This window comes from Eptesicus fuscus, chromosome 21 (genome assembly GCF_027574615.1).
Source record: "Eptesicus fuscus isolate TK198812 chromosome 21, DD_ASM_mEF_20220401, whole genome shotgun sequence".
Lineage (NCBI taxonomy): Eukaryota > Metazoa > Chordata > Mammalia > Chiroptera > Vespertilionidae > Eptesicus > Eptesicus fuscus.
In genome coordinates, this window is record NC_072493.1 from 22,098,982 (window position 1) to 22,168,378 (window position 69,397).

At 54.7% G+C, this 69,397-nt stretch overlaps 2 protein-coding genes across 2 annotated transcripts; one reads left to right on the plus strand and one right to left on the minus strand.

Moving 5' to 3' along the window:
- Nucleotides 1-16,384: 16,384 nt before the first annotated feature.
- SLC7A10 (solute carrier family 7 member 10) lies at nt 16,385-31,896 on the plus strand. The gene is made up of 11 exons (XM_008139781.3): nt 16,385-16,550; nt 25,265-25,469; nt 28,174-28,325; nt 28,525-28,650; nt 28,720-28,873; nt 29,631-29,754; nt 29,837-29,940; nt 30,291-30,387; nt 30,606-30,755; nt 31,347-31,524; nt 31,763-31,896. Exons 1-11 carry the CDS (start codon nt 16,400-16,402, stop codon nt 31,894-31,896), a joined length of 1,575 nt encoding a protein of 524 aa, XP_008138003.2. The 5' UTR covers nt 16,385-16,399.
- Nucleotides 31,897-33,179: 1,283 nt separating this feature from the next.
- On the minus strand, nt 33,180-45,461 carry LRP3 (LDL receptor related protein 3). The gene is made up of 8 exons (XM_054711105.1): nt 45,389-45,461; nt 44,202-44,208; nt 43,566-43,651; nt 37,779-37,917; nt 36,046-36,260; nt 34,457-35,564; nt 34,024-34,156; nt 33,180-33,804 (listed from the first exon to the last, which is right to left on the minus strand). Exons 1-8 carry the CDS (start codon nt 45,459-45,461, stop codon nt 33,220-33,222), a joined length of 2,346 nt encoding a protein of 781 aa, XP_054567080.1. The 3' UTR covers nt 33,180-33,219.
- Nucleotides 45,462-69,397: the final 23,936 nt, after the last annotated feature.

Here is a 69,397-nt window from a genome sequence, read left to right on the forward strand (position 1 = left end):
TTTTACCTTTTAGTTCTAGGAGTCTGTTTATGAGTGATCTTAGTCAAATCTTTTGAAGCAATTCATTGGGCTTTAATCCCTGTCATCTCCTTCCAGGTGTCAATGTGACTTTAAGTGGGGTTCTGGTGTAAATCAGAATCAGAAGAAATCAGAAGAAATCAGAAGAAGCAACGAGGAAAGATAAGGTGCCCAGGGGCCCACCCTTGGCCGGCGTGGACTTCATGGTCCAGTAAAAGGTGTGTATGTGAGAGGCTCCCAGGGGAGGTGCTGCCTTCCCACTCCAACCCTGACATGGGGAGACCCTGATAACAGGGTATCACCACCTAAGAGCCCACTGGCTTCCCCCACAGGGGGGCAGGGCAGTATGGCTTCTCTCTCCCTGCCATGTGGATTCCCGCATCCGCCCACATGCCCCCAGTGTCCCCGTGGAACATGCGCAGCACCCCACCGTGCAGTGTTTGCCCAAGGCCCTTCAATCTGGTGTGCACAAGGCAGGGCCAGATGTGCTGTTGTCCGTGGCTCTGCCACCCCGGCCCCAGCCTGGCCCAATGCTCCCAGCTTAGATTGGCCCTAGAAAACTCCCCGTGGGGGCCACCTCCCTGAAATTCCCTCTGGGGGTGTGGCAGGACCCAAAGCAGACCAAGCAGAGCCTCGGGGCCTCTGGGGCAGACAGCACCTTGTTCGAGCCTTTGGTTCTGCTCCAGGGGAACGTAGGCTGAGGCCCAAGATGGTCCTGCAGTGACCAGACAAGGTCAGGAGGGATGAGGATGGCCGTGTCCCGCTTGTCCCCCTACATTCATTCACTCGTTCACCCAGCATCAGTGAGCCAAACAGATGGTTCAGCTTATGATCTAGGGTGGCTGGTGGGGGAGACGGCAATCAAACTAAGTAAGTAAAATATGTAGAATTTCAAATGGCGACCAGGGAGAAAAGCAGGACGGAGTGAAGGGAAAGTGCTGGAGTAGGGGGTACGCTTTGCAACGGCACGGCCAAAGAAAGCCTCCTGAGAAGGTGAGCTGTGAGCCGTCCTGAGGATGTCTGGGAAGAGCATTCCAGGCGGAGGGAACAGCAAGTACAGAGCCTTAAGGCAGGAGTGTACCGACTTAAGAAGCCGTGTGGCTGGAGCCAAGTGGGTACAAAGAGAGCGCCTAGTGGGTGAGCAAGGTTAGGGGCTGTATGCAAGGCCATTGCCACGCCACGGCCTTTGGATTTACTCGGAGGGTGCGGAGGCACTGCCAGGGGTTGAGGCAGAGCGCCTCAGTGTGGAACCTCGGCCACCCTCCCCTCTGCCCCGCGGCCTCGACCTTGCTCCCAGCCGAGGGGACCCTCTCCAGGAACCCACTAGCTTCCCGAAAGTGACGTTCCCAGCTCCCCAGCTTCCTCCGGCCCTGTCTTGAGGAGCCCTCCACCCTTGAGGGAAAACCCGCTTGGGTTTTACCTGCTACTCAGCCCTCAGGGAGGTGAGGGCTTGTCCTATTGGGTCTCCCATGAGCTGTGCCATCTAACCCTCACCAGCCACACTAACCCCAGATAGGACAGGCCCTCCGGGAAGGCTCCACCGCCCTGCGGAGGGGATGGCCCTAGGAGCCTCCCTACATTGAGTGTCCTTGGGGAGAAGAAAGCAATGTGCCCCCAGGCCCTTTGCGGTCCGTTTCCTCCCACCCTCCACCCTCCACCACTGCACTTCATCCACAGGGCCTCACTGCACTTCATCCACAGGGCCTCGGTGCTTCACTAACAACAGCTGGTGGGGGAGACGGCAATCAAACTAAGTAAGTAAAATATGTAGAATTTCAAATGGTGACCAGGGAGAAAAGCAGGACGGAGTGAAGGGAAAGTGCTTGTTCTTGTTCTTGCCCCAGGGCCTTTGCACAAACTGTTCTAGCTGCCCTACGTGCTCTTTTCTCTGGGGTTCACATGACTGATCCTCCCTTTTACCTGCTCACAAAGGCCCTCCCTTGAGTACCCCCAAAAGCAGACATCCTGATGGCCCTCCCAGTCCCCCACCCCCACCCCACCCCATGACTTATTTCCTGTGTGACATGTCTCCATCACAAATTTTCTTGTTCATTTATTTGGTGACTCTAATACTCGGTAGCATGCCCAGTGTGTGGAGCCCAGGCATCTTGTTTGCAGCTGGAAGCACACAGTAGGCCGTCGCTGAGCATTGCATGAATGAACGCATGGCAGGGGGTGGAGACGGGCCTGAGAAGGGCCTAGGAAAGGGTGAAGAAGGCCCACAGGGGCCCGAGTGGGGCTTTAGGAACCTAATTGCCACACGGGACCTGGGTGGGGACCAGAGTGGTTAAATGCAGGCAGGCAGGCAGGCCCAGGGTGCACAGGGCAGAGTGCTCACCCGGACGTGCTGGCAGGAAGGAGACCTGTACAGGGTGCCTGGTCCAGGGAGAGGCAGGGTGGCTGAGAGGGAGGTGTCCCCACCATTCACTGGCTCCATCCTCAGCCTGGTCTGTGTGGGTGGGGGGTGGGGACAAGAGGATAGCACCTCCTGGACCGGGCACTGCCATCCCACTGGCTCGACACAGCTAGTGGACACTCAGACACGTGACAGAGCAGGGAGCGCGCCCTGCCTAAGGGAATGAGCACACCTGGGGGGACCAGGGGCTCTGGCCCCTCACCTGGGCCCTTCTTCTGTCTTGTGAGTTCCTGGTGACACCTAGTGGCCAACATCCTTGGTGCACTGTTTTCCCCATTCCCCAAATTCTCCTGGGCCGTAAGGGTGTCCCGGTCTGAGGCCTCTACCCACTCACATACTCCCCGTGTCCCACGAGGACTCTGGGGCTCACACCCACATGCTCACTCTCACACCCTCTCTTGTCCTTCCCACACAGTGACAGGGCCCCAGGTGCCAAGGGGATATCCTCGGGCCCTCCAGGCTGAGGGTCTCTGGTGCCCCACCAGGGCTGCTCCTGCCCTCCAGCCCGCCCCCCCCCCCCGGCCCCAGGTGCACCCACCAGCTAGTGCCCCCTGGGGACAGAGCCTGGAGAAGATTGTGTAATGGCACCTCCAGCTCTCCGCAGCCCGGCCTCACGGATGCTGCTGCTAGAAACAAACCCCGGGCGGAGAGAGGCACAAGGCCAACGTCAAAAAGCAGCAAGAACCCGGAGGTTGCCATCCTGACCAGAAGCCTGTGAAGGCTCGGCCCGTGGGCAAGGCCCACTCCAGTGAGCGTGAGGACCCGTGAGGACACCCGGCAGGGAAGGGACCTGGAGCCAGGCCAGCCAGGCCCAGGAGCAGACATGTGCACATGGCCAAGAGCAACCTCAGCTGAGCCAGGGCCAGGCGGCTTGCCTCACTGCAAGGAGCCCGAGGAACTGGGGGAAAGGCCTGGTAGGCAGGATGCCCGGACCTACCAACTGAGGCATGGGGCACGCATGACCAGAAGTGCAGGGTGGTGCCCAGGGCCTGGGACCCCAGACCCAGCCGGCCTGAAGGGACCAACTTCAGGTATACCAGGACCGCTGGCCTTCCCACCCCCCCCCCCTCCGTCGTTGCCAGGAGAGGAGGGCAAAGATCACTGTCCCAGCTCCGAGATGGGCACTGCGGCCTGGCACGAGCCCACAGAGACAGAGTTGCTGACGCCTCACTTTCTAGAGTCTCAGAGTCTTTACTCCTATGTCCTCCCAGGACCCAGGTGCCCCTCACCACCGTGCACCCCGCCCCCCCCCCCCCCCCCTTGCTGGCTTGCGGATGGCGTCCTCCAGCAGTGCGCCCTCTCCAACCTGTCCCACCACCCGGCCTCCAGTCCCTGCTCTGCACAAAGGAGGTGCCCCACCCCCGGATTAGAGAAACCAGGGCACCACAGGACAGGAAGGCTCTCTGCTAAGGACTGAGGAGTGGCCAGGGAGGGCGCTGCAGCCCACAGCCCTCGCCTGCTTGCCTGGCATGAACCTTGGTCAGGGACAGGCAGGCTTCGGGGTAGATAAAGAGAGAGGTGAAGACCAGCTCCAGGTGCTCCCAGCTGCTGCCATGCCCGGTGCTCCATGACTCAGGGACACCTTAGGACCTGGAAGTCCAGGCCCCACAGGGGTAGATGCCAGGGGCTGGGCCCTCTAAGGGTCCCCCAGATAGGAATTTAGGAGCCCCTCTGCCTCCCAGGCTCTCCCTAAGCCCCAGCCCCACTTTGGGTTGGCGCAGACCTTCCCGGGTGGGCACTCTCGGATGGAGAAATTCCAGAGCCCACTCAAGTCCCCATGCTTCTCAGATTCCTTTGGGAGAAGGGGCAGAAGCCCTGGGCAGGGAGCCACGATGCTGGTTCCTCCAAGTCGCTCCCCTCCAGGGCAATAGCCCACTGCTCTCCCACATGTGCCCCTGAGTATGCACCCGCTTCGGTTGTGAGGTGCACAGGGACCTCCGTGGATGAAACAGAATGGAACTGAGTCATGGTCTCAGCCAAGCCACCTCCTCGGAGCCAGACTCTGGCGACACTAGGGATGGGTCGGAGGCAGATGGGAAAAGTGGGATGGGTGGACGCTGCCTTGGGGGCTGGGGCAGCCCAATCAGGGGAGAGGGCAGTCAGGGAGGCTCCCTGGAGGAAGACCCCAGGCTGAGAACGCTCCTCCCGACTAGGACTGGATGGAATCCCAGGGCGACCCAGAGGAAAGGGCGCTCAGGGAGGGCAAGACCCTACGCTGCTGGAAGGTGGGGGCAGGAATTAGGGAGAGGCGGGGGGGGGGCGCCGGGGGCCGGGGGGGGGCCGGGGCAGGCAAGGCTGGAGCATGGGTGCAGTGGGGCCACGGCAGGGAAGGGCCAGATGTCCCTGCAAGGGCCAGGGAGGAGACAGGGATTGGGCCTGAGGGAGAAATCAAGAGGAAGGTTCCCACAGTGTATGTGGGGGTGGGGAGGGCTTCGCGGCCTGGCTGCCCACCCCAGGATGAGAGAACGGGGTAGGTGAGAGGCCCTCCGCGTAGCTGTGCTTTCCCCGGGTGGTATTTAGGAATCGAGGGGAAATGCCGGGTGTGGCAGTAATGGGGGTGCTGTAGGCATTGCTGGTAGGGGCCTGGGGTGTGACGGGAAGGGGGTTCTGACCTGAAACAAGTCGCCCCTTGTCCCACAGTCTCTCAATAGTCCGCCAGACACTTGGACAGGTTGGTGGCTCCCAACTGGGGACAGTTTTGCCCTGGAGGGACCTCTGGCAATGTCTGGAGACATTTCCGATCATCACGACCTGGGATGGGGGTGCTACTGGCACCTGGCAGGTAGAGGCCGGGGGTGCTGCCAGACATCCCACCGTGCACACAGGCGCCGAAAGTGTGGATCCTGGTGGGGGGCACCCCTGTTGGTTATGATCAGAGCCTGGAACCTACTTCCATTTTACATGGTTTCCAAATACAGAATTTTAGGAATGTTAAGAAGCATGAAAACCCAGGGCTGAATGGAATCTGGCTTCGTTTGGAAACTGACCAAGAATCATTTGCCATTTGGGCAAGTCATGTCCCTCAGATGGCACAGTGGCTGCAGCGGGCATCCGAGCCTGGAAGGCCACTCCAAGCCCGGCTGCATCTGCAGCCACAGCCCCCAATTCTACGGAACCAGCACCTGAGTCCTCGGGAGTCACACCTCCACATTTCATCAAGTACACATTATGGAGTTGTAAGTTCTCTTCCTTTTATTCCTCCCCCCCCCCCTTTTTTTTTTTAAGTTAGGACATATTTACTGGTATTTTTAAATTATGATGGTAGGTTAAATTACCTATGAATTTTATTTTGGAATGGTGAGAAGGTGGGATAAGATTCTCTATAGAAGGGGCAATCCGTGTGGTTGCATTGATCAGATTTAGGCGCTCACGGGAGGTGAGGGATCACGAGGAGATGAGGACGAACCCCCAGGGTTCTTGTCTGAGCAGCAGAATGAGGGTATCCCCTGGCTAAGGGAAGGTAGGGGAGACCTGGGCATGATGCTGCCTCTGGGACCCTCGGCTCAAGGAATACTGGGTCTTGGAGTGGACAGCAGAGTGGAAACTACAGACCCATAAATCACCAAGTACAGAAAGGGGGCCTGGAGGGAGTCTCTGGGGTGTTGTTGGGGCAGGTGGGGGCAGGGCCAAGCCCAGGGCGGCCTGGAGGGCAGGGTCTCAGTTCCCTGAGCTGAGGGAGGTCTGAACAGCAGGGGTTAGACATCTTCTGACCTATTCGGAGGCCTCCCTCCAACCACAGGCGGTTTGAGGAAGAAGCCACCTGACCCCACCTAACCCCACAAGGCTGGCCACATGGGGCCTCAACAGACCAGGGCCTCTGCCCGTGAAAATGACAGGCCAGGCGAATGCCAGGAGGGGCCCCAGGGAAGGAGGGGCGCGGGAAGCCCCAGAACCAGGAGGCTCCTGCCTTCCAGGGGTTGCGGGGCGATCCCACTTACCCGCTCTGTGACCTGGGATTGATTATTCCCTCTCCGTGCCTCGGCTTTTTCCTCTTTGAAATGGGGAGATGACATAGTCCCAGCCTGCTCCATCTCCCTCAGACAGTGCCCCAATCCTACCCCATGGCCTGGCCAGGCCAGCACCTCACCTCCTGGCAGGACCCAGTCCTGGCAGCCTGACTGGGGCCCGCACCCGTGGGCAGCCTGGATCTGATGGAGGTGCGTTGCATCCTGACTTCACACTTCTCCCTTCAGTCAGAGGGGCCAAAGAGGAAGAGTTGCAGCAGATGTTGGTCCCAAAGGCCCTTGGCCATGGTGCTGGGTGGGCCCGAGGCTCCCAGCCCCACTGCTGACTCATATCAGGACAGGGCAGCAGGGCGATTCGAACCCTCCTTTAGCGGGGATTTCAGTCCAGCCCACCCAGGGGCCGACGGCAGGGAGACCCTGCTGACACTGAGAGCTCTCCTCCTCAGACCCTTCGGAGGGCACCCAGGCCCCTGCGGGCCCCTCTGGACAAGGTCCCTGGAGAAGTGGCCTCCGTGGCTCCAGAGTGGCTGCCCACCACCACCCAGGGAAGTCAGATCCCCCTGTCCTCGCTGGCTCTGGCATCAGTCAGCATAGGGGTGCCCCCACCGGAGGGAGCTCTAGCTGTGGATGGGGAGGGGACACCCGGGAATGACCTCCTGCGGTGCCCTGGGACCCGTGTCCTCAGATCCACGCGGCAGCTGGTGGTGTGCACATTAAAAGCACTGGCTTGTTACAAGTACACACTGAGTTGCCCCACTGTTTTGTCACTGGTTTTGATGTTTGTTGGGGTTTGGGGCCTCAGAGGGGCCTGCCCCTGTGGCCAGCCCCACGCTGCCCGCTTCCCTCCAGGGGCGCCCACTCTGCCGCCCACGCCTTTCCCAGGCTCATGCCTCCCTGCCTGTTGGACAGGTGGGAAAGCTGGGCCGCGGGGCCTGCAGAGCCCCTGCCCACAGGTCACAGTCGGCCTGCCAGGGCGGCTCCACTCAGCTGTGAGAAAGTCTGGGTCCCATCAGATAAAGCTCTGGGCCCTCCCCACACCACCGCCACCGCAGGAGGCTCTGCCGCCTCCCAGCCCCTCCCAGCCCTGCACCGAGGCAGGTGTGCCGCTCGGAATGAATTTCACCACAATCTCTCTCTGGTTTCACTATGAGTGTCCTGACCCAGGCCAGCCCCCCAGGCTCCTGGGGCCTCCCCTGCACCTCTGGGGCCAGGAGGCAAGCCTGCCCCTCAGGCAGCAGCCAGAGGATGCCTGGGCAGCCCTTAAGAAGGACTTTCCTGGCTCCCAAAGGATTCCGTGGTCCCAGAACAGGCTGAGTCCTGGTCCCAGGAAGCCTGCGCCACCCTCCCCGGGCCCCCTGGAGCAAGGTCCAGCAGAGGCCTGGATTCCTTGGCCGCTCAGAGGTAGACTACCAGGGGCCATCCCAGGGACCAGGAGGCTGCCCTCTGGTGGTGCCTTATGGAATGGCAGGTGTCCTTAAGTGGGGTCCAGAAGGCTGCCTGGCAGAATTTGGGGCTCAGAAAACCAGGAAGAAGAAAAGAGCCCAGTTTGAGAGCAGAGGCCCAAACTCCAGTTTCTCATGTTCCTTAGTGGTACCTGCTACCCACAGCCCCATCATTACCAACAGGGTTATGCCTATAGAAGCCTTAGGGGAGGAGATGGGTGACACAGGAAGACATGAGAGTCCTAGACCATCTCTCCCCCTCCCCCACCCCCCATTTTCCTCTCCTGACCAGTGGGGCCCAAAACCCTACAACCTAAACCAGCTGCCTCCCACAGCAGCTGTTGGCACTGAAGGATCATGTGCCACCCCCACTCCTTCCACCTCACAGATGTTAAGTGACTCGTCCAGTTTACAAGTCAGTCACAGAATGGGACTAAAACCTGCATCTCTCTTTTTTAAAAAGAAATTTTTTTTTTTTAGTTTTACTTTTCATTGTGTGTTTTTTTTATTGTGATGAAAAACATATAGCATACAATTTTCCATCTTTTTTTTTTCAATTATAGTTCACATTCAATATTATTCTGTATTAGTTTCAGGTGGTTTGACAAAATAGTGGTTTGACAGTCAGTTTGATGCCTCTCTGTCTCCGGATCTATTTTTGTTCATCAGTTTATTGATTTTTTTTTTTAAGAGAGATAGGAAGGGAGAGGGATAGGAAGATAGAAACATCATTGATCGGCTGCCTCCTGCACACCCCCTACTAGGAATTGAGCCAGCAACCCAGGCTCGATTGGCTCATGGGTCAATGCTCAACCACTGAGCAACACCAGCCAGGCTGAACCTGCCTCTCTTGATTCCCAAGTCAGACACCTGGGACTCTTCCCTGAGGACCTACTGGGAGGAAGGCCACGTCTCTACCTTTGAGGAGCGCCAGCCCAGAGGGAAGATAACAGCAAGGAGAGGGAGCAACATGGGCACATCATCCAGTGTGGGGACCAGGATGGCTCCCTGGGGGAGGTGATAACCAGGTTTATTCACCAGGGACAGTGAGCATAAGGGTGTGCGGGGTGCAGGCCCGGGAGACAGCATGGTCAAGGCAAGGTAGGGACCAACATCTGAGCCTGCAGAGCTGGGAACAGTGGCCTTAAGGAGAGTGACCACACATCCCAGTGTACTCAGACATCCTGCTTTATGCCTATTACCCAGGTGTAGTTATTAATAGCACCCCTTTCGTTTTCAAAAGTATCCCAGTTTGGACTGTAAGTGAAATGATCTCCCTACTGAAACATCACTGTGAGGGGCGATCCTTACCCCCGTGGCTGTAATGGGCAAGGGCAGTTTGGGGATGGGGCTGGGAGGTTAGAATTTGCACTTTGGAGCAATCCCGGGGTGACAAAGATAGGTGGCCAGCCTGGAGGACAAAGGTGGGCAGTGGAGAGTATCGGGTGGAGTGTGTGGTATGAAGTGGTAAAGGCCAGAGGTGGGAGGGGAGAATGGGATGTGGGTCCATCGCAGGAGGGCATGGATGGCCCTGTGTGGCAGCATCGTTTGATCATTCCAGAAGCCCTGAATGTGCAGACTGAGCCCTTAGGCCTGGCGAGGTGGTCCCTGACATGGACCCCCACACCAGGAAGAGCCAGAATGTCATCAGCACCAAACAGAGAGGGTGTGGTGTGTGTGTTTTTTTTTCTTTTCATTTTAGTCTCGGAACATTTTGAAGCTTAATAACTAACTGAACACAGGTGAAATGTGAGAGAGAAACAAGTGGGCTAAGAGGAGTGAGTGAATGCGTGTGTGTGTGCGTGTGCGTGTGTGTGTGTGTGTGTGTGTGTAGGGGGGCTGTTACAGCCTTCACCCTAGGAAACCAGGGCGGGTGGGGAATGATGCTTTATTGCTTTTGTTTACAGTTGGCTGCCCCCAATCACCAACAGGGTGTCCAGGCAGCCAGCTCTCCATAACTGTGCTTCCTCTATTCTCTGTTCCATCATGACATTTGGAGAGGGGATTAGAAAGGCCTGGAAATCCCCGGTTGGAAAAGTGAGGTGTAGAGAAAGGGTTACCAGGCCAACCCCCATCCCACGTGTGTGCTCAGACCCAAGCGTGTTTGACACTGTCCCAGCTTCCACTCTGCCCTATGAGGAGCAGAGCGAAGAAGTAAAATGGAGTCACTGTGGTCAAGTTGCTAAATTACTAAAATCAGGTAGGCTGCGGCAGAGGAGATTATTCTACTCTTGCTTTAACTAGTCTGGAAACTTAAACTTTTGATAAACTATCCTATATAATAAAAAGCATAGTATGCAAATTGTCCCCTCAACCAGGAGTCCATCTGGGAGTTTGACCAGGGGGCGGGGCCGGCCAGGGGAAGGGAGGGAGGCCCGGGCCAGCAGCAGCAGCTGCTAGGGACCCTACCAGTGCACAAAGTTTATGCACTGGGCCTCTAGTGTGTGTGTGTGTGTGTGTGTGTGTGTGTACACATACACACACTGTGGTAGTGCTCTTATTACCCCCTAAAGAATTTATCTCTAGCCAAAGTTTTCTGACTCATTAACTCTTGGTCAACACCTGCCCCCCTTGGTAGTGGCCATCAGGACTGCCCTGGGAGTGTGGTACAGGCCTGGAGTGTGAATGAGGGCTTGGCCATGGCAGAGTTTAATTTGTGACTTCTAAATATTTAGGCATAGAGTACGTGGAACCTTGGTTTGTACTTCTGCCCAGGAAGTGTTAGGAGTGGACCTGAGTAGGGGCTGTCTAGCCAGGGTGCAGAGGGAGGAGAGAAAAGAAGGCAAGAAAGGGCAGCAACAATGTCCAGGGCCAGGAAGCCCACAAGACAGAACCAAGAGCCATCGACAAAGAGATGCCTGAGACTGACAGGGAATGGTTTGGGATCAGAATGGCAGGAAGCAAGGAGGCACTGAGGCTGCCTGAGTGGATGGCTGGGCTGGAACTGCGGGTAGGAAGGAGAAGAGGGGCTGAGGCCAGAACTGGTGTGGGAGCACTGAAGGGGTCCAAGGCCATGAGGAGCTGGTGGAGAAGGCAGGCCCAGAGTTCACCCCTCCCCCCCCAGCGCAGATCCTGTCCCACCCAAGGACCATGCCCAGGACATGTTTAATGTCCTATTCCAGTTCAAATGAGTGTACTAGTAACCTCCATACGAAAAACGGCGCAAACTACTAGTGTTTACCTTTTTAATATATTTTTAATTGATTTCAGCGAGAAACATCAATGATGAGAGAGAGCCACTGATAGGCTGCCTCGTGCATGGCCCCTACTGAGGATTGAGCCCGAAACCCAGGCATGTGCCCTTGACCGGAATCGAACCCGGGACCGTTCACTCCACAGGCTGATGCTCTATCCACTGAGCCAAACCAGCTAGGACCACTGGTGTTTAACTTTAAGCATTCTGGGTGGATGTGAAGTAGCATCTCATTCTGGTTTTAATTTGCATTTCCCTGAGGACTGATGAGGTTGAACAGGTACCTGTTCAGGAGCTTACCAGCCATTGACAGCCTCTTGTGTGAAGCACCTGTTTAAAGTCTTTTTCCTATTAATTTGAAGTCATTTTCCTATTAATTTGAAGTCATTTTCCTATTAATTTGAAGTCGTTTTCCTATTTTTTAGATACAAGTCCTTTATCACATAGATGTATTGAAATAACTTTTATTATATGTGGCTTACCTTTTCTTCTCTTAATCATGGCTTTTGATTAACAGATGTTTCTAATTTTGTGTAGTCCAATTTATCACTTTTTTGCTAATAGTGCTTTTATCACTTTCTTACTAATAGTGCTTTTTGTGTCCTGATTAAGAAGATAAATCTATTCTCTCCACATCTTCTTCTAGCAGCTTTGTGCTTTTACCTTTCCACATACATTTCCCTTTCACACTCACGCCTGTGAGGGTGGGGGTGGGGTGGGGACAGGAGGATGGCACCGCCTGGACCTTTGCACGTGCTGGACTGGTGCACTGTTTTCCCCACCCCCCACATTCTCCCAGGGCCATAAGGGTGTCCTGGTCTGAGGCCCCTTATGACCTAGTGTGGCTGGTGGGGGAGACGGCAATCAAACTAAGTAAGTAAACTATGTAGAATTTCAAATGGTGACCAGGGAGAAAAGCAGGACGGAGTGAAGGGAAAGTGCTGGAGTAGGGGGTACGCTTTGCAACGGAACGGCCAAAGAAAGCCTCCTGAGAAGGTGAGCTGTGAGCCGTCCTGAGGATGTCTGGGAAGAGCATTCCAGGCGGAGGGAACAGCAAGTACAGGGCCTTAAGGCAGGAGTGTACCGACTTCAGAAGCCGTGTGGCTGGAGCCAAGTGGGTACAAAGAGAGCGCCTAGTGGGTGAGCAAGGTGAGGGGCTGAGTAGAATAATAGCAAGAGTAGAATAACCTCCTCTGCCGCAGCCTACTTGATTTTAGTAATTTAGCAACTCGACTACAGCCATTGCCACGCCACGGCCTTCGGATTTACTCGGAGGGTGCGGAGGCACTGCCAGGGGTTGAGGCAGAGCGCCTCAGTGTGGAACCTCGGCCACCCTCCCCTCTGCCCCGCGGCCTCGACCTTGCTCCCAGCCGAGGGGACCCTCTCCAGGAACCCACTAGCTTCCCGAAAGTGACGTCCCCAGCTCCCCAGCTTCCTCCGGCCCTGTCTTGAGGAGCCCTCCACCCTTGAGGGAAAACCCGCTTGGGTTTTACCTGCTACTCAGCCCTCAGGGAGGTGAGGGCTTGTCCTAGTGGGTCTCCCATGAGCTGTGCCATCTAACCCTCACCAGCCACACTAACCCCAGATAGGACAGGCCCTCCGGGAAGGCCCCACCGCCCTGCACCATTGTTCCAGCACCGTTTTTGTTGTTGTTGTTAATCCTCACATGAGGATTTTTTTTTTTCCCATTGCTTTTTCAGAGAGAGTGGGAGAGAGGGAGGGAAGGGGGAAAAGAGAGAACAACATCAATGTGAGAGAGACACATCAACTGGTTGCCTCTGGCAGGCACTCTAACCAGGGGTGGGGAGCGAACCACAACTCAGGTATATGCCTTGACCGGGAATCGAACCTGCAACCCTACAGTGTGCAGGCAGGCAGACGCTCTAACCGTTGAGTGCACTGGCCAGGGCAACCCAGCACCATTTATTGAAAAGTCTGCCCTTTCTCCACGCCCTGAGATGTCAACTTTGTGGTGATGAACCAGGTGTCCACAGATGGAAGAGTCTGTTTCTGCATCTTCTGTTTCGTTCTTCTGGTTGGTTTGTTTATCCTTGCACTGAACCCGGACTGTTTCCCTAGCTGTGGGGTAAGTCCTCCACCTCTGTTCTTCTTCATCCATATTTTAGACTCAGTTTGTCAAGTTTCATAAAAATAAAATGAAATAAAATCCATGCAAACCTCAGCAAAACCCTTGGGACTTGGAGTGCATTGGCTCTATAGATCAATTCTATAGTTCAACTTAGAGAAAAATCAACATCTTAAATTCTAATCCATGAATAGAGACTATCCCTCAATTACCTTACATCTTACATAGTGTCGTGTTTTATGGTTTCCGTGTGTAAATTGTACACATAATTCACTAGATTTATTTTTAGGTATTGATTTTTATGCTGTTATAAATTTAATTTTCTAATTGTTGCTGGCATAAAGAAACACAATTAGTTTTTTATATTGGACTTATGCCCAGTGATAAATTAACTAATTAACGCTAAGTTTACTTATAAATTTTTTAGATTTTTCTACTCAATTATGTCACATGGGAATGATAGTTTTATGTTTTTCTTTCCCATCTCAATAGCTTTTTACTGCTTTTCAGACTGGCTTTTTTCACTTGGTAACATGCATTTAACTTTTCTCCCTGTCATTTCACGGTTTGATAGCTCATTTCTTTCTAGCCTTAAACACTATTCCATTGAGTGGATGTACCACAGTTAATGTGTCCATTCACCTGCTGCAGGACATCTTGATCACTTCCAAGTTTTGGCAATTATGAAAAAAGCTGCTGTAAACATCCATGTGCAGATCTTTATGTGGATATGTCTTCAACGTCTTTGGATAAATATCAAGGAGCACCGTTGCCGGATTGTATGGTAAGAGTTATTTTAGTTTTGTAAGAAACTGCCAAGGTAGCTGTACCACTTTGCATTCCCACCAGCAATGAATGAGAGTTCCTATTGCTCTACATCCTCGCCAGCACTTGATGCTACCAGCGTTGTGGATTTTGGTTACTAGGAAGTGTGCCTTTTACTTCCTTTTCTTGCCTTACTGTACCCACTAGGACCTCCAGCACAGTGGTGTATATAATTGAAGAATGCTAGCATTCTTTCTCATCTCCAGACTCAATGGAAAAGCATCCATCATGTCACCATTAATTAGCATGATTTGAATTGTAGGACGTTGTTGTTTGTTTGTTTGTTTCTTGATGGGGTTTGGGTTTGGGTCGATATCTTTATCAGACTGAGAAAGTTCTCTTCTGTTCCTAATTTGTTAAGAGTTTTTGTCCGTTTAAATCATAGATGACTGTTTTCTCAACCTATTGAGAAGATCCCGTGGTTTTCTTTGTTTTTCTCTGTTTATGTGGGGGAGCTGTACGGATTGACTTTGGGATGGTAAAGCAATTTTACCAACCGTTTCTTCCCACTGCGGTTTGCAGGTTCTAGTTCAGCCCCCACTGAAATGGCCTCCTGAGCTGTGGGCCGGAGCAGCGCCGTGCAAATTCCTTCCTGTGCCCTGCGCTGGAGTCAGCCCTTCTCCAACGCTCCCCGTTCCAGGTGCCAGGAGGCTCACCCTCCAGCACCACGGGCTCCTGCCAGTGAGTCTCATGCCACCCCCAGGGTGCTCTAGCCCTGGCTGGACCCTGGCGTTGCCAGTGACTGGATATGGGGCGTCAAGCCAGCAGGTGGCGGCTACCCGGTGACCAGGACTACCCCGGGGAACCAGAGCTCTGCTGCCTCCCCTCACCCACTCCCCCGCCCTGGCGAGAGGCTCCTTTAAGAGAGCCAGCCGCTGAATGAGGCTCGCTGGGGCGGGAGGCGGGGCGCCAAGAATGCCTACTTCCACTACGGGTGGCCTCCCTCCCTGTCTCCCCAGGACGTCCCCCCAGGGCCCATCCGGATCCCTACTCCCAGGTCCCCGGCCCCAACTACCAAGTCCCTTCTCATCCTGCACCACCAGGCTCACACACCTCGATGCTCCAGATCCCAGTTCCAACTCCAGGCCCAGCGCCACCCCCTGTCCGCCCTACGGCTGTCGGACCCCAGACAGCGCCCCCCGCCCCGCTAGCCGCGAGGCCTCGGGGAGGGGGGAGGACGGGGCGCTTGGCGCGGCCTCATCCACATGCAGGGGACGGCGCGTGGTGGCGGCCGCCAGGAAAAGACAAAGGCTGTTCCGCCGGCGGCTGCACCGTGCCAGGCTCGCCCCGCCCGCAGCCCCGGTGGGCCCCGATGCGCCTTCCCCGCCCCCCGCCCCCCCCCCCTTCCTTGTGTCTGCTCCGGGAAGGGGGGGGGGGGAGAGGAGCAGTCCCCGAGGGCTTCCAGGAAGAGGCAACCTCCCTCAGCTCCCGCAAGCCTGACTTCCTCCTGCGACCTGGGAGCCACAGTCCTTTCTCTGTCTCCCGGCAGTGGAGGTGGCTCATCTCCGTGAACCAGACCAGGCTGGACTGCGCGGGTCCTTCGCCAGAGACCAGAGTTCTAGGCCGCTGATCCCAGACTCTAAACCTATGGCTCAGCGTCTGCACCGGGGACCTGCCAGACGCAGCCCAGTGCGGCGGGGTGGGGGAGTGGGGTGGTGAGCACCCCTCCCCCAGGTCTCCCACACGCGATGGTGGGTCCTCTCTGGGTAAGGGGGCTTCCCCGGGCCCTGAGTCTCCAGACTTGGGTGGTGGATGCCTAGGGTCTCCTGATCCCTCGGAGGGGTGCCTGGACCCTGCCTCCAACCCTCCTAAGGGCTGTACCTCACGCCCCGCCATCACCCACCGTCTGGAAGCCTCAGAAAGGGCTGGTTGGTGTTTCTGGCCTGACCCTTGCTCTTAGGAATCTCTGGGCCTCAGCTTCCACCCAACCTCCACCTCCTCCCCCCACCTCGCGCGCTCCGTCGTGCCAGAATTCAAGGAGCGTGGGGGCGCTGGCACCCAGTGGGTCCCCACACAAAGGCAGCGACTTCGCCAGCTTCCAAGGTCTCCGTGAGGGCAGGGGCCGTCTTGCCTTGGCGCTCTGCTGCCCCACCCCCGCCCCGGGAGTGGAGGGAGCTCAGGCAGCAGGAGGGCCCCTTCCCCTTCCCAGCTAGGAAGAAGATCTGGCTAGGTCTGCCCCCCAGTCCTCTCTTTCCCCGCGGCCCGCCCCCCACCCCACCCCCGCCAGTCCTGGGGGAGTTTCCTTTAAGGAAGGTGGGGGAAGGGGCTGCCCGCCGGCCCTCCTGCCTCGGCTCCCTGGCCCCAGCCCCGGGGCGCACAGCCCGGGCCCCGCGCCAGCGCATGCGCCCGCCGGTGAGCGCTGTCCGCTCACCGACAGTCGGACTGACCGACGGACTGGCGGCCGATCGGATAGACGGGGCAGCGCAAGGAGAGGGGACGCGGCTGGACAGCGAAATGGCCGGCCACACGCAGCAGCCCAGCGGGCGCGGGAAGCCCGGCCCTGCGCCCTCGCCTTCCCCCGGCCCAGGCCCGGGTCCCGGCGCCTCGGAGCCGGTGACGCTCAAGAAGGAGATCGGGCTGGTGAGCGCCTGCACCATCATCATCGGTGAGCGGGGCCCCTGGCGGGCGGGGGGCCTAGGATGCGGGGCTGACGGCTTGAGGCGCACCGCACCTGACGGTGGGACCATAGGTGAGAGCACCTGCAGCGTCGCCCTTCACACGGGACCTCAGCCTTCTTGTTCCCACCTCCCCAGGCGCCTTGAACTTTTGTGCGTGAGGGAGGTGCGGGTTCCTCCCGCAGCTGGGATCCTCGTCCTGCCTTTACGTGGCGGTGGGGCTCTGGCCTGGCAGTGACCCTCCGTCCTCTCATGTATGAAGTGGACAGCATTAGGGTCTTGCCTGAAGCGCAGGAGCCTTGCAAGTGTGGGGGCTGGACAGGCTGGCCCCGCGAAGGCCTCAAGTTCTGGGCTGTGGCTCAAGCGAAGTCCCTGTTGTGTGCACGGTCCCAGGGCCGAGCTGTGGGAGTGATTTGGTCTCAGAAGCAGGAGGGCCTGTGGGGAGACTTGTCAGACAGAGCCAGCCCAGTGGGCAAATAGGTTCAGGGCATCTTTCCTGCAGCTTGATGGGGAGGAGGCCAGGGCTGAGGTGGGACAGACCACGCCTACAGAAAAGCCAACTTGACCCCTGAGCTGGGATCCCAACAGGCACTGGCATCCCAGCTTCCTCGCCTGAGAATGGGTCCGTGTGTCCGCCCCCAAGTGGGGACTTCTCGGTAGACAGCGGGCTCAGGGACAGTGAGAACGGTGGGAGGATCTTCCTCTTTCGGCCCCAAGTCATGGACACTGACTTCTTGGGAACTGGCTAACCAGACCTGTGCCTGTGTCACGCCAGGTGCCTCAGAGACCTTCCTGTGTCCCAGGAGTCATGGCTGGAGGGGTGAGGGACAGGGGTCTGGACTGCTCTCAACCTACCACCTCCCCAACCAGTGGGAACTGCTGGTGCATCCACTGCCCACCCGTTACCAGACCCCTGGGGATGGAGAGAGTTAAGGGCTCAGGAGGGCAGACGGGGATCTTCCCCCGCCCCCCCTCAGCTCCACGCTGGGAGCTCCTGGACCTGGCTGGGGCTGGCTCGTGGCTGGTCCCTGTCCCCACACCAAGAGTTGCCTCAGAACACAGCCCCCGTGCAGGTAGCTCTCTGCCTCCCCATTGCTCCTAGAATGGCCTCTTCCAGGAGCGGGTCCTGACCTGGCCTTGAGACCTTCTTGGCCTAGGGTGCCCCTGCTTGCAGGACGGGCTGGTTCCAGAGATTTGGCCAGGGTACTGATTAGAGCCTTGTCCCAGTCCGCACTCTTTCCAGGAGCTGTGCCCCCAGGAAGGGGAAGCCCACACATCATGGATGGGCCCAGAGGCGGGGGGTCAAGAGGCATGTCTGGAGCCAGCTGCAGTTCCTGGGCCACCTCAGCAAGTCCAGTGTCCTTGAGCTGTATTCCTACTCTGCCTCTCCAGGGGTGACTTGCCCAAGGGTGGCAGACTCAAGAGCAGAATACAGATGACCTGACCCCAGCCTAGGACACTCCGTGATGGTCCAGTAACCCTGCTTGGGAGCTTTGAAGGGTAACAGCAGACAAGAGGCTGGAGTGGGCAGGAGACAGGCCAGGGGATCATCACCCTGAACAGAAGGTGACAGGAGAGGAGGGAGGAGGAAGGTATGGACTGAGTCAGGGTCTACTCTGCCCTTCCCACCTGATGCCCTAAAGGCCCCCACCAACTCCCATTCACTGTTCTGGGGGGCCAACGTCCCACCTTCCTGTCCTGGGGAAACTGCTCCCCCCCAAAAAAATGTCTGTAAAGTATCATAATTTAGCTTTAAAGGTCTTGAGAGCTTTTTACCTTACTCCATAATCTTTGTCACCAGCTACTGACCTTATCTCCAAAGCTTCCAGATACACTTCCCAGAAGATCCTATTCTCCCTTCCCTTGTACCCCCTGCCCCGTCCCAGGCTGAGGAGCGGGGCTTTCGGGAAGGGCTTTGGGCTGGAATATGACTCCACCTAAAAGATGTTTTGGACAGCACCTGCTGGCCTCTGTGAACACAACTGGAGGGGAACAGCCTGGACGAAAAAGAGCCAGCTGGGGTGGGGCTCTGCGAGACATTGCCTTATCCAATATCTATTCAGAAACCACCTCTTCTCGCTGTATAAAATGTGTCCTTTTATCTCGTTTGATCCTCATGCCTGCCTTACCAGATGAAAACTTGTACACCCATTTTACAAATGTAGAAACTGAGGCTGGAAGTTGCATGACACTGCTGCAGGGGGTGGGCTCGGGATTTGGAAGCAGATTTGGGTTCATTTTCCCAATCCATTGCCCGTCTACATACTGCTCTGGTGCTGGGCAAAATGGGGGCCAGATTCATGTTCCTTATGGGGAAAGGTCAAGACTGCACTGGGAGCTCATCCAACCAGGGCTTACTGTGCTCTCCACTCCACTACGGATGGGTGCACAGATGGACAGAAATCTCCCCCAACTTCCACACCCCCACCCAGGATTGCATGTACAGGGTGTCTTGTCCTGACTCGGGGACTTCAGCCAGTTCCCTCTCAATCCACACCCAAGGAAGGGATGTGCCCAGGTCCAGCAGAGTGGGAGTCACCGCTGGTCTGCTGACCAGCCTATCCTGTCCTCCACTCTCACCCTTTTGACTCAAATATCCAGCCCATGTAGGGCTTTGTAGATCAGACCTAAGTATGTTCAGGGACTCAGGGACCTGCTTCATGAATCCATCTCCTTAGGAGCTAATCCTGCCCACCCAGGCCCCTCTCTGTGGCTCTTCAGGACTGGAGGTGGTTGGGCTGCTGAGAGGATGGCCTTCTCCAGAACCCCGGCCCCCTCCTCACCAAGACCCCAGGAGGCATTAAACCACACAGGAGCTTTTCTGTGCCTCACCACAGCCCCAGTGTATAGAAGAGGAAACTGAGGGCCTGAGGCTGCAACCAGCCCAGGGTCAGACGCCCTTGTGTGCTCTGAGAAGCTGTTGGGAGCCGAGGCAGCTCTAACTACAAGGGCGGGACCTGCCAGCACAGGACACACTCACTCATCTATTTAACCATCGGGTGCTGGAGACACAACAGGGAGCAGCACAGACAGTATCCTTGTCTTGCTGGAGCTGACATGCCATCATGGAAGTCAAAGGGCAAACAAGATCAGCTGAATGCTCAGCCGGCAGAGTAATGACAGGTGTGCTAAGGTGAGAAAATTAAGGCAGGAGAGAGGATTGCAGATAGCAGAGTATAGAGTCAGGAGTGGAGTGGGACCCAAGTTTTCTTTTCTTTTTGTGATGGCTTGGAACAGAAGGGGGATGGCATGAGATGGGATGGGAGGGGCGGGGAGGGGATGCAATGCAATGGGGCTCCCCAGGGAGCAGAGGCTGTCCGCAGCAAGGACAGAAGCAGGAAGCCTGGCCAGGAGGGCACTCGAGTCACCTGGGTAAGAGATGACAGTGGCTCAGAGCAGGATGCCAGCGGGGGAGGTGCTAAGAGGAGGTTCCGTTCTGGTGTGTTTGGTAGGTAGAGCGAAGGGATTTTTGATGATGAAGGATGTGTGAGGACACGGGATGTGGGGGAAAGAGAGGAGGCAAGAGTGGCACCAAGGTTGGGTCTGAGCAGGTGGGAGCACGGTCTGCCACTTATTGGTCGGGGAAGACTGAGAGGAGCAGGTTTGGGAGAAATGGGGCTGACAGACAGGAATCCTGTTTTGAACGTGTGAGAGGAGTGGTGTCTATTTGTTGAGTAATCAATTGGTTATACTGGTTTCGTTTAGCAGGGAGGTGGTGCTAGGGATTTGGGAGTTTCCAGCAAAAACTGGGATAAGGTCTCCAAGGGAGTGAGTGTTGAAAGAAAAAGGAAGAGGCCCCAACACTAAGCCCCAGGCACTTGCTGTCTAGGATTTAGGAGAAATGAGAAGGGACCAGCAGAGGATTCGGAAAGGAGCAGTCAGCGAGGAGGGAGGAGGGCCAGGAGGCTGCCCTGTGGGTGATGATGAGGCTGATGATGAGGCAAGTTCTATGAGGCCTGGGCTTGACTGCTGGATGCAGCAGCATGGAGCTCACCCAGGCACCTGGCGAGACTCAGTCTGGAGACAGGCACGCATGAGGCCCGCTAGACGAGGCCGGGCTGGGCTGAGCGAGCCAGGCAGAGAGAGCTCCACACTTCGGCTCAGCCCTCTCTCAAAAGGAAAACGGGTTAGGCCGGACATGCATGCCGGCCAATTGGCAATTCCAGACATGTCCTGGAAATGTCCCCACTCACCTCCCTAGAGTTCTGCCAAGACCTCGGTAGGCACTTTTGTCTCCCGGGAGGGGTGCCTGACATACTCACTATAAGGACATTCATGTGCTTAAAAGCACAGGCCAACAGCAGGGACCCCAAATTAGGGCCATGACTTCTGACCCCAGGGCATTGAGGTCCCATGGGGGGTCAGGCCTCCAAAGGCCAGATAGGGTGGCCTGAGGTGTCTTGAAAGGGGATGACAAAGCTAACTAAGATCCATAGGTACTTCCTGGGGCCTCCGATGTGCCAGCCGGGGCAGGGGCAGCCCACATCACTGCCTCATCTCCCCATTTTACAGACAAGGCTGAGAGATGAAGTACCTTGTCCACAGCCCCCATCACAAGGGAACTGGGATTCGAACCCAGATCTGGGAGTCTCAACTAGTAAGTGCCATTGCCCATGGCCTAGGGACCTTGGGATCTACCAGTGGGAATCTGAAGCTCTTTGCAGCTTTTGTATCTTCCAGAGAATTTGGAAGCCAGACGCCTCATTGATCAAGCCCTAATGGGAGGTGCTGGGACTCATTGCCCAGCACAAAGGAAGAAGGCCTGGCCCAAGGCCAGCCCCTGATCAGGCCCAGCAGGGCAATGCGACCATGCTCGCTAAAAAAGTCAGGGATAGGCAAGGCAGGTATGAGGTGACCTAGCCCGGTGAGCTCCCTGTCCTTCTAGGGGGGGGAGAGGGTGCAAATAAAGGAATCACTTCCTGGCTGTCCTCCAAATACCATGGCAATGGGGCAAGGTCCAAGTTATTGGGCCAAGGTGGGCAGTCAGAAAGGGCTCCCTGGGGGTGGTGTTGCTTCTGGGAGGCCAGTGAGTTGGGGAGAGACCTTCACAGTGGGGAGCAGCGTTTCCTTGGGGACCATGCAGATGTACAAGATACACGCACCCTGCCCAGCAGTGCCCCTGCCAAAGTCAGGGTTGGACCAGCCCTCTGTTTCCCCTTAGCCCAGTGGCGCTACCTGGCAGAAGGGGAAACTGAGGCCCAGAAGGGCGGGGCCGGCCTGAGGCTACACAGCCAACTCCTGAAAGAGTTTCTAGGGCTGAAGGGTGGTGCCGGCGGCCTGACAGGACCTCCCTGCCCGCTCCCCAGTCAGACTGTGCATCCCCCACCGCCCCCCCCCCCCCAACACACACACACCAAGGGCAGCTGGCTCATTCCGCCACCACCACCTCCACAGTCCACCCCTGTGACCTTCATGGTCCTCCGTTCCCAGAAATAGGTCAGTGTGCACCGCACCAGCCAGGAGAATAATGGCCCTTTCTTCATTCCTCCCAGGACCCGGGTAAGCCCCTTCAGGCCAAACCTCTTAATGTGATAAAAACCACCGGCAGGGAAGGGAAGACAGGCGGGAGGAGAGCAGAAGGGGCCTCATCACATCCTGCCCACCAGCCCGGGAGCTCTGTGCTCCCCCCACCCCCCCGCTCCCCCCACCCCCCCACTCCCCCCACCCCTCCCCTCCCAGGACCTGCAGGGATCACCAAACAGCTGTCCCATTGGATGGATGGGAACATGGAAGCCTTGGGACCACATTTCTCTAGCCCGCCATCAGGCAGACACCTCAGCCGGCACCTGGCAGTGTGTCCCAGCCCACCCCATGTTCCTTGGTTCCTGTCCCTCCTCCGCTTCCCCCAGCGGCTGGGCTTGGCCACTGCCCTCCCTGAATCAGGCCGAGCTGATTCTGCTGGGCCTGAGCGTGAGGACCGGGAGGGAGGCCTGCGCCCACCACCACCAGAGCGCTGGGCAGGCACCCCTGCAGCACCTCCTCACAGCTCCGCGGCCCCTTCCCCACACCCCCTGTCATCGTCCAAGCACCGGAGGCCCCACCCCTGTGCCCACTCCTTGCCCTCTGCCGCTCACCCAAGCCCACAGCCCCGGGTGCTCCTTGCAGAGCCCCACCCGGCCATGGGCTGCGGTGTGGAGAGCAGCCCGTGGACCTCCGCGGGGCTTCCTGCCCCTTCCAGCTCAAACCTGCGGCTCTCCAGGCCCCAAGCACCTGAGACATTAGCTGGCACACCTGTTCCTTTGAGCCACATGGGAGTGGTCCTTCGCTGTAGCCTGAGCCGTGTGTCCCAAACAATAGTGATCCCTCCCCCGCAGCCCCTCCCCAGGCCCCATGTCCCTTCCGGACCCCAGCCTCCAGCACAAGGTGCCAGGTTGGCTTCCCTGGGTGCTGTGCCCTTGAGGCCCTGCCAAGCTGAACTGTGTCGAGTGGTGGGGTCCCCACGGGGTGCGTGGTTCGGGCTCTGGATGTCCTAGCCCCAATGCACCTAGCTCCTGACGAGGCCACCCAGCCCCCTCTGGCTTCCGACCCCACTGGCGTTGGCAACTCCCACTCCATCAGGTCCTGAGAACACTGACTCCCCTGCCAGGTACAGCGAACTCAGAGCGTTTCAGAAACCCACCCGCCCACCCAGGACCCGGGCCCCGGAGTGGGCGAGGGAGGTTGCGCCGCCCCCGCTGGAAGCAGGCTGAGCGGCTGGGGGACGGGCATTCCCTCGTCCTTATCTGGATGTATTTAGGGCTCCTGGGATGTGACCGGAAAACCAAGTGGGCCGTCGTGGCCGTCAGACTGGAAATCTGTGTCGGCTGGGGGTGGGGGTGGGGGTGGAGGGCAGCACGGTGGACAAGGGTGGACAAGGAGTGCATGCTGATGGGCGGCCACAGCGGCGTCCTCTTCCAGACCCCCTGTGGGCGTGGCAGGTGGAGCGGCAGGCTCTGGGCTGGTGGAGGTCCCCTCCACGCAGGGCCCTGGCAGAGGGGGGCGATCCTGTTGAGGGGCTGAGCCCTGCGCCCCAGTGTTGCTTTTTTATTCATGTGGCCTGTGGATTCTGGGATGATGTCCTCTGGGGCAGGCCCCAGTGCAAACCGCCAGTGACGTGGCCTGACTCGTTTGCACAGATGATGAGCCCCAAGTCACCCCGAACACTGTCTCCTCTTTGCTCTAATTGGCAGGGAGCGCAGGCCTAAGTGGGTGCTCAGAGTCTTGCTTATCCTGGGAACTGCCCTGCAGACCCTGAGTTGGCCCCTGAGTACTTCCCTCTGTTCCATCCCAGACACTGTGAGTTGAAGGAGCACTGTCCCCCTCCCCTAATGCACAGCCCCAGGGGCAGGGCAGACCTTCCATGACCCCAGCAGGTTCACGTGCACTGAACCTTGGAAGCCAGCCCCCCTCTGCTCCCCTTCACGGTGCCTCTCCGGGAAGGCTGAGCGGGGACTGCTGCCCCCACTTCAGAGATGAGGAAATCAGTCATTTGCATCAGGACATTGATGCCATTCGGGGCATTAGGTCATTTATCCTTCCATTAGTTTACTCAACAGATGTGTGTTGAGCACCTCCTATGTGCTGAGGAATGGAGGTGAGTGAAAGCAGGTGAGGGTGCAGACAGCACACAGAATCATGCACAGGAAGGTGGAAAGTACATCGGATACGGCTGAAGGCTTCCCTTAGGGTATCTCGCTGAACCCTCATAGTAGTCCCGCTGTACAGACAGACCCGAGAGGTGACCTGAGCTGGGAGAGGGCTGGTCTCCTGGGCCCCAACCAACGTTTCCCATTGGGGTCCTGGTTTTAGAGCAGTGACCTGTTTGCAGCTAGTGGGCTGGCCCAAGGAGAGAGGCAGTCCGTGTCCAGACCCCAGGCCGGGCCAAGAATCTCACTCCATTCCTTGCAGGATGGCTGTGGACCAACCCCCAGCCCTGAAAACGGACCCTACTGGCCCTTGCCCAAGCCCTGAAACATTGCCACAGTGCCAGGAAACAGGTCTCGTCAGAGTCTGTGCCTGTAGCCCGGGCCCTGGCTGGGTGCCTCCAGGAACCCGGGAAGCAAGCAGAGAAGCTCCCTGACAGGAAAAGGGGAGATGGAGGGTAAAGAAATAAAGAACAGGGCACGGTCTGGGGAACCACAGGGCTGTGAAGTGGGAAGAGGAGCCCAAACAAACCTGGTCAAGGGGGGCTTCATAGAGGAGGTGCCACTTCCTGAGTCACTCCATGAGTTGGGACTTCAGCCAATAGGAAAGTGTCATGGTCAAGGACTTGCTTTAAGAGGCCAGCTCTGGCCAGCAGATTGGAAAGAGGACAGGTGACTGGGGGCTTGAAAAAACTGGAGGCCTCAGCTGGGGGCAAAGGGCTGACCTGGGCCCTGTGGGAATGCACAGGAGTGGCCCCCACTCTGCCATCACCCAGGTGGCTGAGCCTCCTTGCTTACCCCACCTCCTGGGAGTAAGTGGGGGGCGGGGGAGGGAGGGGCAGAGAGCAGAGGAACAGGAGGCAGGGGAGCCTGGCTGAATGGACAAGGTGCCACTCCCATGCCAGGGACTAGGGAGCGGACATGATCAGCCCAGAGTGGAGTTGCAGGGTGTGAGGGGCCCAGTGACATCCATGCCTCCAGGCCCTCCTCTCTCCTCCTCCAGGGAGCAGCCTGGGTTCTCGTCCTCATGGAGCACCCAGAGCCCCACAGGGAAGGCTGACGCCTCTCCATCTCCCCCACAGGGAACATCATAGGCTCCGGCATCTTCATCTCCCCCAAGGGAGTCCTGGAGCACTCGGGCTCTGTGGGTCTGGCCCTCTTCGTCTGGGTCCTGGGCGGGGGCGTCACCGCCCTGGGCTCCCTCTGCTACGCGGAGCTGGGAGTCGCCATCCCTAAGTCTGGCGGGGACTATGCCTATGTCACGGAGATCTTCGGGGGCCTGGCTGGGTAAGTGTGGGGCACCAGCGGCTTGGTGGTGGGTGGGGAGCCTCTCCAGAATGGACAGCCAGCCGAGCCTGGACCTGGGTTTCCTCTTCTGCTTCTCACATCACAGGACGCTCTTGGGGATGGGTGGAGGGAAGGGGGTGGGGCTGTTGGGCACCTTCCAAGGCCAGGGTGGGCGAGAACAGTGCCCACCCACTCAAGCTGGACACTGCAGCTGGCCCCTTGAACTCTCTGTTTCCTTTTAAATAAAGCTGTCCCTAAGCCCCGCTCCCCACCCAGTGCTTCTGGATGGGGGGGGGGGGGGGCCTTACTCTCTGAAACCTCTAGGTAATGCTAGCATCGGGCAAAGATGGCCTTGAGCTTCGTAAGCCACATGTGTGTGGGGAGGGGCGTGATGCAAGAGCTCCCCTTTAAATGGCTCCCAATACTCCTTTGTTCCCCAGTGAGCATTCGCTGAGCACCCCCAGTGGGAATAAAAAGATGTGCCCCTGTCCTCACGGTGCAGAAGGGAAACCACCCCTCAAAAGTGCTTAAAACCGAAAGGGCCCAGCTTTGAGGGTGTGTGCGAGAGGCAGTGGCCCAGCAGCCTAGAGCATGGGGTGCCGACCACCTAGGGAAGGCTCCCAGGAAAAGCTACGTTTACCGAAGCTTGGAGGAAGAGTGGCGCTTTCTCTGGGGAGCAGCTGGAGCACGTGCAGAGGGTGGTGGCCTGGCCAGCTTGTCAGATCCCTGGTAGGCAATAGGGCTTGGAGGGGAGGAGAGGCGGGGGCAGGGGGGGGGGGCAGCCAGGGGATCAAAGCTATTGCAGTTGTCCAGCTGAGCATGCTGAGGCCTCAATAAAGGTACAAGGAGATTCCACACGCATTTAGGAGCCTGGTTCGGGAGGAAGTGGTAGCCAGCGAGGCATGAGGGAGAGGTGGCATGAGGGAGAGGTGGGTGTCATGGGAGTGATCCTTGCCTTCCCACTGGCAAACCTCCATAGATGGTGACGGGATGGGGAGGGGGAGGTTTTGGGTGGAGCTTGTTACATGGCATATCTAGGGAAATGCTCAGATATTGGTGGGGGTGGGGGGGGTTGGGTTGAGCTCAGGGAAAAAATCTGGGCTAAGTATAAAAAGTGGGGACCAGGGGATTTTAATGGGGCAGCTGTTGATGTGGCCCTGGCAGGGCATGCACACCGCTGGGTGCTCTCCTCTCGGGACAGGGTCCTCACAGGGGCCTGGGGCCTGGGAAAGCAGAACAATTGTGCTGTGCAGCTAGAAGGAATATAGGGAAGGTGGGAGGGGAAGAGGGCCCAAGACCCTACCTCCTGACTCAGCATCAAGGGTTTGCAGAGGGGAGTACCCAGCAAGGTGAGGTGGAGGGGGGGGGGGCGGGGAAGGGGCGCATGGAGTTAGGTTGCCCAGAAGCCAAGGAGTTGGGCAGGGTGCAAAGCAAGGGGTAGGAAGCAAGGCTACAGAGCAAGGGTGAGGACCAAGAGGAAGCCACCAAACTTGGTGCCTGAGAGGTCAGTGGGTCCCTGGATGAGGCAATTCCCACTCTTGAGAGCTGGACTAGAGGCTAAGACCACCCCCACTGACAGGCCCGCCCGGGGCGCAGGCAGAGTTCCCGGAACAAGTAGGGCCTCATAGCCTTGAGCAGGGCCCCCACTCCTACATGGGCACCCTACAGAGAGAAACTGGAGAAGCGGGGGCATAAATCACTCCCCACCCCCAGCCAGGGCTCTGCAAGGGCTGGTCCCTCAGGGCATCACAGCTCAGAGTCAGTCATCTGCAGCCACAGGGCTCCGCGGTGAGCTGCAGCGGAGACTGCTGATCCGCCCCAACCCCATCCTCAGAGCAGGAAGCAGCCTGTGGCCAGGGGCTGTGTGGCCATTAGAAAGATGGTTGGCCCCAGCTAGCATGGCTCAGTGGTTAAGTGTCAGGCTATGAACCGGGAGATCACAGTTCCCTTCCAAGTCAGGACACATGCCTGGGTTGCGGGCTCGATCTCCAGTGGGGGGCATGCAGAAGGCAGCCGGTCAATGGTTCTCTGTCATCATTGATGTTTCTCTCTCTCTCTCTCTCTCTCTCTCTCTCTCTCTCTCTCTCTCTCTCTTCTCTCCTCTCTCTCTCTCTCTCTTTCTCTCTCTCTCTCTCTCTCTCTTCTCTCCTCTCTCTCGCTCTTCTCTCTCCTCTCTCTCTCTCTCTCCTCTCTCTCTCTTCTCTCTCCTCTCTCTCTCTCTCTCTCTCTCTCTCTCTCTCTCTTCTCTCCTCTCTCTCTCTCTCTTCTCTCTCTCTCTCTCTCTTCTCTCCTCTCTCTCGCTCTTCTCTCTCCTCTCTCTCTCTCTCTCTCTCCTCTCTCTCTCTTCTCTCTCCTCTCTCTCTCTCTCTCTCTCTCTCTCTCTCTCTCTCTCTCTCTCTCTTCTCTCCTCTCTCTCTCTCTCTTCCTCTCTAAAATTAATGAAAACATATTAAAAATAAATAAAAGGAAAGGTGGTTGGTTCCCCAGTCGGTTCTTGACACCTGCCCAAGGGCAGCGAGTAGCTTTCTAACTGTGCTAAAGGCCATCTCTATTGCGAGCTGCCTCCTTGGACCGAAGCCAGCCGCCAGCGCTGCACCAGCCCTTGGGTTCCAGGACCCAGGGTGCAGCCCTGCTCCACACCTGGGGCTGCTCTACTGGGAAGGCGACGGGATGCCTATGCCGCGTGGGTCCTCACTCATTTCAGCTTCCTGCTGCTCTGGAGCGCAGTCCTCATCATGTACCCCACCAGCCTGGCTGTCATCTCCATGACCTTCTCCAACTACGTATTGCAGCCCGTGTTCCCCAACTGTATCCCCCCGGCCGCAGCCTCCCGTGTGCTCTCCATGGCCTGCCTGAGTGAGTGCCCACCATGGGGCAGGGTGGGGCCTCCGCTGGGGGAGGAGGGGAGGGCTCCTCCAGCTGCCAGCCCCATGGAGAGGGAGAGGCACACTGCCGGGTATGCCACCCTCCTGCAGCTCCGGCTGGACGTGGCTGTGGCCCGCAACGAGGGTCTCGGCCTCCGGCGCCCACCCGCCCCCTCGCCTTTCCTCCCCAGTGCTCCTGACATGGGTGAACAGCTCCAGCGTGCGCTGGGCCACACGCATCCAGGACATCTTCACGGGCGGGAAGCTGCTGGCCCTGTCGCTCATCATCGGCATGGGCTTTGTCCAGATCTTCCAAGGTAGGGCCAGGGTGGGCCTGTGCCAGGGCTGGAGAGAGGAAACTGACCCTTGACCTCTGGACCCCCCAGGACACTTCGAGGAGCTGAGGCCCAGCAATGCCTTCGACTTCTGGATGACACCCTCCGTGGGTCACCTGGCCCTGGCCTTCCTGCAGGGCTCCTTTGCCTTCAGCGGCTGGAACTTCCTCAACTATGTCACCGAGGAGCTGGTTGACCCTCGAAAGTGAGTGCACCCGGCTGGGCCTTGGGAAGGGGTGCAGCCCGGCGATGGGAGAGGCAACCTCCCTGACAGGCCTACTGCCACCTGTGACTTGGTCTGGTCACCTGCCTGCCCATGCCACTGCCCCCGGGAATGGCTCTAGACAGCCGGGGCGCTTGTGTGCCAGCCTGGCCCTGTGTGGCTGTGGGCAAGTCACAGCCCGTTGCTGGGCCTCAGAAACCCTGCATATCATCGTTCCGCTCTAAATGGATCCAGCTATTTGCATTTGGCCAAAAAATTGTACATGTGCACACAACATGGTCCCTGCAGATGAAGCCAGTGGCTCCATCTGATGCTCAGCCAGGGACCCCCATAGTGAGCAGTTCCGGCAGGGGCTGGGCTGATAGGGAGTCCCAGGGGCGCCCGGGGTCCGTGGACTGAGCTCTCAGGGCACTGCTGGGATTGTCAAGGCTGATGTTGACTGTATGCCGTTTTCTCTTTATGTGCAGACATTACACTCACCCCTTAGGATATGGTGTGGCCCCTCCCCCATCTGCCCTTCCTCCCACCAGCCTGTGCCCAGGCTGGGTTTAGGCAGCTGAGGGGGTGCGAGACAGATGGCCGGGCTGCCCCCTTCCCTGCCCTCAAGGCCCCCAGTAGACGCAGGAGACGGACACAAAGCTGCTCCTGCTGCTGGATCCCCTGCTCCCTCTCCTCACCCCTGGAACCCACCCCAGCCCCCAAGAGGGCAGGCACTGATGTGCCCTCACCACTGCCCCAGGAACCTACCTCGAGCCATCTTCATCTCCATCCCGCTGGTCACCTTCGTGTACACCTTCACCAACATCGCCTACTTCACCGCCATGTCCCCCCAGGAGCTGCTGGCCTCGAACGCAGTGGCCGTGGTGAGTGGGGCCCCACTCGGTCCCCAGCCCTGCCCTGCCCCCACCCAGCCTCACGCACTGCCTCTCTCCTGTGCTCACTCAGACCTTCGGGGAGAAGCTGCTGGGCTATTTTTCTTGGGTCATGCCCGTCTCCGTGGCACTTTCCACTTTCGGAGGGATCAATGGCTACCTGTTCACCTCCTCCAGGTGACTGGACTGGGGGAAGGGTGGTCCCGGTGAGGCAAGGTAGGTGCCCTGGCATGCAGGCAGTGCTGGGGGCCAAAGGACCAGAAACCCGGCCAGGGGGGGCCCTCCTGACGCTGGGACAAGGAACTCCCCACTAACAAATGTCTAATCCCAACTCAGGAACAAAGAGCAAGAGGGAGGCAGGCAAGAGGCGGGGAAGAACTGCCCAGTGGGCTGTTGGGGCCTTGAGCAAGGGGTCAGAGGTGACAACAAGAGGGAAATCAGGTCTAGAGCGGAGATCCAGGATCTGGCCAGTGGGGAGGCCCACGGCTGGGCTCACAGCCCCCCCCCCCCCCATCTCTATCCCCCAGGCTGTGCTTCTCTGGAGCCCGAGAAGGGCACCTGCCCAGCCTACTGGCCATGATCCACGTCAGACGCTGCACCCCTATCCCTGCCCTCCTCGTCTGCGTAAGTTGGGTGAGCCAGGCTGGTAGGGCAGGAAGCCCAAGCCACCAGCAATGTGGGTAGTAGCAGGGATGAGCTCTGGCCCTGGTGGGCAGCCCACGGAGGGAGTGGGGAGGGCCAGGGCTCACCGACCTCCTGACCTGAGCCCGCAGGCCCAGGACAGCCTGCAGGGCTGACAGGAGGCAGGTGGGAGGCCAGCCCTCAGCTCGGTCCTCTCCCAGTACGGGGCCACGGCGGTTATCTTGCTTGTGGGAGACACGTACACGCTCATCAACTACGTGTCCTTCATCAACTACCTCTGCTATGGCGTCACCATCCTGGGCCTGCTCGTGCTGCGCTGGAAGCGGCCGGCGCTCCACAGGCCCATCAAGGTGAGAGCTCCACCCATGTGGGCGTCAGTGGCAGGTGATGACGGCAGTGGGGATCCCAGCTTCTGCCACGTGCTAGGGCCTGCTCGGGATTTTGTGTGTACTGGCCTATTTAGTCCTCATGACAGCCCCATGAGGTGGGCGATTTGAATACTCCCAGTCTGTGGATGGAAAAATGAGGCTAAGACACTCGCTCATGGTTGCACAAGAGTCCATGAGCTCACACCAAAACAAAAGACCCTAAACTGAGCTAAAAGAAAAGCCCTCCTCTTTGCAAATCAGTCCTTGAGCTGGAGAAGTGTTCAGTGCCTGAAATGTGACAGGCCACAAAAGATTTGACCTACAACCAAGTGCAAGCCGCAAGTCCACATACAGTCACTGTAGAGCTTGGACCTGCTGACGCTGACAAGTCCTTAATAATTTGGCCAGCTGGCCATCCGTGAATGGGCTTCCAGCATGTTGGGCTGCAGCCAGAAAGGGACCAGCCCCTCAGGGGTCCACTCTCAGGAAAGGGTGGAAAGCACCAGGGCCCCCAGGGTGGTGGGGCAGGAGGGGGGTGCCCTGCACCACTGGTGCTCCGCTCACTCACCACAGGTGAACCTCCTTGTCCCCGCTGCGTACTTGGTCTTCTGGGCATTCCTGCTGGTCTTCAGCTTCATCTCGGAGCCCATGGTGTGTGGGGTTGGCGTCATCATCATCCTCACCGGGGTGCCCATCTTCTTCCTGGGAGTGTTCTGGAGAAGCAAACCAAAGTGTGTGCACAGACTCACGGGTGAGCTGGGCAGCCTCCCCCACATGCCGGGGCTAGAGGTGGGACTCTTTAGGGGGTTCGCCCTTGAGCAGGGTCTACCAGCAGCTGTGCTGGCAACACAGGGCCTAACCGCCACCAACTGTCTCCCCACGAGGTGGCCCCAGTGTCCAGGACCCACCACAAATGGAGCAGCTCCCTGAGAACCCCCGTCCCACGGGGTCAGATCCCAAGGTCCATCTGTCTGTCTGTCTGTCCTCAGAGTCAATGACACGCTTGGGGCAGGAGCTGTGTTTCGTGGTCTACCCCCAGGGCGCTCCCGAGGAGGAGGAGAACGGCCCCTGCCAGCCCTCCCCACTGCTCTCCGCCGCGGACAAGCCCTTGAAGACACAGTGAGACACTTAAGGAGCCTGAAGCAGCTATTTCTGTTTACATGTTGTTTATTGAGGAGGTGTTTTGCAAAAAAAAAAAAAAGTTGTTTTTCCTGGAAAAAAAGAGTTCCCATTCTTAGAGGCCTATAATAAGCCTTATGTGGACTGGGTCCCCTGCCAGCACGGCCCCGCAGGCTTTTCCTGAAAAGATCTGTGAATAAAACAGGGCTGGTGCACTTGTCTCAGGTGAGTCCCAAGTGGGCATAACTCTGAGGGCACCTGTGGAGCAGGTGGGAAGGTGCCGGCAGGCTCCGGAGGAGGGCCCCTGCATTGGGGGCTCTGCCACTGGAGCGGGGCACTTCCTCTCTGGGACTGGCAGTTGGGTCCGGCGCCACCTCTGCCCCAAAGGGACATCGAGGATTGGGCAGCAGCTGGTGTGCCCTCTCCAGGCCCAGCAAGACCAGGCTGAGGCTCAGCCTCTCCCACCCCCTGGGAGAGTCCACGGATTCCCTCCAGAGCGGCCTTGGTTCCCATAAATCCCCACGGAGTGAGTGTCAGGACTTGGGAGCTCATGCCTCACCCTAGTTTACAGGTAAGGAAACGGAGGCCCTGAGACAGGAGGGGATGGAGTTGGCCACTGTCGGCCTGTGCCCCAGCCTCTGTCCCCTGAGAAAGCATCGAGCAGCACCTCCCAGGGCCTCGGGGCCTGCGAAAGACCCACAGCCTTCCTCTAACCCCACCCACATTTTCAGTGCCCCAGTGCCCAGGAGATTGACCCTTCCAGCTAGAGGGCAAGGGTCATCAGCCTGGCCAGGCCCGGGCTTATACCACAGGCATGAGTTTGGGGGCAGAAGCCTCCTAGCCCAGCTCCTCCGGGGCCTGCTGGGAGGATGGAGAGCTCAGTGCCAACTGAGCTCGACCAACCTACGGTGGACGGGTTCCATGTGCCCACAGCTATGTTCAGTTCAGGCACAGCTCTGGCGCCCTCTAGGGTGAATGAAGTGAGAAGCCACACACAACACCCGAGAGCTCTCCCCTGGTCCTCCTGCTTCTCTGGAAATGGGTTCCCAGAATGGAGGGGAGGTGGGGGGCGAGAAATGAGACCCCAGGTGTCTGTGTGGACACTGGGGCCACACCGAGGGGCTTATCATCCCACTCCCCTCCCTGCTGAAGCCCCCACAGCCCCACCCGCCTTGCCCACCAGAAGCGGGGATGCTGATGCGGCAAGCTGGCGGGATTCTGGGTGGGCCGCACTGCAAGAAAGAAGGACGCAGAGGCAGGGTAGAAACAACTGTATATTCCCTGGTTACAAAGCGGGGCTGTGGCAGTCACCAGCGCGTCTGGTGGGTCAGCAGACCAGCAGGGCCTCGTCGTCACTGGCCTCCAATGTTGGGGAGCAAGGGGTTGGGGGACTCCTGCAGACACCCAGTGGCTCTGGTGGGTGGGGGCCTAGGGTGCTGCTGGCAGTGGGGGCTAGGGAGTGAGGGTCCTGGGCCGAGCAGGGCTCCCGAGGCGTGTCCACAGAAGCTGGGCTGTCCATCAGAGGGTCCCTGCAGGCCTTTCTGTCCTTGTCCACTGGCCTGTACTCTGGGTCCTGCAGGCTCAAGGGGGGCAGCACAGAAGGTCCCACCTCTGGTGCATGGACGGGGGCACTGGAGGACCCATCTTCAGCTGCCCCGGGGCTGCCTGTGTCCGTAAGGGGTGCTGGGGGGTCCAGGGTGGCCCCTGGTGCCGGCTGGAGGAGTCCGTCACCCAACACTGTCTGTGAGGTGCGCGCAGCTGTCAGCAGTGGGATCTGTCCTCGCGGTGCCCGAGGCCGGTGAAAGAGCCGGTTCCACAGGCGACCGAGCCGGCGGCGGGAGGGTCCTCTGCGGGAGGCATGCCTGCGCATCTGTCGTCGCATGGCTGTGCGAAGGTTCTGTAGCACGGAGGCCTGCAGGGCGGGTCGGCGGCTGAGGGGGCTGAGGTCAGCACGGCCCCCAAGGGACCCGAGACCCCAAGAGACCAATTTGTCCTCTCCATCTGGCCATGGCCCCATATCACCCTCCCCTGGCCTCACTTCCCGCCTCCACCTACCCCACTTCGTCTCAGCACTCCCTAAGGTCCAGCCGGGAGCTGGGGACTGTCGGGGCTCATGCCCTCCGGAGCTCACCTGGGATGCACTGTAGACAGGAAAGTCCTCCACGGGCGGAATGAGGCCCTGTGCAATGAGCTGCCCATAGGACGGGGGTGCCTCCCGCCGCACAAACTCAGCCTCCAGGCGTGTCATCTGCGTCTCAAAGGCCCTGCAAGCAATGGGCAGAAGGCAGCATAGCAGGGCTGGCCAGGACCCCGCACTCCCCACCTCCCATGGGGCACTGTGCAAGGGCTCACACAGGATGGGGGCCCTGCCACGCCCTCCAGACATCCTGAGACGCCTGGACCCTGGATGCACAAGAGAAGACCCACAGGGATGGCCCGAGCCCCAATTTACCCACAGCTGTAGGAACAGGGAGCCCAGAGCCTCTCGCCAAAGAAATGAAGAAGCCGAGGCTCGTGGCCTGTGACCCCGGGCACCGGGCAGCAGTGAGGCACCGCCCGCCCACCTGTACTCCTGCGTGCGCAGTGAGTAGAGCTTGAAGGCGCAGCCCAAGGCAATGACGAGCAGCAGGCCACAGACCAGGCTGCCGATGAGGGCGGCGGTGATGACCTTCCGGGGCACGGCCGCCAGGCAGCCGTGCTCATCGCTGCCATCCTGGCAGTCCTCCTGGCCATCGCAGCGCCACGTCTCAAAGATGCACAGGTTGGTGCCACAGTGGAAGGTGCCAGGCTGGCAGGAGAAACAGTTCTTCTCGTCAGCGCCATCAGGGCAGCTCTTCTGGTTGTTGCAGCGGTCAGCAGGTGTGTAGCACAGGCCGCTGCCACCCTCGCAGGGGTACTGGTCTGGAGGGCAGGCGGGGCAGCCCTGTTCATCTCGGCCGCTGGCACAGTGCCACCAGCCATCGCAGCGCTGAGGCTCCGAGAAGCAGCCCTGTTCGCCTGTGTCACCCATGTCGCCCTCGACGCTGCTCCCACACGGCTGCTCCCACGGGAGGCAGTAGCCCTTCACCTGGTAGGTGGCGTTGAAGCCGTGGCCAGCGCTGCGGGCGCGGGCATGGTAAGCCACAGTGAGGCGGCCCTGGGCGGCCTCAAGGCTCACGGGCCGGTGGTTGCTGCGGTAGGACAGCGTCTGCAGCAGGCGGTCCCCACGCTCGCCCAGGCCCTCGTACACCTGCACGTAGTCGTCATAACCCAGCCGCAGCTCCAGCTGCAGCAGCACACGCCGCGTGTCTTGCGTGTCCACCAGCCATGTGCAGTGAAGGTCCGAGGGCCCTCGGGCTGCACCAAACAGGTCTGGGGAAGCAAAGGAGCCATAGAAGCTGCCCAGCCGCCGGCCACACGCCAGGTCAGGGCAGCCAGCCTCATCGGAGCCATCGCCGCAGTCCTGCGTGCCGTCACAGCGCCGCTCGGCAGGCAGGCAGCGCGTGGAGCGTGCCCCGCTGCAGGGGAAGGTGCCCCCGGGGCACAGGCTTCCAGGTGGCTCGGAGGCAGGTGCTGAGCAGTTGCCCTCATCAGAGCCATCGCCACACTCATCCACGGTGTTGCATTGCCACGGGCCCGGCAGGCACTTGCCATTATCACAGCGGAACTCGTCTGCCTGGCAGGATGCCTGGCCTAGTTTCCCTGCGGAATGAAGAACGCAGGGGACGGCAGTCAGGGGAGAGCAGGGCCTCCTCCAGCATGGGGCCTGAGGGCCAGGAACGGGCAGGGTGGCTCTCCCATTCCAGCAGGGCCTCTGCAGGGCCCAGGAAGAGGAGGAGCCCCTGACCTCTCATGGCCACCTGAGGCATAAAGACCCCTCGGAATGCCAGGTCAACTAAGTCCCTGACCTGAGGGCACAGGGTGAGCTGGGGTGAAGGGGTGAGCCCCCACTCTAACCAATTCAGGAGTGGGATCAGTGGCCTTGAGGAACTCCAAGGCACCCTGAGGCAGCAACGTGACGCGTCCCCGTCCCACCACTGTGCTCGGCCTGATGGGGTTCCTGGAGGAGACCCGGCAGGGAGCGGGCAGGTGGAGGGTGCTGCTCTGGCCTAGGCGCCCCCATGGTGCACTGAGTGCTCTGTGCTGCCCTGCGATGCCCTGTTGCCAGTGTCACCTCGGATGTATGAGAGACGGAAGCCCTGGGCCTGGCCGGAGCTGGAGGCATCGGAGTGGAAGAAGATCCAGACATGGTCCCGGGCAGAGATGAAGGCAGGCGGGATGGCAGAGCCACAGAGCCGGAAGGCCTCCTGGCGGGGTGGGGCCGCTGGGCCCAGCATGAGCCAGTCCAGGGAGCACTGGTGGGACTCCTCCACATCAAAGTTGCGGAAGCTGCAAGGGTGGGTAGGCAGGCAGGGCCCATGTGGCCAAGGACCAGCAGAGAACAATCAGGCCTGAGCTTAGAACAAGGATGGCCAACCCGCCCTGCGCCTCCTCTCCTCCACTCCAGACACCCAGGGATCTGAGGGCAGATCCGAGAATAAAAAAACTCTGAATAGCATCCTTCCCATCAGCCCCCTGCCGCTCTGGGAAGGCCCTGTCAGCACACACATAGCATCCCCACCCCAAAGCCGAAGTGGAACCCCAGTCAGGAGCCCCATCTTGGGCAATTCCTTCCTCTGATATCCTCCCAAGTGGGGAGACCCAAGGCCCCAGATCCCACCCACACTGGGTCTGCTGGGATAGACCCTGCACAAACTCACAGGCCTGTGCACTGTGGGGGAGGGGCATGCCCCAGGGCTGGGCTAGGCTGGGGCTAGGTGACAGCTTGTCCCCTGGGAAGAACTATCTCAGCCCTGGACCTCTGGCCCAGGATGTGGGACGAGCAGATCACAGGGCCCGCTGTCTTTGGAGGAGGGTGAAGTCTTTGAAGAAAGTGTGCCTGAGAGCCACAGCCCTGTGACCACGGGAAAGCAGGCACAGACACTAGGACACCCTGATCGTGCCAGCACATCCCATGCTTTGGCTATGGAGTAACGGGGCCTTCTGGGCATGGGCGTTTAGGAGAGCGACTCCCCAGCCAAATATCCCCATGGCCACCCAGGCCGGGAGTTCCAGCCTCAGTTCCAGCATCTGGTCGCCTCACCCCCATTTCCCTCTGCATGTCCTGCAGCTGGAGCGCCTGGGCTCCTGCTGAGACTGCCCTGAGGACCCTGGGGAAAACCTGCTCCCGGGTCCGTGCCAGCCTAGCCACAAGCCACTCCTGCGGGACAGAGAAGACACCTCTGCCACCTCAGAGAGAGCGAGACCATGCCTACCGGCCCCCAGGGCTCCCCTTCCTGGCAGGCCCGAGGTGATTCACAGCCCCCACAGCCCCCCAGAGAGGCTCGGGGCAAGACGAGGCCCAGCTCCCTTGTAGCCGGCCACAGAGGCCCACAGGGACCTGGGAGCTGGGCACACTCACCTGCTCACAGCACTCATATGCTTACAGCTCACACATGTTCACACCCGACTCTCACACATACACTTGCACACTCACCTGCCCACACTTGTCCTCAAACTTGCTCAGACATGTGCTCATGTACATACATGTGTTCACACACTCACACATGTCCTTTATACCTGCTCTGATTGAGCTCATACACACGTGCTCACACACACACTCACATGTGCCCTCCACACCTGCTCACACATGTGCTCGAACATACACACTCACACATGCTCACATACATCCTCGCACGTGCACTCCATGCCTGCCCACATATGCACTCAGTCACGTGCACCATCACATTCATGCACTCTCCCCCCCCCCTCTCTCTCTCACACACACACACACACACACACACACACACCCTTAGCACTGGCAGACCCATATAGATTCCCTTGGACACCCCCCGGGGACTCCCATACCTGATGGTGATCATGTCACCACGGTCACCCTGGATGTACCAGCTGCAGTTGGTGCCCGGCGGGTAGTTGAGGGGCCAGGCCGGGCTATAGATGACGCCACGCCGTTCTGTGTGCTGCTCCAGTTTCCCGCTGCAGGCAGCTGTCAGGACCGGAGGCAAAGAGCTGGCCTCACCTTTGGGCAGGAAGTGGGGCTCATAGCATGAGCACGGGCCTTTCCAAGGTGTGATAAAGGTCAGCTAAGGGTGGGCATAGCCAAGGGCAAGGCCAGTCCTCGAGACTTCACGGAAGTGGTGCATATGGAGGGGCAAGGAGCACCCACATGGACTGAGGGCAGCCGGAGCCCCCAACCCGCTCTGTGCACCAGAGCCCAGGTCTTACCTCCCACCCCGGCAGGGCTGGAAGCGTGCCCGCCGACAACTCCCCTTGGCACCTCTGAGGCGCAGCCTCTTGGCCTTGGCACCTCAGTTCAGTGAAGGATTCTGCACCCCTAGGCCAGCCTGCCCTCCCTGGGACTTGACAAATACAGTCCTCAGTCTGAGAGGAAAGAAGCTCTGTTCACCCAACACAGATGTGAGTACCTACTATGTGCCAAACACAGTGCTAGGCGTGCTGAATGAGACAGGCAAACACCCTGCTCTGTGGAACTCACAGACTGCGGGGGCGGAGGGGATCAGGCTGACTGTAGGCAGACCCCCTGCGTGGAACGAAAATAACAAAACAGGCCTGAAGGGAGGGGCAGATATCCAGTTGGGGCTGGAAACACAGGCTGGGTCTGATTACACAGAATCTGGGTTTTATCCTGAGCCTAAGTGGGAAGCCACTGGAGGTAGATCTCGTAACCAGATGAGGAAACTGAGGCTCAGAGAGAGTAAGTGGCCAGCCCGTGGCCACACAGCCAGTAAGTGGCAGTCAGAGTCCACCCTGCTCCTCCGGTGGGCTCCGTTCTCACTGCCGTGCCTGCGCCAACGCATTTATGAAGTGTCACCAGGCGCTGTGCTAGGGACCAGTGCAGAGGTCACACCTGCCAGCGGGAGTCAGGGGTCACCATGCCCCTCCCCCACCCGCCACACAGCTCTCCTCACCACAGGCTCACTCTACCCTCTTCATTACACATGCCCTCCACTTCCCAGCCTTCCCAGGACCAGGCAAGGCCCCTGCACTCGGCTGCCCCCACCCCTCACTGCCCCTCCAGCCCTTCACCACACTGCTTCGTCGAATCCTCCCAAAAGCCTGTGGCAAAGGCGGGCTCTTATACAGACAGGAAACCTGAGGCTCAGGAAGACTCGTGACGACCCGAGTCCAGTGCCATCACCTCCCCACTCTCCCATGGCCTGGCACCTTCCTCTGTCGCCCTGGAAGCAGGGGTCTCTGCTGGCTCTCGACACAGCTGCACACTGGAGGGTGAGAGCCCTCCAGCCATCTCTCATGCTCTTAGGACAAGGACAAAATTCACCGCCGTGGCACCAGCCCACCTCTTCTGCCTCATCTCCCCCTATAGCCCATCTTTCCACTCTCACCTCCTGTGGTACCTCCCATGGAGGGAAACTCTGTCCTGTGGCCCCTGGCAGGATGCTCTCCCCAGCCGTTAGCCCATCCACTCCTATGGGCTGCAGCCCAGTGGCCCCTTCCCCAGGGGACCCTCCAATGGGGCTCTAGTCCCCTCCCCCTTCTCTCCTCCACAGCACCTGCCATAGAGCAATTTCCCTTTGAGCTGCACTGGCTCTGGCTCAACACTGTGTCCCCAGGGTCCCACACAGGGCCTGACACACAGTAGGTGCTCAAGAAATATGGCTCAACAAGAACTGGTCAGCCCAAGCACCTGCTTAGCATTTAGAGGCATGAAACCCCCTCCAGTGGGGCCTGCCATGACCCAACACTGTGACGACCAGCGAGTCAAAACCCCCATTCCACAGCTCACAAGAAATTCAAAGGACTAGAAGAGAAACACCACCCCTTGACCCTAAAGCAAGGCTGACCTCGCTCAGTTCACCCTCAGAGCCTCAGCAGTGCCAGGCCAGAGAGGCACTAGCCCAGACTCTCCCCTTGGCACTCACCCTAGAAGACTAGCCCTCCCGACCTTCAGATTTCTCACCCATGAAATGGGAGCGATGCACGCTGGTCACAGGCCAGGAGAGGAAGGACTAAACGAACACAATGGCCTGGCCGTTCCCTCTGACAGGTGAGGCCACCAGCTCTGTGGACCTCACAGGGACCCTTGCTGTTGGCCTGGAGATACCCTGGGAGGTGAGGGGCTATGCAAAGCAGAAGAGACCTTCTCCTCTGGAAGGTGCTGGGTGGGAGGGTCACAGGCAGGGAGGGTCACAGGCAGGGAGGGTCACAGGCAGGGAGGGTCACAGGCAGGGAGGGCCTAGGCTGCTAGAGCGCATCTCCCCCCACGTGGAGGCTCTGAAGCGTGTTAAACTGAAGCACCTGGCCTCTGAGGCAGGGGGCCCAGGTCAGGCAGGCTGGGAACCACTGTATCCTCAGCCCCGGGACAGGATCTGGGCAGAGCAGGGCCCAGTCAATACCTGCGAGGGCCCGGAAGCCTTCCCCAGAGATGGAACACTCCCAGGGCCAGGTTTCTCACCCACCCTGGCGGGAAAGCCATGGCCGCATGCCGTCTCTCTGGCCAGAATACTTCTCCCTCCAGGACTTACGTCTGGAGGGAGAAGGATTCTCTTCCAGGGGTCAGGAGGCCTGTCTCAGACCACCAGCCACGTCGGGAGCAGATGACTGGACAGCTGCCAGCCCAGCTCTGCCTCTTAACAGAGCCTCCGACAACACATCCCCCAAAACAGCCTCGCTCCTGAGGGCCCCCCCAGAGCTGCCCCAGAAATTCTCACATCCAGGGCAGCAACGTCACTCGGTTACTGTTTGCTCTTCTCCAAAGGGGGCCACAGGGAGCCCAGTTGTGTCGGCCCAGCCACGCAGAGTGAATGTGGAGCAGGCGGGAGGCTGGGTTCAGTGCAGGGAGCTGGGAGCTCTGGTCAGGGCCTCCTGACTGGACACCTCTTGGCGATGGGCTTGGAGGGGACCACCAGCTCAGACAACCAGCCCCAGCCCTCTCTGCGGTAGCAGGAAGCCCGCCCACCACAGGATCAGGCACAGGCAGGAGAAAGTGGCTAGTGAACCCAATCTTGGGGCCTCTGCTTGTCCCTCCGTAAAATGTGGTCAGGGGTGGACGTCTCTGAGGATGGTTGGGAAATCTGGGGAAAGTGGCGGGCAGACATTCATGGGATGGGGTGAGTGGGAGTGGCGGGTTGAGACAGGGTATGGGATATGGGCCAGCAGTAAGGGGAGCTGGGAGGACTGTGTGTTTGGGGAGATACTGGAGCAGAATAGAGGATGTGGGGGTGTTTGGGAGGCACTCAGAGAGATGTAGCAGAGCTTTAACTGGAGGGGACCTGTGTTCACTCGGGCAGAGAATTCCCTTGGCCCTGGTGGCAAAGTGGCCTGCTCAAGTGGGCAAGGGATGACGGGGCCTTTTCAGAGCAGCGAGCGCCTTTCCTTCATCACATTCTCTGGAGAGGCCCTGAGCCTGAGGAAGCACAACTGCAGACCCAGGTTTTAAAGGCCACCAACACCCAGACAACCTGCCTGCTGTCACCGCACCACAGGAAGCTGGGACCCCCACCCCAGAAGCTCAGAGGAGCTGCCAGGTGAGTGCAGAAGAGCCTGAAGACCTACCCAAGCCACCCCAGGTCATAGTGGCCACATGGCGGAGCCCAGAGTCCAAGGTGCAGCGGGGCATTAGTCCCGGGACTGAGATCCCCAGGACAGCCCAGCCAGGCCCTCAGGAGTGTCTGAGCCCAGTGAAGACTGGGAAGGGGCAAGGGGGACAGTCCTGATCCAGGATCCTCACAGTAGAAGTCACAGGGAAAATCCTGAAAATGCAATCATGGAGCCTTGGGTCAGAGGGGGAGAGGGCCGCAGGGAGCTAGACGCTGTCTCTTAGCAATGCTAGAGGGGTCAGGGCTGGACTCCAGAGGAGCTAGGACCCAGCCCACCACCTGTGACCACACAGACTGTTTGCAGCTCAGGACACCGGGGACACTGTACACAGGCACCATGGTGTGGACAGAGGCCCTGGAGTTGGACAGTGTGGACCCTGCTGGGACTGAGGTCTTGATAGCTAAGAACAACCCAACGTGTGGCGCTGGGGGGCTGTCTCTCCCTCCCTGGCTCTGGGGGTGAACCTCATGCCTGTAGCATCACTCTTCTACACTGGGGCACAGGCATGTGGCAGACATGTCAACCCACCACACCAGCAGCAGGGCTGGCCTGGGGCTCACATCCGTAAGACCTTCACGCCGTCCCGCTCCCTCACAGCCAGTCCGTCTTCTCCTGGAAATGGAGTGGGGGCCAGGACGCCAGGCAGGGCTGGGGCTGACTCCGTGCTGAGCAAGGCAGGGCCCTAGGCCAGCAGAGTCAGCAGAGGCGGCCAGGCTGCAGGGAGCCAGAGCTAGTGTGCAAGGAGGATCGGGAGGAGACTGACAGGCCGTGTCTGAGAGACGGGCCCATGAGAGTGCTCTGTGGACTCTGGGCCTCCCATCCCAGTGACCTTGGCTAGCAGAGCCACCTCTCTCTGAACCAACCTCAGTGGGTTTCTGCTCAAGTTGAGCCCTGAGCAGAACTAGAAGTCCCGTATCTCCTGCCCCTCCATGCAGCACGGCAGACAGCAAACGAATCAGCAGGCACCCAGGTTGGGGACCACACATTCTCCCAGCTTCCTGAGGCCCTTCTTAGCTGTCTCCTGGTGGCACCCAGGGCCATGAGAGTCTAGACTTACCCATTTGCCAAACCCTGGCAACCCCCTCAGCAAAGAGCAAATGCCCTCATGGCCTCGTCCACCCCTCCCACTCCTGACGGTCTTGGCTGCACTAGGCACTAGGCACAAGCACAAAGATGGCCGGTGGATGGACAGACAGGGGCAGGGGCAGAGCTCCACCTGTGTCTTTTCGGATTCTGTATGTCTGTTTGGCATCCATTAATTGCAGGGCCAAGCTATCGGTCAGCATGTTTACCTCTCTTCTGCATGACAGCTTGTCTGAAGCCTGCCTTTCCCCAGGCCAGCTGATCCCAGGCTGAGCCCCCCACCCACCTTCTTATCTGATTCGCACACCAAGCCAATATTTCCCCCGTCTTAGACCATCCTAGCCAATTCTCAACTGTTCCCTTGCCCTGCCTTGACGTTCCCACAGAAACTCCAGTGGATGCTCTGGCCTTGGCCTCCCCTGCATCAAACCTGATCAAACCTGTGGCCCTGCATGGTGTGGTCAGTATCCCTTTCTCTCGAGACACATACGTAACAACTTCCGCCAATGGCATTGACCTCGCCGTGTCATCACTCAGTCACACCTTTATAAATTAAATCCCAGGTATAATTTAAAAACAGGCAGCAGCTCATGGCAGCTCATGGCCCTTGGGGAACCCCACAGCCTACAGGAAGTACAACCTGTCAATTATACCGGGGGGCCGTGACAGTTTGCTCATTGGTATTAAGCCACCATGTGTCAACACCATGCTGAGTACCTTGCCTCATTCCCTCATTCAACCCCAATAACAGGCTTTTAAGTAAGTCTTCTTATTGCGCCCATTTTATAGACGTGGAGACTGACATTCAGGGAAGTTTAAGCTTGCCTAAAGTCCAACGGCCTCTTTGGGATGCAGGAAAGATACACAAGGACTGACCTCAGAGGCAGAACCCGGACCTTAAGGCCTGTCCTCAGAGGTTACTAAACCAGAAGGCAGGGAAGAGGGGAGGACGGAGGGGAGGGTCTTACTCACCCAGAGCAGGAACTGCGCTGCTGAGCCGGCCAGTGAGAACGATGTTCACTGCGAAAAACAGAAAGAGGGTCCAGGGGAGGGTGGCTCTTGGGGCCTAGGCATCTGCCGTTCAGGGGCACAAGACCACATAGCCCGAACTCCAGGCTGGTTCTCTTCCCCTCACAGAGCAAAAGCCCAGAGCACTGCTCCAGAGACTGCTGCTCCCAGCCTGGGCCTGAAGGGACCCCAGAGGGTCTCAGAACCCACCTGCACCCCCACAGCAGAAGAGAGCCGTGCGCAAGCCTGGCTGCACCAGACCGCTCCGGCCACCCCCCACACCTGGGAATTCTAACTCACTTGGGAGGGGGGATGTTCCTGTCTCCCGTTGGGCTTGAGAAGCTCAGGCCTGGATCACCCATCAGAGAGAGGCCCTGCCTGTTCAAGGGGTTCCTGCCACCTTGCCAGCCACCTCAGCCACTGCCAGCCAGGAGGTAGGAAAGTCGTTCTGATCACCCCACTTTACCGGGGTGCATGCCTAGCAGAGGGCAGGGGGTCTTTACTGTGCCACACTAACCTTGAGAAGGGAGGCAAGGAACTCTCCTGCCACCCACCCCTCAAATACCCCCCTCCTGGGGTTTGTCCTCTGCTTTCACGTACGGCTTTCCTGCAGGGGAACCAGGAGGATGATATGGGCAAACCCAACTTCGCAGAGGTTCGGGGCGCCCCCGCCACCCAACATCAAGTGAGCCAAGGAAGGCAGAGGGTGTCTCTGGAGGGGTTCACCCCAGCTGGTGAGGAAGCAGGGACAACTGCCCCCTCTCAGGACACCCAGGCTCTGGGCCACATCTGGGCAGGGAGGGCCTTGGAAGCCAAAGGGCCTGTACACAGCCTGTCCTACTAGCGGGGAAGTCCACTCAGAGTCCAGAGCACAGACCACCAATAGGTTGGGGAGGGACCACTTCGAAGCTCACACAAGAGGCAGGTGTCTTCCCTCACCCCTTGCCTCGCCCTCCCCCCCCCCCCCCCCCACCCCCCCCCACCACACACACACACACAGCACCCTGATCCTTGCAGGACAGGGGATCATGCAGCTTCAAACCTTCAGGTTTCTTTCTTTTACTTTGTCATTTCAGGGGCTTCAGCAAACCTATAGGGTTACAGTGCCTTCCTCAATGACACCACAGGGTGTCCAGTAATGACCCCAGGCTCAGATAATGGCCTCCCTCCTTTATCCTGGTAAATAAAGGAGCCATGTGCATTGAGGACCTAACTCTTCCCTTCTCCCCCCGACCTAGGGCCCTGGAAAGGTGGGCAGAAAAACTCCTGGGTAGGGTAGGAGCCCTCCTGGCAGGTGCCTGGCCTGGACAGGACCCTCGGCCCTCCCCAGACGCCACTGAACTGAAGGGGCCAGCCCCTGGTCCCAAGAAAACACAAAAGGGAGACTGGAGCGTTCTCGAAGCGGCCTCCCGCCTGGCATCCTGAGTCCAGGCTCCGGTCAGCACCCGCCTCCATCCTGACTATGGGCAGAAAAAGGAGACTTCTTTGGGGGGTTGCAGGGGGGGGGGGGGGCAGCCGGCCTCGCCTTTGTCCGCAGCTCCGGAGGCCCCGGGCGCCCGCCCCACCAGCACGCACAGCCTCCCTGCGCATCACCCGCTCGGAGCCCCTGTGCCCTGCCGCGCGGGGCAGGAGCCGCGGCCGGGGTCGCACACCAGGCCCGCGCCCCGGCAGGCCCCGAGCTCCGGAAGCCCGGCCGCAGGGAGAGGGCGGGGCGGAGGGTCCCGTCCCGGCGCGGCGGGGTCTGCGAGGCTGGGGCCCGGACGCCGCGGCCTGCGCGGCCCACTCACCCAAGCAGACGACCGCCAGCTGCGCCCGGGCGCCCGGCGCCCCCTCCGGCCCCGCGACCGCCCGCAGCTCCATGCCCGCCCCGGCCGCCGGCAGGCCCGCCTCCTGCCCCCCGGGTCCCGCTAGGGCTCCGGCTCGGGCTCGGGCTCCGACTCCCGCAGCGGCTGCGGGCCCGGCGCGGGTGGCGGCGTCTTGGCGAGGCGGCGGTGCAGGCCGGCGGCGCGCGGGGCCACATCGGCCGCGGCGTCACGGGCCCCGCGGGGGCTCAGCGGCGGCCACCAGGGAGGACCCCCGCCCGCCGCTGCCCCCGCGCCCCGGGCGCCCAGCCGCGGCCGGCCTGTGCCCGGGAGCCGCCGGCGCGCCCATGCCCCGCGCCGTGCCGCGCAGCCCGCCCGGCCGGTGCCACCGGTGGTGGGTCCGTAGGTCTGGTCCTCCCGCCCGGCCCCTCGCCCGCCCGGAGCTTCGAGGCCGCGCCGCGCCAGCCACGTGACGCTCCCGCCGAGCCGCAGTGGCGCTGGCGGGGCGGGAGGCGGCGGCGGGGCGGGCCGGGGGCGCGCGCCCTGCTCGGGTGCTGGACAGCTCCGCGCCCGCCGCTCTGCCGGGTCCGGGACCCTGGAGAGCCCGGCCCGTGGGCCTTTCCCCCAGGGCTGAGTCAGCGATGGCCTGGCCTCCCGCTGGTGGAGCCCGGCGCCCGGCCCGCGAGTGCTGGGCAGCGCGGGGGAGGAGGGTTGGCAGAAGGTGGCAGCTAGAGAAAGGAGCTCCACAGGGCTGCTTGGGAGACCTGAGGGCAGGACAGCATGTGGTGGCTCAGGGTCCTGCCCCTCCGACCTGACCCCCTCGTTTGCCACAGCCCAAGGGGCCATGTCACATCCCTGAGATGAATTCCTCTGTGCACAGCAAGGCCTGTGAGGGGATATTGGCGGCCACTCTAAGAGGCTTTTGGAAACGCACCCCTCCCAGGGGGCCCCTGAGCCCATCCGGTCATCCGTGCGGCACTGGGAAATGGAGAGGAGGCCTGCATCTCAGAATAGGGCCATCCTCTGAGAAAGCAGTGAACAGAGGGGCTGGGCTCAGAAGAAGCAGAAACCTGGAGAGACAGAAAGAAGGGTTGAGGAGGCCATTTAGGGTCAAGCAGGTCAGCCCTCCTTCCTTGAGAATGATGTGAGACCAGACGTCCCCAAAGGTTCCTGGCATGGAGGCTGGTATGGCCTGCCCACCCCCCAGCTGGGGCTCAGGACCCTCTCACACACACACACACACACACACACACACACCCCACCTTTGATCAGAGCCTGTTAAGAGAGAACGTTGAGAGGAACTGGTGTTATGTTAGTAAAAGTTGTAAACACAGCACCTTTTAGTTTTTCTGGTTTTTCTTGTTCACGGCTTTGTCCCCACTTCAATGTACATAATGCGTTACACACTAGTAAGGAGTCCAGGTTTAAGACCAATGCCATGAGGAGTCCTACTAAGAGCCTGAGGCAAAAAGAAAAATAGGAGCCCCTGTATATACCCATCAAAACATCCTCCCATATTTTGGACCAAATGGGGAAGTTCTACAATCATAAAACATGACTATATTAAAGCTCTAAATTGCCTAAATCTGGTAACACTTCATTGTCAACCCTCATAAAGCCACACGGCAGGGGACCAGCAACCTACCTGGAACCACTGCACAACAGTGTGGGGTCATAAAACAAACAACAACCTAGCTGTATTTAAATGTTTAGTCATTTGTTCATCACAGACTTTTCCCGTTTATTTTTATTTTTAAAACATAATTCATTTTGCCACTGACTGCTTCTGTGGGTCTGTGGGTCTGTGGGTCCTCCTGCCAGGCTGGGGGTGTCGGGGGCACAAACTTAAACCCTGCCCATATTGAGACTGATTGACATCCCATTTCTGGTTTAGTCCCTCCGTGGTCTAGTGTCCTCTCGAGGCTGCCGCCCTAGGCAAGAGAGGGGGGCGGTTTGCTGGGAGTCCCCGGGGTACCCCTGGCCCAGTCCTCTCCCCCAAACCATCTCACCACATCTGGAATCGTTTCTAGCAGCCCCGTCTTTGCGGCAGGACTCCACAGCATGGCTTGCAGGCACCTGCTCCCCTCCGCCTCTGCAACCTTTTCACAAACATCCTGCATTGGCATGAGCTGTATCCAGGAGGTTTCTATCCCACACAACCCATAATCTCCCAAGTAGTAGATAATTCGGTACTGAAAGAGGGTGGTGCAAGTAATAGGCCCTGAGAACGTGTAAACGGGTTGGGACAGATGAGGGAGCAGCAGGGCAGAAGGGCCCAGCAGGGATCAGGGTCCTGCAAATGGGAAGCTGGCCTTCCTAGGTAGGAAGAAGCAAAGATGCTGTCACTCATGTGTGTCCCATGAGATGCGGACTGTGGGCCATTGAGGCCTTCTGCAATCTCTTCCAAGAGTGAGAGGAAGAGGACAAGCAGAAGGGAGAGGGAAGGAGCACCGAGGTGTCCCACATAAATCCCTGTCCAGAACAATGGACACTGCCATTGCCCAATCAGTGGCTGCATGCACTGAGGCTGCCACAGGACACAGAGTAAGCCATGCCTCTGGAGAGTCCTCTCACCCCTCTCTGCCATTCGCCTACCTGCAGATGCAAACTTAAGCCCTCTCCTATCCAATTGGTTGTTGGATACTATATAGAGGATGCTGAGTTGAATGGTGATTATCTTTCTTGATTTCAAATAGAGTATACAGTATTTGAGGGTCAAAGGCCAAAAGTGGCTTTGGCAAGTAAAACTAAAACAAGGTCCTACAACCCCCTGGTCCAGGTTTAGTGCAAATGCCTCCAAGGAAGGCAAACCCTTCATTGTCCCACCTGAACTCTAGACTGGACACCTCCCCGTCTGCACGTTCCCTGTTGCACCCAGCTCAGCTCGTGGCCACATCACTTACCGAAGAAATAACTTCTATTCCAATCTTCCCACACCATCCATCACTGATGCCGAGAGTCCCCACATGTATCTCCAGTCTGTCCACTTCTCTCCATCGCCACGGCCACCTCCCTGGTCCCAGCCACCATCTCCTCTCTCTTGGACCTCTGCAGAAGCCTCCTAAGTGATCCCCTGCCTCCCAATCAACAACTCATATTGTTATCAAGCCAAGTGAATCATGTCCCCCTGCAGAAAATGCCACAGAACAGACTTCAGAGTTTTTAACCTGAGCCTCAAGATCCTATGGGATTAGCCCTGCCTACCAAGACCCCCTCTCCAGCCAACTCCTTCTGTTCTCAGAACGTTTCCACTCTTCCCAGAACTCATTTTGGCTCTTCCTCTGTTCTGCCAGGATACCAGTCAAGAAGCAGAGCCAGAGTGCATTTGGAGGACTGTGAGCAGCCCTCAGAGCAGCCTCCCCAGGGCCCAGGCCCCCTGGAGAGAAACATTCCAAACACCCAAGGCCAGCTACTCAGCGAGCCAGCGGCGAGAGGAGAGCTCTGTCTGCACTGCGAGCTGGTGTCTCCTTGGGCAGAGCCCCTCCCTGGTGCGTTATTAGGTTTCTTTGGGGGCCCCTGCCGACGAGCCTCCCAAGACAGTGTCTTCTCAAAGGCTATTTTTCTCTCACAGACGTTTAAAATCCTGCTTCTCAAATGATGTTTTAAAATCTCAGCCACTTAAGGAGAAACAAACATGAGAGCCTGTGACTATGGGATTGCTGAACGGCATCTAATATTGTACAACTTTTAAATAAGATGGTGGGAGGACAGGAAAGGGGGTAAGGAGAGAAACACCGCTTTAGGAAAAGGGAATTAAGGTTTATTTGAATTAAAAAAAATACTAAAAATATACAAACCACCGGGAGATGCCATTTTATATCCATTAAGATGACGATTAGAAAGAAAGAGAGAAGAAAAATAGCAAGTGTTAGCAAGAACGTGGAAACGTTAGAATCCTTGCACATTGCTGATGGGAATATAAAATAGTGCAGTTACTATGGAAAATAGTTTGGCAGTTTCTTCAAAGGTTAAACATAGAGCTACCATATGACTCAACAATTCCACTTTGGGGCATGGGGCCAAAGAATTGAAAGCAGGAGCTTCAGGAAATACGTGCCCAGTCATGTTCACAAGATGATTCACAGTAACCAAAAGGTGGAAACAACCCGAGTACAGTGACGGGTAAATGGATAAACAAAGAGGAGTATACCCACACAATGGAATATTATTCAGTCTTTAAAAGGAAGGACATTCTGACACATGCCATAACATGGATGAACCTTGAGGACATTATGCTAAGTGACATACGCCAGTCACAAAATGACAAATACTGTATGATTCCGCTTACATGCGGTACCTAGAGTTCAAATTCATAAAGACGGAAATTAAAAGGGTGGTGACCAGGGGCTGGAGGGAGGGGGCAATTGGGGAGTTAGTGTTTAATGGGGACAAAGTTGTAGTTTTTGTGGGGAGGGGGAGTTCTGGAGACAGATGGTGGTGATGGTTGCACAACAATGTAAATGTGCTTAATGCCACTGAACCACACACTTAAAAATGGTTAAAATGGTAAATGTTGTGTTATGTATATTTTACCACAATAGAAATGCAGTGGAAATAAACCGGTAAAAGTCAGGGTTGTGACAACATTTCTACCTGTGAGAGATGAGGCAGCCAGGCTGCATGGCTGCTTTGGGTTTAGTGCGGCTCTTAGGTCCCTGCCTTCCTGGAGCCCCGTTCTTTGGGGGAAGGGGGGACAAGGCTTGATGCCCAGCGCTTGCTCCACCACGTAAGGGGCCCAGGCACCACCCCCTCCACCTTCCACCCCCTCCCACCACCACTCACTGATCCAGCCCTGGGACATCTGCAGGCACATCTACGGTGATGGGCCCGGTGTGGCCACACACATCCAGCCATAGATGTTCTCCAAGCTATTGCTGGCTCTCACAACTTTAATAGACCAGCAGCAGTAAAATCACTTCACCTCCAGTATCGAGCGGTAATTTTAAAATTGTAGGCCTGGAACAGCGATGGTACGTGTGTCGTAGAAGCGCCATTCAGAAAAGGAAAAAGGCTTTTATGGCAATAAAAAATGTTAGCACCAGTTCACCCCTTGGTTTACATAACCCTCTCAACAGTAATTCTGGATGCTGAGTACAGTTCCAGTCTTCAATCAGACAGCTCCCCTCGGCCTTGCCGAAGCAAGCGCTCCGAAGTGCCCTGAAACAATAATCATTTGTGTATTGATTTTGGGGGGAAATCAATCCAATTCAGTCCACCTCACTAAATTATTAATGGAGCAAAGCACATCAGAAGCCCGAGGTGGGTCAACAGATGAGGTTTGTTTCTTAACCCTGTTGCTGCCACAGGAATAAAAATTACAGGTTGAGATGAGCCTGAGTCCAAGACACACATGCAGGTCTGGGGAACCCAAGGCTGGAGGGAGGGTCAGGGAAGCCACCCAGACAAGCCCTCCCATTTCGAGGAGCTTCTGTGGGAGATGGAAGCATCCTGCTGGGGTGCTCCTAGGCAGGCTGCCTGTCCCTGTTAGAGCCCCTAGGACTCTCTGGAGGACACACAATCGAGTGGAGTCGTGGGCACTAACCACTCACCAGGGCCCCTCCTCCACCCTAGTGGGCAGCGAACCTTCATGTCGTGGACTTAATGATGGTACGTAAATCAACTCCTTTTTATTTTATTTAAGTATTCCTACTTCGAAAGGAAATTTTTTTTATCATTACCTTGAACGTAAACCCAGGTTTCTAGCCCTCAAAAGGTAATCATAAATATGTAAACATGACCAAAACAAGACTCGGTATGTTCTGTTGCCTGCATGCCTGTTTCTCCCTCCACCAGGGAGACTGAAGTAGCCCAGCCCTAGCTGGTATTGCTCAGTGGATAGAGCCTTGGCCCACAGCCTGAAGGGTCATGGGTTCGATTTAGCTGCAGGGTTGCAGCCCTTCCCAGCCCAGGTAGGGGTGCGTGCTGGAGGCAACCAACAGATGTGTCTCTCTCACATGGATGTTTCTCTGTGTGTGTGTGTCTCCCCCACCCTTCCACTCTCTCTAAAAGTAAATGGAAAAATATTTAAATATTTTTGGGTGAAGATTAACCAAAAAAAAAAAAAAAAGAGTCGTCTAGCCCTGGCTGGTTTAGCTCAGTGGATAGAGGATAGTCCTGGGGACTGAAGCGTCCCAGGGTTGATTCCCCGGTCAGGGGCAACATTCTTGGGTTTCGGGCTTGGTCCCCAGTAGGGGGCATGCAGGAGGCAGCCAATCAATGATTCTCATCATTGATGTTTTAATTTCTCTCTCCCTCTTCCTTCCTCTCTGAAATCAATATATACATATATATATTTATTATATTAATATATATTTTTTTTTTTTATTTTTTTTTTTTAAGTAGTCTAGACACACTGGCAACAAAACAGAGAATTTCTCCTCAATTGCATGAGAAACACTGGAGGACAATTGAAGAGAGAATAATGTCCTTGCATTTGTGGTATTTCCTGCAAGATGTGACAGCTCTGATCCAGATCATCCGGGTCCTACTGGATGGAAGTCACCCCAAGTGTCCCATAGGCAGGAAGGCCGGCATGATAAAGCAGAGGCTCTGGAGTCAACCTGCCGAGGATTCAACCCAACTCCCCACTCACTCCCCATGGGAGCAGGTTTCTTAACTTTTATGAGCCTTGGCTTCCTCATCTGTAAGTTAAGTACCCACTTCACTGGGTCATGATAAGAACAAAAAGCATTAATACCTGTAAGGCACTTACAACAGTCCCTGGCACTGAGTAAGCACTCAGTAAATGCCAGCCACTATCCAACTACCCCTTTCCACGAAAATTCCTATTCAGTCTTCAGAACCCAGGTCAGCTATCCTCTCTCTGCCCTCCCAGAAGGAGATAAAACTTCCTCTCCCCACACTGCTCCATCTGTACCTCATGCTACACGTACTTTGCCACACTAAACATACAGTAAAAAGAAACCAGTAAAAGTCAGGGTTGTCACAACATTTCCACCTGGTGTCTATAAGAAGAGGAAATCTGGACAGCGATGAGTGAGCACATAGAGGAAAATGCCACATGAGAACATTCGTGAGAAGGCAGCCATCTACAAGCCAAGGAGAGAAGTCTCAAGAAATGAAACCTGCTGACACCTTGATCTTGGACTTCCACCTCCACAACTGTGAGAGAATCCATTTCCAAGTGTAGGCCCCCCCAACTGTGATATTTTGTTACAGCAGCTGTATCTGACTAATACAAGGACGAGGGAGAGGTGACTCTAGCATGCAGATAAGTAAGGGAGCACAACACCCCGGGATGAAGGTAAGTGCACTACAGAAAATAAAACACAGGATCAGGATGGAGGGACCTCAGGTGGCCTGCCTGAGGGATGCACCAAGGTGGCCAAAGCCCGCACAGGTGGCCTTCAAGCTGAGAACTAAATAACAAGGAGCTAATCAGGCAAAGGTTTGGAGGCAGAGGGAGCAGCTTATAAAAAGGTCCTAAGCTCTAGAAGATAACTGCTGAGTGAACAGGCGCCGGGGCTACACAGTTCTCCCTTCCTGGTCCCATGCCTCAGCTGCCTTTTGAGGATGCCCTGCCCCTTGTCATTGTGAGAAGTCCAAAGGTCTATTCATCAACACCCTATCCTGCTCCCTGAGAACATGGACAGGCATGTGACCAAGGCCAGCCAATCACCACCTCTTTCGGGCCCTGGTTCCAGAGCAGGGAGGGCAGGGATGAGGAAGGGGGCAGAAACTGGGGGGTGAGGAGTTTGGTGGCTGGTCCTGGGGAATGCCCCTTGTTCTGCAAGTGCCAAGCTGGTTCCCAGCTTTGCTGCTGTGGGTTCCATGAACCGCCCCCAGAATGTCCTCCCCCCGCTCCCACAAAGTCCCTTGATGGTTAGAAAAGTTGATGGTGGCTACTGTGGGCAAGAGCAGGCTGCAGGCACCAAAACTGATGTTCTTCTACCAGGCAAAGTGGCAGGACCCAGGCCCAGAGTCTGGCCCCCCAGCTATTCTTGTGGGGAAATACGGGGTGGGGTGAAAGGGGTAAGGAAGGTGGGCAAGAATTACACAGAGCTTCTAGGGAAAATGTGTCCAACAGCAACACCTGAGGGGAGGTGTGGGGGCAGGTTCCAGGTCTACACAATAACATTTTAAAATTTTAAATGGATTCAATGAATCCACAGCTCCCTGGTTGGCCAAGATGGGCTCACAGAATATAAAAGTAATGAATGTTCATTGTGAAGAAAACAAACAAAGACCAACCACTGGAGAATAACATTGCTATTTTGGCAAATATCCTTCCAGCTGCTTTTTCTTTTTTTTAATGTATTGTGGTAAAATATGCATAACATAAAACTTACCACTTTAACCATTTTCAGTGGCATTAAGTACATTCACCTGTTGTGCAGCTATTACCATCATCCATCTCCAGAACTTTCTCATCTTCCCAAACAGAAACTCTGCCCCATTAAATACTAACTCTCCATTCTCCCCTTTCCCAGCCCCTGGCAACCACCATTCTACTTTCTGTTTCTGTGGAGCTGACTCGTCCAGGTACCATATCAGTAGAATCAGGTAGTATTTGTCTCTTGTGACTGGGCAGACTACTTTTTTTTTAAACACACATACAGAGTTTATACAGAAATGGAATCATAACAAGTAGCTTTACAGCTTTTTACTGGGTGATACATCACAACCTGCCTCCACCTTCGCATGTGAAGTTCTGCACCCTCATTCTGACTACCGCCTCACTCCAGGGAGAGCCCACTTGTCATTTGGTTGTTTCTAGTCTCTCTCCTGAGCAATCTTTAGTAAATAACCTGTCTCCATCCTCACAAAGTATCCCGCCAGGTCTTTAAGATGAGTGCCTGGAGGTCTGGCTTCTGAGCCACAGGGAGCAGTTTAAACCTGAAGCACAACTCTAGATTGTACCATAAAAAGTACTCAAGTTTCTCAGCAACTCTGGGGCTTACCATCAGCCTTTATAAATATTTTCTTATGTGGCTGGAGGAAAAATATCTCATTGCTTCAATCTGCATTTGTTCAATTGAACATATTTTCATGTGTATTGGCCATTTGCCTTTCTTCCTTTGTGAATTACCTATTCCTACCTTCTGCAATTTTTTAAGGAAAAATAGTATTCAGAAATAAAGAGGGATATGCGTGCTCCCCTCAGTAACAAGACCAAATAAAATTGTGCCTCCTTAAGCCTCTCAGAATGGCACCTTTGTCAACAGAATGAATGTGCTTTGATATTCTTCCTTTAGCAGGTTTCCAGGATTTTATATATATATATATATATATATATTTTAATTTCTTTATTGATTAAGGTGTCACATATTTGTCCTCATCCCCCCATTCCCATCCCACACCCCTCCCCACGGATGCCCCAACCCCCTGTTGAACTTAACCATTGGATAGGCTCATATGCATGCACACAAGTCCTTTGGTTGATCTCTCCCCCCTCCCCCCAACCTCCCCTATCCTCCCTCTGAGGCCCGCTAGTCTGATCGATGCCTCCTTGTTTCTGGTTCTGTTCTTGTTCATCAGTCTATGTTGTTCATCATTTCCCCTAGATGAGCGAGATCATGTGTCCCTAGAGATATACTTATAAGAACTGAATGTGAGACGAGCAATAATAGTTATGCTGACAGGCAAATGAATCAGTCTGTAGTGAGTTTCTTTCTGGACCAACAGTTCTTTAGAGACCCAATTTCAATGTCCACCAGTTCCTTATGTGTACATGTCAGCACTGACCCCTCAGCTCTGGATGGTGGACAAATGATGGTAACGTAGGTCCGACTCCCTCTGGTTTGGTCTCGGCCGGACCCAGGGGCACGGCTTCACCCGGACTCAGGGGCACATGACCTCACCCAGACCCAGGGGCGCGTGGCCTCTCCCAGACCCAGGGGCGCGTGGCCTCACCCGGACCCGGGGGCGCGTGGCCTCTCCCAGACCCAGGGGCACGTGGCCTCACCAGGACCTAGGTGCGCGAGGCCTCACCCGGATCCAGGGACACATGGCCTCACCCGGACCCGGGGGCGCATGGCCTCTCCCAGACCCAGGGGCGCGTGGCCTCACCCGGACCTAGGTGCGAGAGGCCCCACCCGGATCCAGGGACATATGGCCTCACCCAGACCCAGGGGCGCGTGGCCTCTCACAGACCCAGGGGCGCGTGGCCTCACCCGGGCCTAGGTGCCAGGATTTTTTTTTTTTAATATGTGAATCATTAGTATCACAACGGCTGAAATAATCAGCACCAAAAGCTTACAGGTTTCCAGCTCCTAAATCTCAAGTAACAAAGAAAACAAGCAAGTAATCTAGCATTGGAAGTACAAATCTACACTTTCTCAGGTAACGGAGGCCAAGTTCAACTTAACATCATTGCTGGAACCTAGTGAACTGCATGCAGATAGGAGATCACAAGATCTTTGTCAGCAAAGGAAAATTGTGCAAAAAACAAGGGCATGATATTTTTTCCAGAAAATGAACAACAGATATGTCCATCCAGAAAGTTCATTCAATTATTTATTTAAATAACATTATATGCCACTTAGAAAACCAACAAATAATGTTCTTTACATTTTTTCTTTGTGTTTTTTTTTTAATTCTATTGAAAAAGAGAAGAAAATAACTCTAGTTTCCTAAATTGTTTCAACAACAGCCAGAGTCTAATTTGATTCCATCTGAAATGTGTCCACAGTAGCCATGCAGTTGTCAAGTTTGGGAGGTAGGGAAAACACAGACACACCCAGAACTACTGTGCTCAGTTAAGTCTAGTTATAACAATAAAGACAATGGCAACAACAATAATAAGAGCTCTCAAGAACATTTAATACCTTCAAGGCAACGAGTTTGTTTTTTCGCTCCTTGGGAGACAAAAATCCTGAGTCTTCTCCCCCCCCACCCCCGCCGCATTATCATTGTTGCTTTTTGATATTCTTTGTCCAAAATTCAGATGACCTTGGTGTCCCTCCTTACAACGCACTTGTCCAGGCTGTCCTTTGAGTACCCTCCATCTGGGCCAGATCCTCCATGCAGTAAGTCAAAGTGAAAATGAGGGAAGCATGGCATGGCTAGACCACAGTGGCCCACTAAGGAGGAGGAGGCCACTTGAGGGAAAGTGACAGGTAACATGGAAAAACTCTCCTCCCTAGAAGAAAACATAAATTGCCCAAGGAGAGACATTTGAGCGTTACACTTTCTCCTGCAAGTAATGAAAACCTTGTTCAACATTTCCCATGGGAATCTGGCCCAGAGCTTAGGACAGGGATGCACAGAGAGACTTGGTAGGAAACTATGTGGTTCAGATCTCTCTTCCCAGCCTTTCCCCCTGTGCCTAATCTGGTCTCTTCCCCAACTTCTTCTGTTTCCTGCAACCACATGGCAGAAAACATGGCACCCCTCCCTCTCACCCCGCGCCCCCACCCCCCCACCCCCACCACCATCACCCACAGCACCTGAGTCTGCACATTATAGGACAGCCACTCAAGTTCCAAATTCTATAAAAGGGCTCTAGTTGGTCCAGCCAGACCTGGGACTCTTCTGTGTAGGCCATCCTGGGTCAGGTGTCCAGCTGTGGCCAAGGGATACAGTTATCTGGTCTTGAAGCCCTGAGAATTGACATCAAGTAGAAACCATTCCCAAATATTCTTGTAGTATGTCCCACAACTTGCCATAAACTTCTGAATTAAAAGGTTTTCTTGTAAATGTAAGTTTTCAATTCACTTGGGTAAATATCTAGGAGTGAGATTGTTGAATTGTATGATAAATATATTATCAGAGGCTAAGACCAGCAAGTAGTTAGCATAATTATGAAAGAAGTCTGCTGGAAGGCTAATGGACTTTGATGTTCAGCAAGGGCTGAAAATCAGCATAATATTGCTGTTGGCCGAATGGCTGAAGGCAATCCCCTAACCTGATGATCCTTTTATTGTTTACCAAACTTTACCATTGATATGCCTGTTTGCATTCCTAAAGGGCAAATGTGTATTGAAGTAAATTAAAGGCCGGGTTTCAGAGAGCCTCTCCACTAGAGAGTAAGGTCTCCACCTGGCTCCCCCATGTCTTCCAAATTTATATTTCTTGTCTAGTATATTCATTTGTGCGCAGCCCCTTCTCCAGACCTTGAATCCTAGCCGCAGACGGATGCGGCATTCACAATATATGTTTAACTCTATAGGAAGCTACCAAAGTTCACTCAAGAAGAAATAGATAAAGCGAATAGTGCTAGATCTATCAGCAATTGAATTTGTAATGAAAACCTTCCAACAAAGAAAACTACGTGCCCAGATGGTTTCATTGGTGAATTCTACCTGTGGACGAAAGGGGCCACATGCTGACCTGACAAGCTCAGGGGAGGCCTGCATGGCGGTCTTGCAAACTCAGGGACCTAAAGGAACCACAAAGGATGGTCTGAAATTAAACTTTAACTAAAAGCAGTTATGGTGGGCAGTTACATCCTAGGCCAGTATCTTCACAGACATGGTCAACCTTTACATTAACTGAGCCTATCTGTCTTTTTGCATCTATGATAACATACCCTTGAAATGTCTGGGTAGCTTGTAACTCCCCTTTTTCTGGAGCCCCTGGGGCACAACCAAATGTGGTGGGCGCCAGGTCAGATGCCACAAATTCCTTCATTATCATGTTAATTGTTCCTGCACTCACCTAAGTATGTTATGTGTCCATCATTTTACTTTTTATCCAATCCCAGGGGTTTCCCACCGCTTTGCTTTATCCCACCTCCTTAATCTATCACCAATGAATTTCATGTAACCCACCTATGTCCCTCCTTTGATTGCAATGTATAAATACAAATGTAACCCACCATTCTCCGGAGCATTATCTCAATTCGTTGAGGTTCTGCTTCCCGGCATATGTCAACAGTTTGGCTCAAATAAACTCACAAAAATTCTTTACAGGTTTCAATGTTTTTTTTACGTTAACATACCAAATTGTGAAGGAAAAAATCATTTCAATTATACACAGCTTTTTAGAAAAATAAAACAGGAGGAAATTTTCCCAACTCACTATATGAGGCCAGATTTATCCTGATACCAAAATCAGAGAAAGACTTTACAAGAAAAGAAAACTACACACCAATATATCACATGAACATAAATGCAAAACTCGTCAACAAAATATTAGCCAATTTAATCCTGCAATATATTAAAAGGATAATATATCACAACTAAATGGAACTTATCCCAGGAATGCAAAGCTGGTTCAACACTGCAAAATCAGTTTGTGTAATTTGTAAAAAAAAAAAAAAAAAATTCTAGAACTGGCCCTAGCCAGTATGGCTCAGTTGGTTGGGCATCATCCCATGCACTGAGAGGTTGGCAGTTCGATTCCCAGTCAGAACACATACCCAGGTTTCGGGTTTAATGGGAGGCAAGCAATCGATATTTCTCTCTCATATTGATGTTTCTCTCCCTCTCCTTTTCTCTCTCTCTAAAAATCAATAAAAACATATTTTTTTAAAGTTATAGATTTGTACACCACAAGAGTGGATTTTCTGTATGCAAATTTTTAGAAACCACCCAGAGTGTCAGGACATCAAGATAGAATGTACCCAGTGACAAATGAATATTTACAAATGGGTAGCTCAACCACACTGAAACTTATGAGGAAAAAAGGAGCTGAGACGATGTTTTGACTAGATACTGTAAGACTAAAGCAAAGAGATCTGCAGAGAAACACTCTGGTTAGCAAATTTGTTTCTCAAATAGATATAGGCTATCAATTCTGAAACTATTTTACATGTATAGTAGAGTTGAACAATAAAGTAAATGTATTGGAAATAATGAGGGAGACAGGTTTTTCACTGACTGAGAAAGAAAAAGCGAGGGGGAATACTAGAATAAATATTATGGTGCTAGATTGGAGTCAGAAATATCAGTCTGAGTTCATTTGTTAATGTACATGGACAGACAGAAATATAGATATATGTATATGCATGTTTAGACTACATATATAGGATGCTCAACAGCATGAAAAGGACATAGAAACCACTTTAAAAGTCAGAAATGAAGAAAACATTATCTGAAATTAATACACTGGGAGGAATAAATAGTAGGCTGGATGAATCAGAGAATCAAATCAGTGATTTGGAAGACAAGGTAGAGAAAAAAAAAACAAAAAACACCCAATCATTGCAGCAAAAAGAAAAGAGAATTTTTTAAAATTAGGATAGTTTAAGGGACCTTTGGGACAACAGGAATCATAATAACATCTGCATTATTAGGGTACCAGAAGGAGAAAAGAGATTGAGAACCTATTTGCAGAAATAATAAAAGAAAACTTCCCTAACCTGGTGAAGGAAAAAGACACACAAGTCCAGAGAGCATAGACACTCCCAAACGAGACGAACCCAAAGAGGATCATACCAAGCCACATCATAATTAAACGGCAAAGGTTAGCCTTGGCCAGGTAGCTAAGTTTGTTAGAGCATCATCCTGCTACGTCAAGGTTGCAGGTTTAATCCCTGGTCAGGGCACATACAAGAATCAACCAAGGAATGTATAAATAAATGGAACAACAAATCTCTCTCTCTCTCTCTCTCTCTCTCTCTCTCTCTCTCTCTCTCTCTCTCTCTTTCTCAATCAATTTTTAAATAATAAAATAAAATTGTAAAGGTTAAAGACAGAGAATCCTAAAAACAGCAAGAGAAAGACAGTTAATTACCTACAAGGGAGCTTCCATAAAACTGTCAGCTGATTTCTCAACAGAAACTTTGCAGGACAAAAGAATTGGCAAAAATATTCAAAGTGGCCCAGCCAGTGTGGCTTAGTGGTTGAGTATCAACCTATGAACCAGGAGATCACAGTTCAATTCTCGGTCAGGGCACATGCCCAGGTTGTGGGCTCCATCCCCAGTGTGAGGCATGCAGGAGGCAGCTGATCAATGATTTTCTTTCATAAATGATGTTCCTATCTCTCTCTCCTTCTCCCTTCCTCTCTGAAATCAATAAAAATATTTTTTCTTAAAAAGAGGGTAACTGCCGGAGGCTAAGACCAACAATAGTTAGCATAGCAATGTGATATTCAGCAGGGCTGAAAATCAGGATAATATTGTCCTGCTGTTGGCCAAATGGCTCAAGGCATTCCCTAACCTGATAATCCTTTTACTGTTTAACAAACTTTATCTTTGATATGCCTGTTTGCATTCCTAAAGGGCAAATGTGTATTCAAGTGAATAAAAATCAGACGGACTGAGTTTTGGGGGAGCTTCCCCACCAGAGGGAAGTTTTCCATCTGGCTCCCCCATGCCTTCTAAATTCATATTTCTTGTCTAGTGTATTCATTTGTGCATCGGCCCCTTCTCCAGATCCTGAATCCTTGCTGCAAAAGGTTGCAGCAGGTAACTAAAATGGATAAGGAAATAAAATCTATATATATGCTGTCTACAAGTGACCCACCACAGAACAAAAAGGATACACAGAGACTAAAAGTAAAGGGCTAGGAAAAGATATTTCATGCTAATGGAAAGGGGAAAGAAGCTGTGGTAGCTATACTTATATTTGACAAAATAGACTAGACTACATACATAAAATTCCCCAGCTCTGTTTGCTGAGAGGGCCTAGAAGCAGTGACACCCCATTAGCAATGAGCACACCCAGTACCCAGAACTTGATTTCTAAATACTGCTCTCTAATATAAGGAACCAGGAGCCTTGGGCAGAGTGATTCTAGGGCTACAACAGAGAATACACAAGTGAGCTAACAAAGTCAGAAGATAATAAAGTTCTTTTTTAAAAAAAAATTGTATGGTATTCTCCCCCAAAATCCATAACCTTAGTCTGATTATGAGAAAATATGGGACAAATCTAAATTGAAGGACATACCTACCACAAAATGCCTGACCTACCCTTCAAAAGTGTCAAAGTCATAAAAGACAAAGTTCTGAGATGAGAAACTGTCATCTCCTGGAGGAGACTACATAGACATGGAGACTACATGCAGTGTGGGATCCCATGTTGGATCCTGGAACCAAAAGTGAACACTAGTGGAAAACCATGAAACGCTGAATAAAGTCTAGTTTAGGTAATAATATGGCACCAAGGTTAATTTCTTTCTTTTGAGAAACATACCATGATTACATAATATGTTAATATTAGGGTTGCTGAGTAAAGTGTACATGGGAATGCTCAGTTCTATTTTTGCAACTCTCCTGTAGGTCTGAAATTAGTTCAAAATGAAACGTTTTTAAAAACCACTACACTCTTATTAGATGGCTAAAATAACATTGGCGGTACCAAGGGCTGGTGAAGTAGCAAAGCAACTTGAATTCTCATACATGCTGGTGGGAATGCAAACCCGTACAGGCATTGTGGAAACCAGCGTGCGGTTTCTTAAAATACTTCTCATCCATCCTACTCCTAGGTATTTACTCTAGAGAAATACGAACTATGTTCACACAAATCTGTATTTGAATATTTATAGCAGTTTTATTCATGATGGCCAAAAATCTAGCATCAATCAATGATCACCGGCATCAATTCAATGCCAGCAAGAACCCCTAATTTGGGGTGCAGTGAAGAAGGAAACTTTATTCAGTGGACAACAGCGTGACTGTGGAGCAGCTCTAGGGCCAGGGGCTCCTGGGGCCCTTACCTTCTCTGGCTAAACGGACTAGACAGAGCTCTGCTCCTCTAGCTCCACGGAGCCCTGTTCCTCCCTGGTCTGCTCTGCTCTGCTCTGCTGAGACTTCCTTAGTGTTTCAGCTCAGCCCGCAAGGTGCACTCTTCAGTCTTCCATGGAAAGGGAAAGCGTTCTCCCGCCAGGGGAGCTAACTTATAGGAACTGAAGTCTCCACCCCTGTCTCCTGATGGGTCCGTCCTCATGCAAATGAGGATGCCAAATCCTCACAGTTTGATTAGACCAAAATGCACTGTCGTGATTGGTCGAAATAGAGCCACTTGGATTGTTCGGAGATGCACAGCTCTAACTGGATGCGGAAAGCCTCCATCCAATTGATTGAAATAGGATTCCAGGAAACCTTTCTGAGAGCTGGCTCAGATGACAGAAACACAGTGCCGGCAGGCAGTTCAGCACAGAGTCGGGCAATATAAAGCAGAGGCCTCTCCAGGCCTCGCTGTGAAGTGCAGCCTGCATGAGAGACTCCTGGGCGGAAATGGCTGCAAGTTCTGCATTTTCCATTTGAGCCCAATTAAGCCACCAGGGGCCCTTCTTAGTTGGTATCTTTTTTTCCCCCCAGGGTTCCCACAAATAACCCAACCTCCTTCAACAAGATAAACAAACCCTGGTATAACCAAACAATGGAATACTACTCAGCAGAAAACAGGAACAAACTACTGATATATACAACAATGCGATGAAAGAAACCAGACTCACAGGCAAACTCTCAAACAGGTAAAACTTTAGGGAGATATCAGTGCTTTCAAGAGGCTGGGATTTGTGGAGGGATTAGCGACTAAGAGGTTAACTACAAGGGACATTTTGGCGGGTGATGCAACTGTTATCGTGATTGTGGTGGTGGCTGCATGACTTCATGTGCTTGTCGAAACTGAAAACTGTACACCAAACACAGTGAATTTATTACATGTAAACTATTTTTAATTACACTTCATGATTTAGTCCAGTATATATAAAGCCAAAGCCCTCTTAACACCTCATCCCTGTCTCTTCCCCGCCTTTCCAGAGGTCACATGCCTATATGTGTGCCCATAGAAAATATACCGTTCAACTTTGGTCTTGGGGTGGTTTTTTAAGCATAACTCTCTCCATGGCATGTATCTTTCTTCCTACGGTTGTTTTCCCCTCACTCAGCAATGATCTCTTGAGTCCTTCAGAAGCACGTGCTGATGTACCACCAGGACCATGAGGGGACCCTGTGGACTTTCCCTTGCTCCTGGTAACAGCATTTCTAATCGTCTTTGGGCCCTCGCTGCCCTCAAACTCAGCCCAGGTGGTGAGTGGAGCTGATCAGCCACCACACACACACACCACCCGTCTCAGGGACCTGCCTGTAACCCAGACCTGAGCCAGTCATTGCACGTTTTATATTCCTTCCCCCCGGTCTCAGAGACAACATTCTGGAAAGGCCTGAGACCCAACTCTGGCTCACACACTCAACCCAAGATTTCAGAGCAACAGGAAACTCTCCCCTGAGCAGGTGAGGCAGCAGGATGGAAGTCTGGGGCCACTGGCAGCCAACTCCTCTCCTGCCTGAAATAGAAGCAACAGCCCCAAAGGAAGCGGAGCCAAGAGACGGAGAGCGAGTGGGTCCTTACGGCATTGCCGAAGACCCTGGAGCCACCGCCACCAGGAGCCAGTGACACCTGTGGACTCCCCCGTGTCGGGAGCCAGTGAGGGTCTCTTTTCTTTTCGTTCTGAGGAGTCTTAAGGAGCACGCAGGCCCGTGTGCCAGCAGCAGAGCTGCCGGTCACCTTTCCCACCAGAGAGGTCTTCTCCCTTCCCATCAGGGCTTTGGCCCTCATAATGGAATTGCTGAATCGTGTGCTAATTCAGCCCAGAGGCTGCCCTTACGCCCTCCATGTACCTTGGCACCCTCTCCTTGGATTGAACTAGTCTCCAAAAGACGCTGTTCATACCAGGAATCACAGCCTAGTCCGTAGCACCAGCTTTGTTTACATCCACTTTATTTTTTTGTTGTTTTTAATTTAATAAATCTTTATTGTTCTGATTATTACAATTGTTCCTCTTTTTTCCCCCCATAGCTCCCCTCCACCTGGTTCCCATCCCACTCTCTGCCCTTACCTCCCCCCCCTGCTGTCCTCATCCATAGGTGTACGCTTTTTGTCCAGTCTCTTCCCGCACCCCCCATACCCCTTTACCCCTGAGAGTTGTCAGTCCACTCCCTTTCTATGCCCCTGATTCTATTATATTCACCAGTTTATTCTGTACATCAGATTTTTAATTCACTTGGTTTTTAGATTCACTTGTTGATAGACATGTATTTGTTGTTCATAATTTTTATCTTGACCTTTTTCTTCTTCTTCCTCTTCTTAGAGAATACATTTCAGCATTTCATATAATACCGGTTTGGCGGTGATGAACCCTTTTAGCTTTTTCTTATCTGTGAAGCTCTTTATCTGACCTTCAATTCTGAATGATAGCTTTGCTGGGTAGAGTAACCTTGGTTGTAGGTTCTTGCTGTTCATTACTTTGACTATTTCTTGCCACTCCCGTCTGACCTGCATAGTTTCTGTTGAGAAATCAGCTGACAATCGTATGGGTGCTCCCTTGTAGGTAATTAACTGTTTTTCTCTTGCTGCTTTTAATAGTCTCTCTTTGTCTTCTGCTCTTGGCATTTTAATTATGATGTGTCTTGGTGTGGTCCTCTTTAGATTCCTTTTGTTTGTGGTTCTGTGCGCTTCCTGGACTTGTAAGTCTATTTCTTTCACCAGGTGGGGGAAGTTTTCTGTCATTATTTCTTCAAATAGGTTTTCAGTATCTTGCTCGCTCTCTTCTTCCGGCACCCCCATAATTCGGATGTTGGTACGCTTGAAGTTGTCCCAGAGGATCCTTACACTATCTTCAAATTTATGGATTCTTTTTTTTTTTTTTTTGCTTTTCCAGTTGAGTGTTTTTTGCTTCTTTGTATTTGAAATCTTTGACTTGATTCTTGCGGTCCTCTAGTCTGCTGTTAGGTCTCTGTATTATATTTTTTTATTTTAGTCAGTGTATGTTTAATTTCTAGTTGGTCCTTTTTCATATCCTTAAGGGTCTCGCTAAATTTATCGGCCTTTTCTAGAAAATTCTTGAAAAACCTTATAACCGTGGTTTTGAACTCTATATCCAGTCATTTGCTTTCCTCCATTTCTTTCATTTGTGATCTGTTTCTTTGTCTCCACATTTTTGCTGCTTCCCTGAGTTGATAGAGTGGCTTTGTGTGGTAGGTGTCCTATATTGCCCAGTGGCTCAGCCTCCCCAGTTATCTGAGGTGGACATTCTTGGTGCACCCCTTTGTGGGCTGTGTGCACAGTCTTGTTGAAGTTAAGTCTTGATTGTTGTTGGTATCACTGGGAGGAATTGACCTCCAGGCCAATTGGCTGTGAGGATCAGCTGTGTCTACGCTGGGAGAATGTTTGTGCTGCAGACACCCTTATGAGGCAAGAGTTACAAAAGCCTCTGTGCTCAGCTTGGATGGGGCGGAGTCTCAGGGCGGAGCAGACAGCCTTGCTGCCCTATGAGGCCCCTGGGTCTCAGTGTCCATCGGTAATGGCTGCAGGCACCTCTGAGAGAAAGCCGCCCTCGAGTTTCGCCCACTGCCAGACAGTCCAGTTTCTCCCCGAATGAGTCTGGTTTCCCAGAGTCTCGCCCGGGACTGGAGTTCAGCGTAGTCAGGAGCTTCCGTCTCCCTCCCGCTTTAGAAAGCCAGCTGTGCACTCAGCCGCCCGTGCACTCAGCCACCCGTCCTCTTCGCACGCACATCTCCATACCTCAGCCAATGCAGCTCCTCTGGGCCTCAATGTGCTTTCCTCTTTCCTTCTAGTTGTAGAATTTCCACTCAACCAGCTTTCCTGTGGTTCTGGATGGTGTTCGTTTTGTCTTTTAATTGTAGTTTTGAAGTTGTTGTGCGAGGCAGCAGTTTAGGTGTTTACCTATGCTGCCATATTGGTTTCTCTCTACATCCACTTTATCTGTCAAAATCCTTTGGCCTCTTTGTCAAGGACTGGTCCCTGCATTCACATGTTCTGTTCCATTATGTTGCATGTTTTAGTGATTGAAGTAGTTTTAAAGAATTATATTATTTTTAAAATTGTTACAAAAATTATAGATTAAAAGATGCAATAATAGCCTGGCTGGTGTGGCTAAGTGGTAAAGCATCAGTCCAGGAACCAAGAGGTCACAAGTTCAATTCCTGGTCAGGGCACATGCCCAGGTTCAATCCCCAGTGGGAGGCGTGCAGGAGGCAGCCGATCAATGATGATGTTTCTATCTCTCTATCCTTCTCTCTCTCTCTCTCTCTCTCTCTCTCTCTCTCTCTCTCTCTCTTTCTCTCTCTCTATCTCTATCTCTCTCTTCCTCTAAAATCAATAAAAACATATTTCTTTAAAATATGCAATAATAAACTGTACATTACATATTGCTGTGGCTGGATACAAAATTCAGCATTATATCAATATTATTGGGATAAATTGCACATGCTTATATAGCTAATAGATTACTTCATGCTAATTACAAATTTGTTCATTTTAGAACTATAATAATTATAATTGCAGATCCCTTCATTTGTCTACCTCCAATCTCATTTTGAAATGCTGAGATCTAGAATAATTCTTAGCTCAATACTGATTTTTAAAAAATATTTTATTGTTCTTTAGAGAGAGAGGAAGGAAGAGGAAGAAAGAGAAACATTGATGTGAGAGGGAAACATCAATCAGCTGCCTCCTGCATGCCCCCACCCTGGGGATCGAGCCCACTACCTGGGCATGTGCCCTGACCAGGTATCAAACCCAAAACCTTTTGGTGCCCAGGATGATGCCCAACCAACTGAGCAACACCACCCAGGGCAATACTGATATTTTATAAATTTAGAAAATGTGGTCTAGGAATATTTGTTTGGTGAAATGAATTTATAATTACACTAGGGGCCCAGTGCACAAATTTGTGCACCTTGAAAGGAACTGTGGGCTGCGAGGCTGCGGTGGGCACAGGGACGGGTCTCGGCCCATCCTCCATGCCCCCACCCGGCCGCTCCCACCACAGCCCCTGGTCCCCTGTCTGCCAATAGCCCCACTCCTGCTGTCTCCACTCCCACAAACTGACGGCACCAGCCCCGCTCCCACCCACTGACGGGCATGGAGCAATTGGGGCCAGCTCCAGCAGCGGGTGTGAGCAGAGGCTGCTGCCCTGATCACCCCTCAGGAGCAGGGGGAGGTGGAAAAACCCTGAGGGGCAATAGTGGCCGGCAGCCGCCACTCACACCCACTGATGGTGCCAGGCGCTGGCAGCAGGTCTGAGCGGTGGCTCCAGCACCAACAGAGGGTGTGAATGGGGCTGGTACTGGCAGCAGGTGCAAGCGCCAGGTGGGACTGCGGTGCACAGGAGCAAAAAATTTTCAGTAACCACCAGAGGCTAGCCCTGATAACAGCGACTGGCACCTGGTGCCCCCCCCTCCCCCGGCCCCCCCTTCCTCACCTGTTCCACCATCCCACCATGGCTGACGCCCACCATGTTTCGTGTGCGCCCCCTGGTGGTCAGGGCACATCATAGCAATCAGTTGTTCAGTTGTTACACTGTTCGATCTATTTGCATATTAGCCTTCTATTATATGAGATTCCTGTACTATAAGTATGGATATTGAAACAAAATTATATTATTATCATGCATAAAAAAGAATTTGGGAAACACTGAAAGAGGGAAATCAGGGGTGCAGGTCTCACCATGAATCTGATTAGCCTGGCCATCTCCAGGGCTTGATTGTCACAGGTGTGGCTTTACTGAAAGTCATTGGCTTAGCAGTCCGACCCCACCTGCGAGGTCACCCTTAGCTGTTGTCCTCACAGGGCTGGCCCACCAAAGTTTCACCAGCAGACACACCTCCAGAATCTCCTTACAGCAAGGTTCCCAAGCTTCTTTATGTAACTCAGTCCCAGCCACACACAAGTACACTAGGTAATCTGTCTCGTGTAGCAGAGCCAGCACAACTAGTGACTGATGTGGCACCATTTTATTTTCCAAGATAACTGATTTCAACAGCCTTCTAAGGAGCCAATCTCAGTTCAGAAGGAAGTAATAGGGTATCTCAGGGGCAAAGAGCCATGAGGAGCCCAAACATGAAGTCTGGAAACCAGTCCGAACTACTTTCTACACCTGACCTTTGCTCCCCATCGTAATGTCTGGCCAGCCTGATTTTCCCCCCTCCCCGCCCCCAAGACCTTCTAACCTGTTTTTACAGCCCCCAGAGCATGTAGTAAATCATCCTACACCCGGTAGACACACTACATTTGCTGAATTTAAGTTAAACTTGGATGAGTTTTTGTGTTAAAATATAATATAATTTTAAAAATTAAAATATGGTGTGAAATGTTTTGTTTCTACATTCACCTATTAAACATTTATAACATTTTATAAATATCATTTGTGCAAACACATTCAACATTATCGTTTGATTTATAAGAATAACCACACAGCCCGGGCTGATTTGCCTCGGTGGATCGCGGGTCTGGTTCTGGTCAAGGGCGTGTACCTTGGCTGCAGACTCGATTCCTCGGCCAGGTCGGGGTGGACACAGGAGGCAGCAAGTCAATGTGTCTCTCTCACTTCGATGTTTCTCTCTCTGGGTCTCTGCCTCTCCCTTTCAGGGGCACAGACCCGTGAGGAATAAAATGAAATAAAAAATGAGTGGAAAATATCCTCGGGTGAGGATTAACAAAAATAAAATAAAAGCAACCACACAGATGAGCAGAATGAGGTATATCAATGACTGATTTCTGTCTCCTCCAACGGAGAGCCCAGCACAGCGGAGACCTCACTCCTTGCCCTTACCTGGCAGCAAGGCGGAGCTCTTCCTGAGAGGCTGTCCAAGGAGCCTTCCCCAAGGCTGAGGTCACTCTCCAGAGGATCATCAAATGTGAGACTTCCCAGGGAGCCGCTGACAGGGTGTGTACATCTCCGCTCAGTGGCTGAGCACCCACCTATGAACCAGGAGGTCATGGTTGGATTCCCCATCAGGGCACATGCCCAGGTTGGGGGCTCTGTCCACAGTGTGGGGCGTGCAGGAGGCATCTGATGGATGATTCTCTCTCATCATTGATGTTTCTATCTCTCTCCTCTCCCTTTTTCTCTGAAATCAGTAAAAACATATTAAAAAAAAAAACACACCACAATTCCGTTTACAATAACATCAAACAGAAGAACATACTTAGGATTAAATTTTACCCAAAAATGTGCAAAATTTATACTCTCAAAACTAAAAAAAGAAAAAAAAGGTTTTGAATGAAATTAAACATCTCCCCTTGGCCACAGAACAGGCACGTGCTCAAAACTGACTGATATCCCTCAGGCTAGCAGTAAAGAGGTAAGAAAAATATCCGCCGCACAATGACTCAAGC

Excerpts from the sequence above, each read along its gene's own strand:
- SLC7A10 (XM_008139781.3), top strand. The coding sequence starts at position 16,400 with ATGGCCGGCCACACGCAGCAGCCCAGCGGGCGCGGGAAGCCCGGCCCT. Across the intron at positions 28,326-28,524 it reads GCTCTCCATGGCCTGCCTGA|TGCTCCTGACATGGGTGAAC; the intron begins GTGAGTGCCCAC and ends TTTCCTCCCCAG. Across the intron at positions 29,755-29,836 it reads CCTCGAACGCAGTGGCCGTG|ACCTTCGGGGAGAAGCTGCT; the intron begins GTGAGTGGGGCC and ends GTGCTCACTCAG.
- LRP3 (XM_054711105.1), bottom strand. The coding sequence starts at position 45,461 with ATGGAGCTGCGGGCGGTCGCGGGGCCGGAGGGGGCGCCGGGCGCCCGG. Across the intron at positions 37,918-43,565 it reads CAGCGCAGTTCCTGCTCTGG|CTGCCTGCAGCGGGAAACTG; the intron begins GTGAGTAAGACC and ends CGGTCCTGACAG. Across the intron at positions 35,565-36,045 it reads CCGTCTCTCATACATCCGAG|GCCAGGCATCCTGCCAGGCA; the intron begins GTGACACTGGCA and ends CAGGGAAACTAG.